This window comes from Pelodiscus sinensis, chromosome 4 (genome assembly GCF_049634645.1).
Source record: "Pelodiscus sinensis isolate JC-2024 chromosome 4, ASM4963464v1, whole genome shotgun sequence".
NCBI classification, from domain to species: Eukaryota; Metazoa; Chordata; order Testudines; family Trionychidae; genus Pelodiscus; species Pelodiscus sinensis.
In genome coordinates, this window is record NC_134714.1 from 124,454,019 (window position 1) to 124,524,636 (window position 70,618).

General features: G+C 46.1%; 1 protein-coding gene and 1 long non-coding RNA gene across 3 annotated transcripts; one reads left to right on the forward strand and one right to left on the reverse strand.

Annotated features, from left to right (window-relative positions):
* Positions 1 to 3,977: 3,977 nt before the first annotated feature.
* Positions 3,978 to 39,723, reverse strand: LOC102456823 (NACHT, LRR and PYD domains-containing protein 3-like). Of its 2 annotated transcripts, XM_075928356.1 has the most exons (12): positions 39,190 to 39,723; positions 36,976 to 37,073; positions 36,179 to 36,480; positions 32,079 to 32,094; positions 21,797 to 22,083; positions 20,936 to 21,073; positions 17,788 to 19,540; positions 11,905 to 11,994; positions 9,921 to 10,094; positions 6,388 to 6,558; positions 5,897 to 6,067; positions 3,978 to 4,582 (listed from the first exon to the last, which is right to left on the reverse strand). In XM_075928356.1, exons 3-12 carry the CDS (start codon positions 36,456 to 36,458, stop codon positions 4,318 to 4,320), a joined length of 3,345 nt encoding a protein of 1,114 aa, XP_075784471.1. In that variant the 5' UTR covers positions 36,459 to 36,480; positions 36,976 to 37,073; positions 39,190 to 39,723; the 3' UTR covers positions 3,978 to 4,317. The 2 variants fall into 2 exon arrangements, with proteins under 2 accessions (XP_075784471.1, XP_075784470.1); XM_075928355.1 differs by lacking the exons at positions 32,079 to 32,094; positions 36,179 to 36,480; positions 36,976 to 37,073; positions 39,190 to 39,723 and adding an exon at positions 29,495 to 29,660 and having other exon boundaries at positions 21,797 to 22,098.
* A 26,659-nt stretch (positions 39,724 to 66,382) lies between these two features.
* On the forward strand, positions 66,383 to 69,989 carry LOC102457063 (uncharacterized). The gene is made up of 2 exons (XR_331250.4): positions 66,383 to 66,692; positions 69,767 to 69,989. It is a non-coding gene; the product is annotated as an uncharacterized LOC102457063 (long non-coding RNA).
* Positions 69,990 to 70,618: the final 629 nt, after the last annotated feature.

Consider the following 70,618-nt stretch of genomic DNA (forward strand, 5'->3'; position numbering starts at 1 on the left):
GACTCCCTCACCTGTGAGGCCATGACGTCCCTGTGGCACCCCCACCCCAGGGTGCAGAGGCCACTGTGGAGACTGGACACCAGTACGGACTGGTGGGACTGGCTGGTCCTTGGGCAATGGGACGACCAGCAATGGCTCCAGAACTTCCGCATGCAAAAGCGGACATTCATGGAGCTGTGTGCCTGGCTCACCCCTGCGCTCCAGAGAGTCACCACCCGGCTGCGGGCACCCATCACCGTCAAGAAGAGGGTCGCCATCGCAGTCTGGAAGCTGGCCACCCTGGACAGCTACCGATCGGTGGCACACCAATTCAAGTTGGGCAGATCCGCCGTTGTGATGGAGGTAAGTTCCAGGGGGAGTGGGTAGGGGGAGGGAGCTGTACTCCATGCCCAGGGACAGACAAGACTCCACGCTGGGTCACCCAGGGGTCCGGGCCATCCCTCCCTTGCACAGGCCTGCTGGGGGGGAGTGTAGGGCGAGGGGGCTATGGTGCGTGTGTGCGTGAGGACAGAGGGAATCACGGGGAGGCGGCCAAGGGAGTGCACACCCACCCCTGCTTTATGATGTGTTCCCCTGTGTTTCTCTGCACCCTTCTGCAGGTCGTCCATGCCATCAACAACGTCCTGCTCCCCAGAGTGATCCACCTGCGGGACGTGGACGCTACCGTCGCTGGCTTCACTGCCCTCAGGTTCCCCAACTGCGGGGGAGCCCTGGATGCAACCCACATCCCCATCCGGGCCCCGAAGCATTGAGTGGCCCATTTCATGAACAGAAAGGGGTACTGCTCCATTGTTCTGCAGGCCCTCATGGACCACCGGGGCCGCTTTCTGGATGTTTATGCGGGCTGGTCCGGCAGGGCACACAACGCCTGCATCCTCCACAACTCCAGACTGTTTCGCAGGCTGGAGGCAGGCACCTACTTCCCCCAGCGGGAGTTGACTGCCTATGCCCATCTGCATCATCAGGGACGCGGCCTACTCCCTGCTGCCCTGGCTAATGCGGCCCTACATGGAGCGGCCAGACCAGAACCGGGCCTGGTTCAATGACCGCCTCAACCAGGCCCGCAATCAAGTGGAGCTCGCCTTTGGCCGATTAAAAGCCTTCTTCCGGTGTTTGCTCACCCGTCTCGAGATGGGTGAACGGAATGCAACGGAGGCAGTGGCCGTGTGCTGCGTGCTCCACAACATTGTGGAGCAGAGCAGGGAGGCCTTCCTTCCCGCATGGATGGCAGCGGAAGGCCAGGCCTACGAACAGCTGCCAGCCGCCAGGCGCACCAGGATGGGGTGCGCATCCAGGAGGCCCTCACGGACATGTTCTCACAGGCCCCGGAGTAGGGTCGCCTCAGTTTCCCTGGACAACTCCCTCCTCTCCCCTTACCTCCCAATACACAACACCACAGTTTGGGGGAGGGTGATGTTGTGCAGAATGTTCATGCTTGTTATATGAAATATGAATGAGCAGTCTAGTTCAGAGCAGAGTACTCTTGTCTGTTAAGGGTTTGGTCAGGTCAAGCGGAAGGCTTGTACCTACCAATTAGGATTAGGTTTAGATTTAGGTTTAGTTAGATTAGCTATCGTCATCGGTTCAAAGCATTTCAGCTGTCATCGAGTTTGTTCATCGGGCGTGTCGGCCGTAGCTAGGGTTTACTTTTAGTTTAGGGTTAGGTTTAGGGATATTCTAGGCCACCGTTGTCTGTTCGAGCTGTCCCGAAGAAGAGGATTTGAGGTTCGTGCAGAAGGCTCGAGTCAGCACACCCGATTCCAGTCATCTTCGAGGGATCTCCTGGCAGTTCGTTTCCTGAGGCCCGGAAGGACCAAAGGATCGAGATCGCCAGCCACAGCTTCGTCCATTGAGAGATCTCCTGGCAGTTCCTCTCCTGAGACCTGGAAGGACCTAAGGATTGAGGTTGCCAGTGTCATCGCAAACCCCCTCCGTGCCTAGACTGTGTTTAATGTATCTTGTGTTGTGTTTACTCTTTTGTAATCTATCCTTTGCTTGATTGTGATTTTATGCATGTCAAATATAGTCCTGTGGTTAAATTTTATCTTCAGAGTTGGTATTCATTTATGCATCACAAACTCATAACCCTTTAAAATTATTTCCCTTTTTTTTATTAAGAAAACCAGTGATAGATATGGAATTTGGAGTCCGCAGTTGTCATCTTCATGACTTTATTAGGTTGATCGGAATTCTAAATTAATTATTCACGTTACCTCACGTAACAGGGAGGAGACCTTGAACTGGGAGGGGGAGGGGAGCTACTCCTGGGAAGGGTGCCCCTGCAACCGCTCCTGCGGGGGCAGACCTGGACATGGGGGGCAGGCCGCATTGGGGCAGGCTTAACGGGGAGGTGGGCAGGAAGAGCAGGAGGGGCCATTGCAGGAGGGGGTGGGGGCAGGTGCACCATGATGGTGTGTGCATCCAGGAGGCCCTCACGGACATGTTCTCACAGGCCCCGGAGTAGGGTCGCCTCAGTTTCCCTGGACAACTCCCTCCCTTTAATTCCCAATACACAACAACACAGTTTGGTTTCACCAAAAAGCTTGTTGGTTTTTATTTACAAAGGGGGGAGAGGGGGAGGTGACCTTCGACTGGGAGGGGTGGCCCCTGCGACCGCTCCTACGGGGGTGGACCTGGACATGGGGGGCAGGCCACATCAGGGCAGGCTGAATGGGGAGGTGGGCAGCAGGAGGGGGCGGGAGAACTGCCAGGGGAGGGATGGTGGGGGCATGGGGCAAGGCCATGCCATAATGGATGGCATGGGCAATGTGTGCGGAGAGGTTGGCAACGGAGTTTGCCATCAGCGCACAGTGTCCCTGGAGTTCCGAACGCGAGTGTCCACACTGGCTTTGTAGCCAAGAAGGCTCATAGCATATGGGAGTGGATTAGTAGAAGCATTGCCAGCAAATCTAGGGAAGTGATTATTCCCTTCTATTTGAAACTCATAATGCCACATCTGAAGTAGTACATCCAATTCATGCCTTCATGCCTCCAGCTCCCATCCAGAACACGCCATATGATCCATCATCTATAGCCAAGCCCTTCGATACAATCGCATCTGCTCTAACACCACTGACAGAGACCAGAAACTTCAGGATCTCTGCCAAGCATTATAAACCTCAACTACCCACCCGGAGAAATAAAAAAACAAATTGAAAGAGCCAGATGAGTACCCAGAAACCATCTACTTCAAGATAGACCCAAGAAAACCAACAATAGAACACCACTTGTCATCACCTACAGTCCCCAACTTAAACCCGTCCAACACATTATCAATAAACTACAACCTATACTAGAACAGGATACTAAACTCCTTGGTCTCCAAGGAACTGGTCTGTGACTGTTTCTCAGACATGGAACTTGTCTTAGTAATACCATAAAGAGGAATCTTTTAACTTTACATACAAGGTTACTGCAAGTATTTTATTAGGGCAAACTATGAATTTTCAAATGATACTGCACAAGGAATATTTTGTATAACATTTACCATATTCCAGTAAAGGAGTGAACATAGGCATACAGACTGTCACAGGCTCCCAGTGCCTGTGAGGAAAAAAGCCTCCAGGTTCTGTAAGAGAACCTGAGATATTTTGGAGTCCCTGGCGCTTTTATGAATGGGTGAACATCAGGGCGACAAATTAGACATCCTATGGCTACGTCTAGATTGCATCCCTTTTTCATAAAAGGGATGCAGATTAGAGGTATCACAATTGCTAATGAAGCGGGAATTTAAATCTCCCCCGCTTCATTAGCATAAAAATGGCTGCCACTTTTTTTCGGCATGGACCTTTGCCGGAAAAAAGCACCAGTCAAGACGCGGATCTTTCGGAAAATAAAGCCTTTTCCGAAAGATTCCTTATTTTAAGAGGGATAAGGGATCTTTTGGAAAAGACTTTATTTTCCGAAAGATCCGCGTCTAGATTGGCGCTTTTTTCCGGCAAAGCTTCATGCCGTAAAAAAGCAGCAGCCATTTTTATGTTAATGAAGCGGGAGAGATTTAAATCCCCGCTTCAATAGCAATTGCGATACATCTAATTTGCATCCCTTTTACGAAAAAGGGATGCAATTTAGACGTAGCCTATGAGTCTAAGAAAGTAAGTTTAAAAAAAATTAAATAAGAAATCTTAGATTCTGTAGAATTTGAGTATGTGATGCAACAACAAAAATACATATGGGCCAGATGTCTGCTACTGTGCTTTAAAAGGAAATCAATTCTCATTTAACTCCACTTACATCATTAAGGTTCCATTCAGAGAGTCGAAAACTTTCTCAAAATTAGTTAATCTTCTATAAACCTTGAATTTCAGACACTATTTATCAGTGAGAGAAGAGATAATATGTAGCAATGCTTAATAGCAGAATGAGTCCAACCTCCCAGTGCATCACAAAAATATGCCACATAAATTCTGCAATCTCACTCAATACTCTAGAGATGAGAGTATGGCGCTGAGATACAAGCAATGCAAGGATGTTTTGCTTCTCTGGGTTCCGACTGCTGAATGCAATTGACAAACCAGGTTTTATCTCCTGCAAAATTTCCAACTCCTTGACTGTTCTTTCATCCATCTGGTTTTCAGACAAGCTGTGAAAACAAAAATGAACTATGAACAAAAAACCATCCACTGGAAGTCAAACATGTAAATATTTAATTGACAATATAGTTCAATGAATCTTAATAAATAGGGTGACCATAGTTCTCAAAGGCCCCACTAACAATTGTTTAGAAAAAGCTCCCATTTGCACTTCTGGGGATGTCCATCACCATTCGTGGAGCACCCACAGGGACATTACCCGAAGAAGAACAGAAGAGTTTATTGGGGACTGCAGCTGGGAGCATGATAGGGGGTGATGTCTCTAGTCCTGAGTCCAGATATGAGCCCTGGAGAGTAGCTCAGATTGGGAGGCAGACAAGGAAGCAAAGGAGGCCCCTGAAGCAGCTCATGATGCGGCCAGAAGTGACAAGAGCAGGAACAAGGGGATCCAGCAGCAGTACTGGCAGAGATGGAGAGTTGGAGTGCAGAGCGCAGCAGCAGACACAAGTCAAAGAAAGTAACTTACATTTCTTACAGATACTGTCCTATCACAACCCAGGCCTCCTTGAAGGTGCCTTTGGGTGGGTGGAGTCAGTGATACAATAGTACCTGTAAGAAATTTAGGTTTGGGATGAAGTGCAGGGGCCTTCAGGCAGAAGGCTGAAGTGTGTGTATGGGAGGTGCAGTGGAGGGGCAGGATTCAGGGCTGGGGCCATTGCAGATTTGGGGAGCTCCCGCAGCCAGCCCCTCTAATGTGTTTGCCTGCCTTCTTCTAACACAGCAGTCTGCAGGAAGCTGGGAGCCAAACTAGGAGCACCCTGTCCCACCTTCTGCAGCCAAGTGCCCCAGCTGGACAGCTACTTTTTGGAGCATTGGACTCTATTAACTGTTGTTCAAAACAATTGGGGAGACACTGGCCCCCCAGAAAGTCTTACACTTTGTGAGAACATGCACACTGGGGAGAATTCTCCCTGTGTTTACAGTCCCTTAGCTACATATATGGCAGCAATAAATATGGAAGCAACAACCTCTTAGCTGGCAGAGGGAAATTCTCCTGCTGCTAGCATTGCACCAGACACAGGCTGCTTTGTGCAGAACCCTGGGGTAGGAGGTGAAAGGCGAAAGGTTGCCTTATACTACCATTTATTTGAGGCCCTAATCAGTCTGGGTTCAGAATGGTGGCTTAAAGCCTCTTTGACCTGCCCCGTTGGGTTGCCCTTGTGTGTGCAGTGCCTCCTATAGCTATGGAACACACTCCCGCCCTCAGCCCATTGGTTCATGCAGCCCAGACACAGCTAGGTGGCCGAAAGCCTGGCACACACTGCGACGGATTCCTTGGATACAGAAAAGCAGCAGTCACTTACTCCAGCTTCTCTAACTTGCACTTTGGGTGTCTGAGTCCTTCACACAGAAGCTTCACTCCTGAGCCAGTCAGGTTATTACCGCTCAGGTTCAGCTCTCGCAGGGACTGGTTGGTGCTGAGCAGAGAGGAGAGATCTCCGCAGCAAGCATCTGTGAGACGGCAATCCCAAACCCTGCAGAGACGGAGATGGGCAGAGTGAACACACAGCAGGGTGACCACATGTATGGATTTGATAAGGACAGTCCTGATTTCTGAGGCTTTGTCTTCCAGAGCATGGATTTTCATCTGGCTGTTACCATAAGATTGAACATACAAAACCCATATTTGCCTGCCCCAAAGCCTGTGCATACAAATTAGTAACTGTACATCCACTTGCTCCTGCAAATGTAGGTGATTTCACAAGTGAAAATAGGACCTCTATTATCAGTGTGAAATTAGCGGGCCCCTTTGAAAAAGCTGGTTTAACAAGGGAAGTCTCCAGCAGTGACTTACACTAGTTTCTGCAGTTTACATGTGGGATGTTTCAGTCCTTCACACAGAAGTTTGATTCCTGAATCTCCCAGTTCATTCCCACTCAGCTCCAGCTCCGTCAGGGACTGGTTTGTCCTGAGGGCAGCAGAGAGATCCTCACAGCAAGCAGCTGTGAAACTGCACTGCCACAACCTGCAAAGGGAAGAGAGAGAAGAATAACCATCTCCTTCCAGAAAGGTGTCAGTATTCACTTTGTGCCGTTACACTTCCTACTTTCTGATAAACTTGGTAGTATCAAGCTACATCTACACTATAGAGTTTTATGGTATCCCGGAAAAACTCCGTCGTGTCCAGGGAATGCATCTGCTCTTCCAAAATTTTATTTGGAAGGGCAGACATGCTCTTTCAGAAGCCCTGTAAACCTCAGTTTATAAGGAAGAAGGGCTCTTCTGAAAGAGGAGGTTTTTCCGATATTTGGCCCAATGTATACAGGCCAAATTTCGGAAAAGCCTCTTCCGAAAAAAGAATCAGAAAAGTTATGCAAATTGTGGAGTGCAATTTGCATACCTTTTTCAGAAAAAGAAGTATAAAGCCTCTATGTCTGTCATGAAATTAATTTTAATTACTACATATAATTAGGTAATGAGTTCCTAATTCAGATTTTATTTGAACACAAGTCTAGAAACATTTCAGAATATTTCACATATAGGTGTGTCTAGACTACAGGGGTTTGTCGACAAAAGTGGACTTTTGTCAACAAAACTATACCTGCGTCTACACTACTGCTGAGTTCTGTCGACATTATGTCGACAGAACTCTGCAGTTTTGTTGACAGCGGTAAACCTCATTCCACGAGGAATAACGCCTTTTGTTTACAGAGTTCTGTTGACAGAAGGTGTTATTGCATCTACACTGTCCTTTGCATCTACACTCTCATGTCGACAAAGCGGCTTGCTTTGTCGACAGAACTGGATATAGTCTAGATGCTCTTTATAGACAAAGCCTCTGTCGACAAAAGCCTGTAGTCTAGATTTACCCACAGTGTCCTACAAAAATACAGAAATCTCATAATCATCTGATAATCTGACATTCACATTCTGAGCATATCCTCTCACCTGCCCAGCGGTGACTGGCTGCTCTAGTCATTGAATGTCGAATTAGGCATGGCTTGTGGAGAGCTCTCTCTTTTGACCTTGCACAGGACAGAAGAATGTGAGGAAGAGCAGAAGGACTATGGGCTGATCTACACTAAAGCTATAAGTTGGCCTAAGTTATGCTATTTCAGTTACAGCACTGAATTCGAGGTAATTTAGGTTGACACGTAGGCAGTGTCTATATCATGCTATGTCAAAGGAGTCACTGTCGCACTGACTTACCTTCTGCCTTTCAGGACGTTGATGGGAGAGCATTCTGCTATCAATTTAGTTTGCCTTCACCAGAGCTGCTAAACTGACACCGCTGCATTGATCACAGCAGTGCCAATTCAGGTGGAAGTACAAATCAGCCCAAAATCTCCTATGGAAAGGCAGTTTTAGGCTATTCAACCTCTGCCACAAGAAAACACATGGAATAAAGGCACCTTAATGCTTTCCATGATACAAAGCAAAAATATACTGGGGATTTCAACTTGTGATCAAATTCTAAACATCTGTCTGTCAGAGACGTGCTCAAGATATGGTCTGTGAGCTTCATTCAAAGGGTCTGTATATAGTTCCCTCTATGGTATATGCCTGGGCTGCTGCGCATGAGAGAATGAAGGGCTGCCCATCTAATTAGTGAAACTGCACAGATGTGGCTCCACTAATTTGGTCCTTAACCCTGGAGAATATGCACATGTAAGGTGAGGTGGTTACCTGAGAGGTAGCTGGGAGTGAGCAGTAGGGTGGGGTGGGTGGGAAGACATTCAGAGGGAATTTGTGAAGGGAATTGAGGGAATTTGTGAAGGGCTGCAGCACCCAGAGGCAACTTTTCCCAGGTCTAGGAGAGAGAGCCCTCCTTCCCAGCCTCAGCTCCCTGGCTGCTATGGGTGGGGTTGGGGGAAGAGACATCTTATTTCTAAATGAAAACATTTTCACTCAACTTTAAATAAAATGACAAGAACAAAGCCATTGAATTTTGCCAGGGCACATTGGTTTGGGGAAGGAAAGAAATATGACAAAGGTCGGGGGAGAAGTAGGATAAGAAATGGGATAGATTGAAGGAATGGGACAGAACAGCAGTGTTGATCTATTTGCAGTTTTTGTTCTGTTCTAATCACCGAGGGGTGGTGGTGAGTTTTTACCAGAATTATTACCCTGGTACAGATTGAACCTCTCTAGACCTGACCGTTGCCAAACCAGAGAATTTGCTGGACCACGGGAGGTCACTATTGTCTAGCAGCATCACCAAGCCTTCCACTGCTTTCTGGGCCATTAGAAGACATTTTGAGGTAAATTAGAGTTTATTAACAGCACAGACCACTGAGCGCAAGGACTGGTGGCTGTAAGCAAACTTTATGGGACCGGATGGGAGGGAGGAAACTTGCCACACCCATGATAAGTGGGCAATCAGGTAACTAAAATCATGCTGAACCAGAGAATGCCAGTCTAGAGAGGTTCAACCTGAACAATGCCTAGTGTGAACATAGTTATGTTGGCATGAAGGTGCTGTATAACAGGGTATTTGGTTTCCTTCTCATATAGGAGTAAGTTATCAAGAGCATTTATACCTGCATCCACACGAGGGGAATGTGTCTGTCTTGGTAAAGTGGAGAGTGAGCTGGGGACTGCTGAGGAGAGAGAAGAGGCAGGAAACACTGGGTTTTAAGGAAGGATTAAAAGATGCCTGAGATTGTGGTTATGGGATTCAGTGAGGCTATGTCTAGACTGCAAGCCTCTTTCGAAAAAGCCTCTTTGGAAAAAGAGCATCTAGACTACAATCAGTACTTTCGAAAAAACAAGCTGCTTTTTCGAAAGAGAGCACCCATGCAGTCTCTTTCGAAAAAGTATAGTTTGAATTACATAGCGCTTTTTTTGAAAGTGCTCTTTCATAAAACGAGGTTTTCCACGGTCAAAAAAACTGCCTCATTCTTTCGATTTACTTTCAAAGGAATGCAGCAGCAGTCTAGATGCAGGTGAAGTTTTTTTTGAAAAAGGCCACTTTTTCCGAAAAAACCCTGTAGTCTAGACACACCCTGAGAATGGGAAAGTCGAGCTGCTTGGCTAACACAGTGGCAGAACTGAAGGAAGTCAAAAGTGACAGAACTCCCAATGCTGATGCTCAGTGAATCCATCAACACTACTTCTTGCGTTGTGTAGATTGACACAGAAGACTCCTGCTTCCTTTACCAGACTGGATGGATGGATCTCAGTACATGGTGGTATTTATTACCTATTAATAAATATTTGCATTGTAGTGACATCTAGAGGCTTCCCCAGGTACTTCAGTGTCCCAGGAGCTCTATAAAAATATGACAGTCTCTGCCTCAAAGAGCTAACAGAATGAAAGATGGAACATAGCAGGTGGGTGAGACAATACACACAGGTTAGTAAAAAGTCACAGTAACAAATACTTACACCAGTGCCTGCAGCTTGCAGCCTGGCTGTTTCAGTCCCTCACACAGATGTTTCATTCCTAGGTCTTCCAGTCTGTTAGCGCTCAGGTCCAGCTTTTCCAGGGCCTGGTTTGTAAAGAGGGTCTGAGGGGAGAGGTCCGTAGGGAAAGCAGATGAGAGTTTGCAGCTGGACAACCTGAAAGGAAGAAATGGACAGGTCAAAGTTAGCTCCGCACTGCATGAAATGGCTTCTAAGCATGGGTGTTGGGTGAACCGCCCTATTCCCTGAGACAAGCCCCCCATCCCCTCCCAAGGCCTGATCCTAGTCCACCCCTGCTGGAGTCACAGTAGCCGCATGCTCCCCATTGCAGCTTGAGCACCCCAAGTCCCCTATTGCAGCCCAAGCCTCCTTCCTGGGTCCTGAGCCAACAGCCAGCCCGGGCCCTATGCTCCTTAGCCCGAGCTAAGCCACGGTGGCTTTGGGGAGAGGTGGAATGAGGACAGGGCCTCAAGGCAGAGAGTTATTGGGGCTATGACCTGAGTTTGGGGAGGCTTAGCCTCCCCTGGCCTGTTATACCTGTTGTCCATGTTACTAACTGTTCTGTAACTGTTGTTCTTCGAGACGTATTGCCCATGTCCTTCCAACTTTAGGGACATTGGCATGCCCTGGGCACTGTTGTCAGAGATCTTTTCATCAGCCAGGACAGCAGATGTGTCCCTCACTGGCAGACGCTGCCACGTGATGGCACAGAAGCTAGAGCTGCTCCCGACCCTTCTCAGTTCCTTCTTACCGGAAAGATTCGTTACGGAGCATGAGATGTGGAATGGACACGTGCTGCACATCTCAAAGAGCAAGAGTACAGAACAGGTTAGTAATTCTCTCTTCTTCTTAACCAAAGTAGAAACCTAAAGTGAAAGGCACGTTGCTGTCACTTGAAGAAGAATCACTTAGTGACTCGTTCCAACTGGAGACTTTCACTGAGTTTTAGGCCAGAAGGAAACACCTGATCACATGGTCTGATGTACTACACATCACAGCCACGGAACAGCACCACGTCACCTCGATGCTAAAAACAAAGACTTTAGTTAGCCCAGAAATGTCATTCCTCAGGAAAGTTAACTGTTGTGCCCCACAGTCAGAGGAGAAGAGAAACTGAGGTACCACCAATGCCTGAGGTCCCTGAAAAGGTGGAGAAGTGATTTGGCAAGATATACTCAGATGATACCTTCCATATCCTGTGATACACTGAGCAAGGAGAAAGCAGGAAGCTGGGAGCCTCCGCTTAGCTGCGGTTCTGTGGCTGATCACAAAAAAAGATTTTTTTTAAAGGGAAAGGAAGGCGATTTTAAGGCTAAAGTTGACTAAAATATGTGGTAAAAAGGATAACTATCTGTTCTAGGAGCTCAATTTGAAGCACGCTGCAGGTTCCAACCAATGCTGGCAGCGGCAGAGGAGGAACTGAAGGGATTATAGCCCACTCATGCGCATTAGCTGTCCAGTGCGTGGAGTGTGCTGCTCATGTGCAAACTACCTGTAACTAGCACTGCTAATGAAATCTTCCAGCCAGGCACACTGCAGCACCTGAACTCCTAAACTGGAGCACCCACAGGGAGACTCCTCGAAGAAGAATGATCATTTATTCCAGTGTGCCAGGAGTAGGGGTGTGTGTGTGTAGATGCTGAGTCTCTGTCACCGTGAGCATTTGGCTAGATTCGTTTTCATGAAGAAAGTCCACAGCCACTCAGTGTCCTGAGTAAGGAGGTGGCCTACACCTTGTGCGCACCTGGACTACTTACTAGATGGGGGCAGAGAACAGGGTTTGTCACACAGTCAGTTTAGCAGAACCACAGAGTTTGATTCGTTAGGTGTTCATTATCATTTGCAGCTCAGAGATAGATTTCAAATGGGGTCTAGAGTAATACCAGACAATGAACAGAAATGCATTGCTGCCAGCCACCTGGCATAGCACATGAACAAAAGGGCTGTCTGAGAAGGGCTTGCTTACGATATTGTCCTCAGTTTACAGTTGGGATCCTTCAGTCCTTGCAACAATGAGTATGCAGTTGACATTCTTGGATCTTCGATCAGTGGGCTCCTAGAAAAAAATGCAAACTTTAAATACCATTTCCTGCAGGCAGATTTTCTATCCTCTTTCCTGAAGATGGTGGCGTAGGTTTAATCCACCCCAGACATTTGCTATAAACAAAGAGAAGTATCGAAAGATGCTGCAGTCCATTGTTCTGACACCATGATGATAATTATTAATTCCTGATTCCTGACAGCAGTGTAACCCACATAGCATTTGTTTCCCTCTAGTGGCTGAGCCATAGGTGAGCTGCTGCTTTCAGTGAAAATCCTGCTTTGCTTTTTCAGTTTGGTATGGGAGAAGGAATAGATCCCAATGAACAGAAAAGAGGGTTCTGAATCAAGCTCCTCCAAAAAGAGGATTTAAATGGGTTCAACAAGTAGCACAAGATCACACTTCTTTCACGCTTTGTTAATTCTGATTTAGGATGATCATATAGAGTGCAATTCTGAAATGGATTAGTTGAAGTGCATTAAATCTCTGTGTGGATGCTGTTATTCAGAATGAAAATGGTCTTTGAAATGAATTAAACTAAACCTAATTAAAGCCAATTTAAAGGTGAATAACTGTCCATGTGGGTATTTAATATAGTTTAAGTAACTTCAAATTTGTTACTACAGATTAACTTTCCTGGATGTCCTCATATAGACAAGCCTTTAAAAGCCGTACATAGAAGATTTAGAGAACAGCAAGCTATTATTTGGCCAGGTAGAACTTCTGTAGACAGCAACAAAATGAATAAATTGCAGCTGCCAGTACTCTTGAATTTTGTGAGTTTCCAAAAGGCATTTAATAGTGTAGACAGAGAATGATGTAGTAGAGAAAATCATTCACATTATTATAAATGTGTATCAGAATACTCTGTGCAGAGCAGTGATGAATCAAGAGCAAGCAGACTGGTTTAATGTTTATGTTGGTGTCAGGCAACGTTATAGCTCATCTTGTTTAGAGTGACTTTAAGAGCCTGTATGGAAATGGGCATTGTGTCAATGGGGAACTTGGAAATCTAGACTTTGTACCGGTATTTTTAGTAAAAGTTATGTTTTAGTAAAGTTTTCAGTAGCCCTGAAAAATAAACAAAATTCACAGCCCCTGACGCAACTGTGATTTCTACTATAAATATTCCTGTCTAAATCTTAGCTGAGTTGCAGATGCTTGGGTGACACAGGAGTCAGCCCCAGAGGCTACTGCAGAAATTACAGAGGTTGCAGAAAATCACAGAATCAGTGATTTCTGCAACCTCTGTGGCAAACATGGAGGCCCAATTATAAATCAATAAGTCAAAGATATGGCCTTGCAAATTATGTGAAAAAGTAGGTCATTTTATTAACCAACTTAAGAAAATTATCAAAATTAATGTATATACCAATACTTTTATCCTATTTGAGAAATAAAGCCTTGAAAACCTTAAATCAGCTTCTCTGGGCACCCTTATGATATTGGTAATTGCATTTGATATAAAGAGCAGAAGAGGTGAAGTGAGTGCCATGTTTCACACACTATCTACAATATGGAATTCCAGTGTGATTAACAAAATCATCAAAATTAAGATGATTCCTATAAAAATAGTAAGTCCATTCAATGCAAATTGAAACAGAATTCACTGCTGCTGTCTGCAAAGACTGTTCAAAATACGAGGGGGAAGAATAAGTAATGAAGAGGTCCTTGAATGGGTACAACTATCTATGGCAATACTAGTAGAATGGTAGACAAGATGGACATAATTGATAAATCATGGGGTTTGGAAGGGATGCAAGAGTGTTATGGCAGGGGGTTTAGGTGTATGATGGACTCAAGACTGGAGTTTGGAGGGGATGCAGGAGAGTTATGACGCTGTGGCCAGATGGGGACTGGGCCCCAGTTGGAGGCTTGTTGGCCAGGCTTCATTTTTAAATAAAGTAAAATATTTAAATATAGTAAAATATTAGGGAGGAACTGGTTGAGAATTTGAAAGTGGAAGGCAGCTTGGGTGAAAGTGATCATGAAATCATAGATTTCACAATTCTAAGGAAGGATAGAAGGGAGAACAGCAAAATAGAGACAATGGATTTCAGGAAGGCGGATTTTGGTAAGCTCAGAGAGCTGATAGGTAAGGTCCCATGGGAATCGAGACTGAGGGGAAAAACAACTGAGGAGAGTTGGCAGTTTTTCAAAGAGACATTGTTAAGGGCCCAAAAGCAAGCTATTCCGATGTGTCGGAAAGATAGAAAATATGGCAAAAGACCGCCTTGGCTTAACCATGAGGTCATTTTGAATTATGACCCTATCCTCCAGATTAGTCACAACCCCTCCCAACTTGGTATCATCTGCAAACTTAATAAGCGTACTTTCTATACCAATATCTAAATCGTTGATGAAGATATTGAACAGAGCCGGTCCCAAAACAGACCCCTGCGGAACCCCACTTGTTATACCTTTCCAGCACGATTGTGAACCATTAATAACTACTCTCTGAGTACGGTTATCCAGCCAGTTATGCACCCACCTTATAGTAACTTCATCTAAGTTGTATTTACCTTGTTTATTGATAAGAATATCATGTGAGACCGTATCAAATGCCTTACTAAAATCTAGGTATATGACATCCACTGCTTCTCCCTTATCCACAAGACTTGTTATCCTATTAAAGAAAGCTATCAGATTGGTTTGACATGATTTGTTCTTTACAAATCCATGCTGGCTGTTCACTATCACCTTGCCACTTTTCACGTGGAGGAGAGACCTGAAAATCCCGTCTTATGATGGGCTAATTGGCTAGTTTTAAAATAATTTCCTAGTATAGACATGCCCAGAGAGACTGATCTACATGTAAATTCTGTAGCTTAGTAGTGACTGAAGTGGCATTATTACAGCTGAATGTAAATATGGAAAACAAAAACCTGGAAAACAAACCCAGAATAGGGAGGCCAAAGATCAGGAGACCAAGCCAAGTCTGTAACTGCATCAGGCCAGAGTCTGTGTGACTCCCCAGACAACTCTTGGGCTTAAATAAGGACTTGGCCAATCAGACAGCCAAAGATTACCTCACTTAGGGTTTCATGGGCAGTAAGTACTTCCTGCAATGCCTGCTCTTAGTGTTCTCCAGCTGCTCCTCTGCATGGCCTCCTAGTGACACTGAGGGACTGTCCTCTCTCCCAGGTGTTACAGACCCAGCTTCTTATCTTTACATCTTTTCCTTTTGCTGTTCAGCTGCTCAAGGGGCTGAGCAGCTCTACCACATTTGCTCCTTTGATCAGGCTGTAGGACAGGACAGGTCACTTATATAGAGCTCTCTGAATCTCTAGGCAAACAGCTGTTTTGGCGCAAAAACCCATGGAGCATCCACACCTCAAATGCGCTTTTGCGCAAGTAAATGAACAATAAAATGGCAGATCAGAGGGCTTTTTCCGGCATAGGTAAACCGCCTTCTACAAGGCATAACTCCTTTTTGTGCTACAGCTTTGTGCAAAAAGGCAAGTATGGATGCTCCAGAGGGGTTTCTTGCATAAGAAATCCCTATGGGAAAAAGCACAGGTGCTCTGATGGCCATGCAGTGTGAACGCTCTCTTGCGCAAAAGCACATTGCTTTTGCAATGTGCTTTAAGGTGTGGACATGCTCTTTCACAAGAATATTTTTGCGTAAAAACTCTTGCACAAAAGGCTTCTTGTGCAAGAAACATGTAGTGTAGACATAGACAAGGTTCTAATCTAGCAGACAAAGGCAATACAAAATTGATGGGTACTAGTTGTAGATTTCAATATTGAAACTGGAACTAAGATACACAATCTTAATTAATTAGGTTTTGAAATAACCTTTCAAGAAATATAGGGGATCCTCCATCACATAAAATCTTTAAATTAAGTCTATGGCTACGTCTACACTTGCAGCTTTTTGCACAAGAATTCTTTTGAGGAAGAGTTGTTGTGCAAAAATTCTTCCACAAGAGAGCGTCTACACTGCCATGTGCTTTTGCGCAAGAGCATCCATGGCAGTGTAGACGCTCTCTTGCGCAAGAAAGCTCTGATAGCCATTTTAACCATAGGGGCTTCTTGTGCAAGAAATTCATGTTGCCTCTCTACACTGGCCTCTTCTGGAAGAGCTCTTGCGCAAGAGGGCTTATTCCTGAGAGGCAGCAAGAGTTCTTGCGCAAGAAGCCCTGATTTTTTACAGTACAACGTCAGTTTACTTGTGCAAGAATGAGCGGCCAGTGTAGACAGGCGGCAAGTTTTTGCGCAAGAACAGCCATTTTCGTGCAAGAATGCGCCAGTGTAGACACAGCCTAGATGTCTTCCTACAGGTTGAAACTCTCTTGTCTAGCATGCCCTAGTCCAGAAACTTTTTGTGGCCCTGCATGATTTTAGTTAGCCAGATGTCCACTTACCATGGGTGTGGCCAAGTTTTTCATAGTTCCAGGCTCATTTGGTGAAATTCTATGCCCTGTGTTATGTAGGAGGCCAAACAGGATGATTACAATAGTCTTTTCTAGTCTCAAATTTGAATGATTCTAGTCTCAAATTTGAGTGATTAGTGGGGCTGTGACAGAGAAGGGAGCTGCTGCAATGATGTTAATGAATGAAGCAAGCATTTTATTTTTTTTGGGAGGAGGGAATGGGATGGCTTTACAATGGTGGTTAAGGAGTTCAGCCACAGCATTACCCTTGAACATGTCTTTTCCCTTTATTTCTACAGTTTGGAAAGATAGATTAAGCATCCAGCCAAAATAGGTATTATCCTTCCTAATGTATAAACATGCTCTTTCCCTTCATTTTTGTAGCCTAGAAAAATAGATAAGCATGCAGTTGCTCTTCTTTGTTGTGTCTTTTACTTACCCTCACTGGCACTGTATAAGATATTTTCAGGGCTACATCTCTTGTAATCTCTGTAACCTATTGATTTGGAAAGTTTGTAGTGTCGGGAAGTGTTGATTTAATAAGAAATTATGTAAATAGTAATTAGGGGCAGGGATATTCATCACCTGCTTATTAATATTCATTGTGTAGGAGTTAACATTACTAATAAGATTTTAGGGAAAGTAGTGATAGACATACTAAAATAGATAAAAGGGTGTAATTAGTGCCAAATTGGTGCCATTCGGATGTTGTGTTGAATGTCCGAGGTAAATGTGCATGGGCACGTTCCTTTTTACCCCATCTGCTCCTGGGTCACCTGTTTCTTCTCTAACACAATGGAGCACCAGAAACTAAGAGTTTAGGTGGTGCTAAATGAGTTCAGTTCTGAGATGTGTGCACTTATAACAACAGTATGGTTTAAATGAACAACATAAAATTATGCCATTGTGTGGTAAGGATCCTTTGCTGAGCTAAAATATACCGAATGTGTTCAAGAGCCCATGATTTCAGGACCAAGCAGAGTCTCTGGTTATTTTGCCCTTTAGACCAGAGAGATCTGAGCTCTCAAACACACTTTTAAATTCAACAAAGCAAAATAAAAAGTATTTTTAAAATCTCTCTTCAACAGAAAGTTGATTTTCTTCAATTCTGAAAAGTACTTAGCTAAGCAACCTCTGTCAATTCAAAGCAACTTGCTTCCTCATCCTTCTAGTTTCCCAGGAAGCTAATGCACCCCAGCTTCTTTCTAGGTCCTTCTGCTTAACGGTTACTTCCTTATTCCTGCCTACCCAGGAATCTTGAGATTTTCTGACCTTGATCCTCCAGGCCCAGAGGGATAGCATAACCTCATCTTACTTGGAAAGACCAAGACAAACCTACAACTATCTTATACAGCTCTGGAAAGGGAGCATAATAAATGGTGACATGACAAGAACATCACTATGAGGATTTATATTAAACTGTGATACTTACAGAGGAAATAAGCGTTTTCGTAGCTTTGCTTTCCATTCTTCTTCTCGTTCTCCAATCCCAAGGGTACAATTACATAGGTAGAGTGACTGTTTACTACAACAGTTCTTTACACAGAATGAAAGAGCAATTTCATCCATTGTTGTGAGCCTAATGTGTTCCACTCTAATTTCTTGGAAACTATCCATTACACATTTTGCAAACTCTTCTTTCTGACTCTCATGCAAACAGTGAAACAACTCAAGCTGGCCATGCTGTTCCTCATAGGTCTTATAGGACAGAGAGGAGATATTTTTAGCTTCTGCTTCAAACCACTTCAATAAATCGTCCTTTATTCCAGATGATGTTTTACAATGTAACTTTTCCTCCATGTCATTTAGTCTCTCTTTATTTAGGAGACCAAACAAGAAACGTACTGTTAGCATCAAATTATTTTTTGATGCTCCATAAATTTTTAGCAAACGATTCACATCTTTCTTAGACATCAATGATTTTTTTATTGTTTCTTCGTCTTCCTCTAGCACAAAATACAACGCTGCAAAAAACTCTTGGAAACTCAAGTGAATGAAGCTGTAGAAAATTTCACATTCTGTATCTGTTTGAAAAATACTTTGATTCAGAAAGAGAGTGTGAATATTAGACACGGATAAATTGTGTTTTTTCAGGTCATCTTCTTCAAACAGTATTTTCCGTTCTAAAATTCCATCTGCAGCCAATGAGCAAAGCTCCCACAGGTTAACTTTAAATGATTGCACACATGTTGCATTAGTGAAGTGATCACCTAGCAAACGGGTCAAAAAGAGTAAATATACTGATGTGGTTGTTTTTGAAGTTTGTGTGAGATCTTCCCCTTTTACCATCTGTTGCTTTATAACTGTGCAAATGATCCAACATACAATGGGAACAAAACACACAGTAAAGAGTACTTCATTTTCTTTGACAAAATTAAAGGCTTGTGTTGCTTTCTTTTCATCACAGAAGTATTTCTGAAAATATTCTTTCCTCTGATCTGCAGAAAATCCCATGATCTCTGCATAACGTGGAAATTTCAAAATCTGGTGTAATTTCTCCAGAGAAGTTAGTCTTGTGGTGATTAGCAAGAAGGATTTTTTAAGAACTTTCTTTCTCAATAAACTGCACAGGATGATTTCCATTGGCCTCTTCTCAAATGGGTCAGTGCACAGGCTAATGTCATCAATATCTAGCAAGGAATTTAATTCATCAAAACCATCTATTATAAACAGGAGTTTTTCTGGCTTCTCAAAGATTTCTTTAATTGGTCCTCCTCCATCAGGACAATTGTTCAAAACCAAATCGGCAGCACTTCGATTTTTGGCACCACTTTGATTTTTAATAATATGTTTTATTTCTCTGCAATTTATATAAAAAACATAATCAAACTTTTTCCGATAGAGTTTTCCAGCTGCCCAGTCCAACATGATCTTTCTCGCTGTCATTGTTTTCCCAATCCCAGCAACTCCTTGCAGCACAACAGTTCTTGGGCTTTGTCGATTTCCATCAGGATCAAATAAAAGACTAATCTGAGTGAGATTGGTTTGTTGAGCCATCAGTTCTGCATGTCTCCTTCCTCTGGTGATGATTTCATGTTCTTTTTCCTCCCGCCCCCGACGTTCCTTTACAATAAGCAGTTCTGTGTATCTTTTGTCTAAACTGACATGTTCACCCAGGTGAACATTCCTATCTTCTACTACTTGGTATTCATCTTGTACATGTTCTCTATATTTCTTCTGGTAATCTAATTCAATGACAATGGTGTGAAGCATTAGACAGCCTGAGTACAGTTGTTACAACAAAGGTCATGTGAACTGCCATTCATTGGTTATATCCAGAAGTTGAACCAGAGAAAATGCAACCTACTCTTTCTATTCTGTACCACCTCCTTCCCTTTTCACCCAGCATTGCCACCATCATGCAACTTGACATTTTGCTAGAATTTTACATGTTAAAAAAAGTATCTTGATTTTTACAGTTTAATTATTTTCTCCATGATCATCTCTCTCCTTGTTTCTGATTCGGCAGTGCACTTAAGCACAGATTTAAGTCCTAACACAATAAGTGAGATTTGAGCATGTGCTTAAAGTTAAGAATTGCTTAAATGCTTTTCTAAATAAGGATAATTTCCATCTTTTCTTTCAGTTTACATCTTATTTTTCTGTTCTTCTCCCTTTCCCCGCAGTACCTTTTGTCTTCCTTTTTATTATTTTTAACTACTTCTCTTCTTGCTTCCTGGTTATGTTTTTCTCTCCTTTCTCATTCATCAGCTCTTTTAACCCTTTTCTGTTTTTCTCATCTCTGGATACTCTTCTCTGCTTCTTCCCCCCTGCCTCTTCAAACACTGGAGGATAGAACTGGACACCAGCATTTAGTCAGGGCCCATCTCTAATCCTGAGCAGAGCAGTATGGGAAGTGGAGTGCTACTGTTTCAGTGGACAGCCCCCTTGCTTATGAAGGATTTGTCTCCTGAGTGGGCCAAGATCCCTATGTTTACTACACCTCCCATGATGCACCACAGTATTCTCTGTTGCTGAGCCTCATGGTGCATTGTGGGAGAGGTAGTCCAAAAAGGAGGCTTGGCCCATACAAAAGGGGTCCTGAGGCACATGAACAGTTGCTCCCATACAGTACTCCAGCAGCATTTCAGAATGCTATGTTAGGAATTTTAAAACGTGTTTTAAAATGTTTTAAACAATCGCCACCATTAAACCAGTCTGCAGGCCACGTGCACAGGGACAAACCATATGAGCACGTTTTAAACAAACAAAAAAGTGTTTTAGCCTGAGTGGAAGCTCACAGACCAAGCAAAAGGCATTAAATGATTCAGCAGTATTCACATGTGAAGCATTTCTACAAATAGTCATCACACAATTCCTAATACAGGGTAAATTGACCCAATAAATGTGCAGAAATGGCTTCTTCATAGGAAGCAGCTCTGCAATGTGTCCATGTGGCATTCATCCCTCTAAAAGATTTTGGTCATAACAATTTAGTATATTTGTTCTTTCTTTGTCGGTCAATAGTGCAGTCCTTGAATTGTATTTATTGTTGTTCTCTGAGCTCTCCTCATCTAAGATGCTTCTTTCTAGCATAACTGGGCTAAAAAACAGATGCAGTATGCTAAGAACAGTCTTACCAGAGCCTTTCAGAGAGGGATTATTAAATCCCTGCTCCTTGGCATGATGTATCTCTGCACATGGTTCCTGATCCCATTGTCGGTCGGTCCCTCTTCCTTCTTCAATCTTTGCTGTTTTCTTCTTCGCCTTTGAAAAAACTATCAAGGGAGATCAACTGTGAGAATACTACAGACCATGTAGTCTGACATCCCACATGTAATAGGGCACCAACACCTCCCTAACACCTGCACATGAAATCCAAAAACTAAAATGAGCCCAGAGTATTACAGCCCACAGGAGAAGAGACTATTATGTGCTACAGTGGGGACCAAGGTGCCCCAGTATCTAAGACACCAGCAATGGCAGGGAAATGAGAGCTATCCAGATAATCCTGGCAAGCCACCAACCCCACTCACTGCAGAGTGTTGTATCATGCAAGCAAGGTACTAACAAACTTCAACAGGCCTTTATTTAACAAAGGTGAAACCTCTTTGCAAAGCTGCAGCTGCACCCCTCTGTAGCTCTCACTCAGCCCTGGCTCATCTCCACCCCCCTCCTTCCTGTTCCTGGTGCTTCCAGACTCCCAACAGCCGGAGCTCCCAGTTCTAATAATCACAAGCAGCATCTAAAACACCACACAGAGGGAGGTGGAAAAACCCCAGAGTCTCTGCCAGTCTGGCCTGCCATTTTACATGCACATGTTAGAAAATCCTAACCTGGCTAGAATAAACAAATAAAAAACACGAAAGTCAAAAAGTTATGACTGAAAACCAACGTTTCAATTAAAAATGCCATTCCTGTCATCAGCCTGTTTCTCATTCTACTGTTGCTGCTGCCCCAGGGCACATTCCTGGATTTTACGGTAACTTTGGGTTTCTTACCTTTCTCACTTTCTGCTCTGAGTTTTGTAGCAGACTCTCGGAGGTTGATCTGAGTGAGAACATTGATGGTCACCTCTACGGCAGCAGCTCCACCATAGAATTCCATCAGGAGGTTCTTAGTGTCTGTTCTGTCAGCTTTCTCCAGCCGACCTCTGGGGATGGCACCCTTCCCCTCAAAGGCAGAATGTGAGAGTTTCTCTCTAAATCTTCTGAAATCTTCCTGAGGAAGGTTGTCAAGGGCAGTTTGAAGCAAGCCACTGATTCTGCTTTGGTTTTCCATCATCAGATATCAGAAAGCAAAACTAAAATGCAAAGTCCCACCATTCATAGTTAATATGTGCGAGAAACCCAGGGCAGCTGGCTACTAGTATGGTAGAGGGCAGACATACTGTAAACTGGGTGAATGGTTTTCCAAATAGTCTGAATAAACTGCCAGAGACTGCTGCCATATAATCAAGGCAGGCAGGATCTGAGTCTAATTAAGAGATTGCCTGAAGTAGCAGGTTAATCAGATACCTGCAGCCAATTAAGGTCTGCTGGGTTACTTTAAAAGGTTTCCCCTCAGCTAAGGCAGAGAAGAGTGAAGGATTGAGAGGAGGAAGGAAGTTTGTTTCTGGAGAGTGGAGGACTAAACAATGGAAAGAGTGTATGTACTGAAGCAGGAAAGATTTGCTCAGATAACAGACAGAAAGTACAAGGGAGTGTTTAAGGTAGTGGCACAGGGAAAAGGCTGCTGCATTAGGGTTAGGGGGAAAACCCTGTTAGTTGCCACTACCTAGGGGCTCTCTAGTAGTGGGGCAGGCCTGGGTTCCCCCACCCCAGCCCTCCCACACTACTAAAAAGTGCTCCTGGAATACCACATGCAGGAGGAGCCTGCCATTTAGTTGATGTTAAGGCAATACTGATTTTCACTTCCCCTCGGGACATGTCTGCCCTGCTCATGCTCTCTCTCTCCATCTCACAGATGCACTGTGGATAGATTCCATCCCCTTTTACAATCCCGATGTGCTGCTCAGATGCTCACCCCCACCAAACAGGAGAGAAAACAAATGGTTTATTGATCACAAGAAACCTGGCTCTGTCAGTGGAGGGGGAACAATAGACAAGAGATAAGAGCTATGGGGAAAATGGGAAGGGGGTGGTGCCTGCCTAGGGCTTATACCAGTGGCAAGGGACTAGCTGAGTATCTTGAGAGCAGAGCTGGCAGACAACAGAGCTGGGAAACTCCAGGGCTGGTGAAAATCATCTCAGCTCTGTGTAAATCTTTACACCCCTATGGAAAAAGCATTTACTGATGCCCAGGCTTTCTGGGATGGCACTCAAAGCCTTGTAGCCAAGCTTTCATGTGAATCACCAGGGAGAGGTTGTGTCCTTTCCACCTTACCCAGCTGTGTTCATATGAAGCAGCCCCATGGGCACAGTCGGATTCTAAATAACAGTGCTGACCCAGGGGCTAACTACAAAATGTTACTCTTGGAGGGGTGCATGCAGAGGTGAAAGGAAGCAGCTGTGTCCAGGTGCACAGGTCTGGCAGGGGCTGGCTGAGCTGCAGCAAAAGCCAGCAGGGAGCTATTCAAAGAGTTGCCAGGGACCCAGGTTTGCAATAGGACAGTACTTGTAAGAAATTTTAAGTTACTTTTACTGCTGGGCATGTCACTGTGAGTAGTTTATTGACAGGGCTACCTGCCAGTGACCAGTCAGGTAAGTCCTGCCATTACTGCCTCAGCAACCCCCAGGAAACTGGCTCACTGTTGTCATTATGAACGCTGGTACAGGCGAGTGCCTTGACTGAGTTGGAATGAACCCCTGTATTTCAAAAGGGCGTCTGCTGTTGAGAGCTTATTAGCCAGCCTGGGCTAGGACACACATTTTCAGTTATGATCGCTAATGGGAAATAAACTTTAAAATTCCTTTATTTTAAATGTGGACATAGCCCAGGCCTGAGACCTACTGTAAATGTGTGTGAAAGTTGGGCGTTTGTCGTGTCTGCAATTCCTTATCCAGAGAGGTAAAACAAAAGTTGGATCAAAGCTTCCAAACAGAGAGTTTTAAAATGTTTCCTCTGAACACACTATTAAATGGTTTAGAGGGGAATTATAGAAAATTACAATTGCTTAGGGAGAGCCTTACGGCCAGGCAAAGTGGGGCCATGCTCAGGGGGCCATAGCCAGGGGGTGCCACAAAAGGCTAGTGCTGTCACCTCAGTGGCTGCGATACAGATTCCTCTCTGGCCCTTTCTTGTACTGGGATGGCAGTCTTTGTCCTTCCCCCATGCTGGTTCCACATGCTTCTCCCCACAAACTCCCCTCCAGCACCTTCCCCATGCTGGGCCCAGCAGACTTTTCCCTGATTCTTTCCCTCTAGCTCCTCACTCCTTAGCTGGCTGGCTAAGGACTCCAGGTACACCCAGCCAGGGCTGGAATTTATGAGGGGCCTAAGACTAGAGGGAGAGAAGGGCCTAACTATGAATTACATATTGCAAAAGAATGATGAAATCCTATTCATATTCACAGAAAATTGTATCTATATTCATATTTACATAAAATGAACACATTTATTCTATTCACTACACTCAAACAATTTTTTCCCACTTTAGCTGTGGCAAAGTCATGAATGATGTCATCAAGTTCAAAGACCCGACAATTTCATTCTCAGTGCTCAAGAGGGACAAAGCACCAAGATGCTCTTGAGTTGTGATGGATCAGCGGACATTTTTGACCCTGGTTATAAGAGAAAATACAAATACATCTGTCATCTAATTTCAACATCTGGGAAACATTCTGAAACTTTGCATTCAGTGACAACTCAGTACATCCAAGGAGATAAGCTTTCTGCATTTTTTCTCTATATATCTTAGAGCAGTGTTTCTGAAAGTGTATTGTGGACACACTTTCAGAAACACCTTAACTGGCCACCCCAGTTTGTTTATGTACCAATGCTGCGGTCATGGAGCCTCACGGCTGCCATTGGCTCCGTTTCATCCTTTGCAGCCAAGGGGAGCTGCAGGAAGCAGTGGCCTGGCCCATGCCGCTTCTCGTGGTTCCCCTTGGCTGCAAAGGATGAAACAGAGCCAATGGGAGCTGCGAGGTTTTCTGGCCATGGCACTGGTACATAAACAAACCGGGGCAGACAGTTAAAGTGTTTCTGCGGTACACTTTTAGAAACACTGTCTTAGAGTTAAATGAATCCAACAAATTGAATAAATGTTATAGTAAAATCTAACTGGGTTCTTCTGACAAAGATATTCCATAAGACCCTGGGCCTAGTGTGGGGTTTTGGTTAATGTGGGACCTAGAGAGCCAGGGGAATATACTACAGCCAGGCTACTCAACATGCTGCCTGTGGGCTGCATACGGCCTGCAGGCCATTTGTTTGCAGCCTGCGGTGCAGTTTGGTTTTATGTGGGGCTCAACATGTGGCCCACAGGTGGGATCCTTTGAACTTGGCTTCCACTGGGAACACACTCCACAACAGTGAACCAATATAATGGTCTTCTCTTGATATGTGTTATAATAGTTAAATTCCTGGACTGTCACTGCTCATTAAAAGTGCTGTCGTATGGGGGGTAAATCAGGTAAATATTGCATTTTATTAATATCAGCAGAATTCACTTAAATGGGGCCTGAATATTGTGCAGTCTTGCCTTAAACTTTATATTCGTGCCCGTCAGTGTGAAAGATGCTATTTGCATATATATTTGTATGTATATGCAACCACACAAGTTGTGGCCCTCGGCATGTGCTGTGAGTATCATTGTGGCCCTCGGAGCTTCCAAAGTTGAGTAGTCTTGTACTACAGTGTCCTTTTTGCAGTCAGCAGCCTAAATGAATTTCCTCTGTATTTATTAGGTCTTCCACAATTAGAATCATAGACTCACGGGACTGGACGAGACCTTTAGAGGTCATCTAGTCCAATTCCTTGCATTTTCAGCTTTTGAATAAGACAAAACAGAATTATTCCCTGTTGTGTTCTCTGCTCCCATTAACAAAAAAACTTCATGGAAAATCAACATCTCAAAAGACCACCAAGTTTTGATGGAGTTTGTTTACTAGGCTGATATACAATGAAGAATCAAGCAGCCTGCAGATAAACCTTGTTTCTCCCACCCTCTTTAAAAAGTTAACTGGGGAGGAAAGTGAATGAGATTCTGCTTATTCAAGTGTGAAAAATCAGGAGGGACCTAAATCTATTCACGTGCAAAAGTCTGTTCTCCCAGGCCCTGGGAGCAGCATTAGGAGTAGCTCTGTGAGCTCTTTGTGCTGAGGAAAGTCAAAACAGCAAAGCAATCTCTCCAGCATTCCTCCTGCAGCAGCTGTCTGCCTGCCACTGTGTTCCTAGCAGGACAGAACAGAAGCAGTCCAATGATTTGCTCTTTTCTTGTTTGTTCCCCAAACAAAGCAGCTCCCTCAGCTGTAAGATACTTCCATGAGCTTTGAGGGCGGGAGTGGCACGTGTCAGCACAGGTCCTAGAATCATAGGGTATGTCTAGATTACATCCCTCTGTCGACAGAGGGATGTAAATGAAGCACTTTGAAGTGCAAATGAAACTGGGATTTAAATATCCCGTGCTTCATTTGCATAAAGATGGATGCCGCTTTTTTTCAAAACGAGGCTTTTTCGAAAACAAAGTGGCAGTCTAGATGGGGATCTTTCAAAAATAAAACCCTTTTTCAAAAAATCCTGTATGCCTCATAAAATGAAGTTTACAGGATCTTTCGAAAAAGGGTTTTATTTTCAAAAGATCCCCATCTAGACTGCCGCTTTTTTTTTTTTTTCAAAAAAGCCCAATTTCGAAAAAAGTGGCAGCCATCTTTATGCACATGAAGCGTGGGATATTTAAATCCAGGCTTCATTTGCACTTTTGAAGTACCTAATCTACATCCCTCTGGCAACAGAGGGGTGTAGTTTAGACACACCCACAGAATCATAGAATACTAGGACTGGAAGGGACCTCAAGAGGTCATCGAGTCCAGTCCCCTACCCTCATGGCAGGACCCAGTACTGTCTAGACCATCCGTGATAGACATTTATCCAACCTACTCTTAAATATCTCCACAGATGAACATAAGAACATAAGAATGGCCGTGTTGGGTCAGACCAAAGGTCCATGTAGCCCAGTAGCCTTCACAGCCTCTTCTGGCTAGGAGTTCCACAGGTTGACTATGCGCTGTGTGAAGAACTTTCACTTATTAGTTTTAAACCTGCTACCCATTAATTTCATTTGGTGTCCTCTAGTCCTTATATTATGGGAACTAATGAATAACTTTTCTTTATTCACCCTCTCCACATAACTCATGATTTTATAGACCTTTATCATATCCCTCTCAGTCTCCTCTTTTCTAAACTGAAAATGGCAATTCTACAACCTCCTTAGGCAATTTATTCCACTGTTTAACCACCCTGACAGTTAGGAACTTTTTCCTAATGTCCAACCTAAACCTCCCTTGCTGCATTTTAAGCCCATTTCTTCTTGTTCTATCCTCAGAGGCCAGGAAGAACAAGTTTTCTCCCTCCTCCTTGTGACACCTTTTTACAGATCACAGAACTCTGAGCACAGCCATCAGGACAGGCATTGTGAGACACTGGCTGAAGCCAGTTCTCTTGACAAACCAAACAGCAGAGTCCACGCTGACTCTTTGCCAACAATAAAGGGAGGGGAAAAGACAAAAGTCTCTCACCGAGGTGGAAGTTTTTTGTTGCCAAAACTGGGTGTTTTCCCCCCATCAAAAATCGCATTGCAGTGTCAATGCTCTCACTGATCACCAAAAGGCAGTTTTTGGTGACAAAAACTTGGCCCAAAGTCGAGGCAGACAAGGGCGTGGATGAGGGCTGCACTCAGTCATTAATATCAGCTATTCCATTTTTGTCACTCAAATGAATTTGGGGTCATGGCTGACATCCCAGCCATCCTGTAAAATGGTTCCCTGTGGACTTTTGAGATGAACACAGAGATATCTTACTGCCACGTACCTATCCTAGCAAGGCAAGGAAGAGGAGAGGAAGGCTGCAGTGTGATCACCCACCTCAGTGCTGCCAGTACCCTATGTTTACAACTGACCAAAAAAAAGTTACAGAATTTTAAAATAAGAACATAAGAACGGCCATACTGAGTCAGATAAATGGTCAATCCAGCCCAGCATCCTGTCTGCCAACAGTGGCCAACACCAGATGCCCCAGAGGGAGGGATCACAACAGGTAATCCTCACCTGATCCGTCCCCTGTCACCCACCTCCAGAGAAACAGAGGTTAGGGACGCCATTCCTACCCATCCTGGCTAATAGTCATTGATGGACCTAACCTCCATGAATCTATCTAGCCCTTTTTTGAACCCTGTTAGTGTTCTAGCCTTCACCACATTCTCTGGCAAGGAGTTCCACAGGTTGACTATGCGCAGAGTGAGGAAAAACTTCCTTTTGTTTTTTTTCAACCTGCTGCCTATTAATTTCATTTGGTGGCCCCTAGTTCTTATATTGTCTACTGTACAGAACTTTTAATGTTTTGGTGCAGAATGTCCTCCGGAATATGGGGTGCAGCGCAGTTGTAGGGGGACTGTGAGAGGAGCACTGGGCAATGTGGGGAGGTCTGTGTGGTGGGGAGGGTGCTGGGCAGGGAAGCAGTGTGGTAGGGACATTTGCAGTGCTAGGCTGATGCTGGAGGCACAGGAGGGAGGGAAGTACACAGGTTGGGCTGAAGGTGGCAAAATGCAGGTGTTGGAGTGCAGGCGGCAGAGTATAGGAGTTAGAGTGCAGAAGAAGAGAGGAGTTAATGGCAAAGTGGGCACTGGATTGGGGTGGAGCCTATGGAGGCCAAGGGAAATGAAAGGTACCATTCCAGAGAAGGGGAAGCAGAAGCAACAAAATAAAAGTTTGCTCCAGTACCATTTTCCCTCAGGCCAGAACTGTAGGAAGAGCTAATTCCCTACATACCCATACAGAGCGTCCCTGCTTTAAGTCACACCGGTATGGCAGTTCTGCACTAAAGTCGTCGACACTTTTAGGAACTGATACATTATGGCTACATCTAGACTGGCATGATTTTCCGCAAATGCTTTTAACGGAAAAGTTTTTCCGTTAAAAGCATTTGCAGAAAAGAGCGTCTAGATTGACACGGACGCTTTTCCGCAAAAGCACTTTTTGCAGAAAAGAGTCCGTGCCAATCTAGACGCGGTTTTGCGCAAGAAAGCCCCGATCGCCATTTTTGCCATCGGGGCTTTTTTGCGCAAAACACTTTTTAGCTGTCTACACTGGCCCTCTTGCGCAAAAACATTTCCGGAAAAGGGCTTTTGCCCGAACGGGAACGTCAAAGCATTTGCGCAAGAAGCACTGAATTCGGACAGTAGAACGTCAATGCTTTTGCGCAAAATCAAGCGGCCATTGTAGACAGCTGGCAAGTTTTTGCGCAAAAGTGGCTGCTTTTGTGGAAAAACTTGCCAGTCTAGATGCAGCCTATAAGTCCTCCCATTCCCCACTCTTACAACATGAAAAAAAACCTCACCCCAATTTGCGCAAATGGAAGTCAGACATGGGGGAAAAAATTCCTTGCTTTAGGTTGTTTCACTATGAGTTTTTTGGAACAGATTTTGGACTTATAGCAAGGATGGCCGGTACAAAGCGGCCCTGAGCTGAGTCACAGAACCTGAGGCACTTGTTAGTCTTTAAAGTGCTACATAGTTCTGTCTTTTGTTTCTGAGGCACTTACTGTGAGACAGGGGCATCCAGACAGTGGGATCCGGCTTCCTTTCTGTGCCTCCGTTTTCTCAGTACTTCGGGCCTAAGAGAGAGAGACAAGAGCCCAGGACCCAGGACGAGCAGCCCCGGCTTCCATGCACCCCCCCTGCAGAGTCTGCCCTGAATGAGGAAAAACTCAGAAGTGAAAGTGAAACAGAAATGCAGTTACTGCGTTAACCCTTCACTCACCTCAGTGCTGCAACTGAGCCGGGCTACTACACAGGAACACAGGGGTGGGGGGGAACATAGTTGCGCAATGTGCCAGAGAGTCTCCATCTGCTTGCTTGGGGGGCTATTTTTGAGGGGGTTCCACTTGTCTGTTGTTGTTGTGGGGCGTGGCCATGAAGTGCTGGCTTGAGGAGACCAGACCCCTACCCTACCCGAGACCCCACCCCTGCCTCAGACACCTGAGGTCAACTCTCCACTGCACTGCCCTGTATCCCAGCTGGACACTGGCCCCTACTGCATGCTAGCTCCCTTCCTGTGAGTACCAGGGGTTTGTGCAGTGAGCTCCCTTCCCTTCCCAGAGCACAAGGACATATGTATAACAAATCGTGTATCTTATTTCAATGCTATTTTGAAATAGCTTATTTTCTCATTTGGCGCTGTCTATTTCAAAATATAACTCCTGAATTTACGAGGAATAATGCCTATTTCAAAACTGCTGTTTCAAAATAGGGTTAATGTGAATGCTCAGTTGCTGTTGTTTTATTATATTACTAATTACTATATTATATTATAGTATTATACTATTTTACTATTTTAAATTATTTATTGTATTGTATTGTATTGTATTATATGGTATTGTATATTGTAAGGCTACGTCTACACTGGAGGCTGTTTACGCAAGAACTTGCCAGGTGTCTTCACTGCACGCACATTCTTGTGCAAGTAAATTTAAAGTCTAGCATTGGAAAACAGGGCTTCTCCCAGAAGAGTTGTTCCTCTCCCCATGAGGAATAAGCCCTCTTGCGCAAGAGGGCAGTGTAGACAGGCAACATGAATTTCTTGCGCAAGAAATCCCTGTGGCTAAAATGGCCATCAGAGCTTTCTTGCACAAGAGAGTGTCCATACTGCCATAGATGCTCTTGTGCAAAAGCACATCTCTTGCACAAAAACACATGCACAAGAACTCTTCCACAAAACAGTTCTTGCGCAAGAAGCTGCCAGTGTAGACGTAACAAACTTCACCTACTGTCACAATATGTGTACTTTAGGAATCACCCTAAGGCCACATATCAGTCATGGAGTGGGGTTCTGCGGCAGTTGCGAAACAGCTGAGTTTTAAAAATGTTGTTATTTGCTGATTAGCAAGGTATCCAGGTGGGATTTTTTTAAAAATCAGATTTATCAGCAGACGCTAGGTGAAGCTGAGATGTTGTTCTTCATATCTGAGTATCCATCTATTCCGCTTGTCCCTGAGCCAGTTGTAAATTAGGGCATAGTGTGACATGAGGAAAAAGAGCCAGAGTTCAAACGAGGAAGATGAAGATTAAGGCATTAATACAGTGTAATAAGTCTGCTTATCAGACCTTCCACCAAAAAGAAGGAGAAATATTTGAAAGAAATCTTGGCTTCCCCTTCTGTTGGCACGCACGTGCCATTGTGCTGGGAGAGTGCTGAATAAACAGATTAAATGTACACTGTGATGAACACCCCCTCTCCCATGCTATATGAAATGGACTTATGCACACAAATATACATAACTCAAAGGTGCGTGGGGATATGTCTACACTAGCCACCCTAGTTCGAACTAGGGTGGCTAATGCAGGCATTCGAACTTGCAAATGAAGCCCGGGATTTAAATATCCCAGGCTTCAGTTGCATGTTCCCGGGCACCGCCATTTTTAAATGCCCCATAGTTCGAACTACCTGCCCGTGGCTACACACGGCATGGACTAGGTAGTTCGAATTAAAACTCCTAATTTGAACTACCATTACTCCTCATTGCAGGTATTAGGGAGGTTCCTAAAGTACACACTAAAGTACCGTTACTCCTCATTGCAGGAGGAGTAACGGTAGTTCTAATTAGTTAGCGTGGAGGGCAGCGTGGTGATAGAGGAGGGAAAGAAGGTGAAGCAGGAGGACTGGGAAAGAAGCACTTGCCCCTGGAGGCCACGTGTGCTGAACCTAGCAGGAAGCTGCCCCGCCCCATTCCCCCTCCTGCCTGTAAGCTCTTGCCTTGGCTAGAAAAGAAGCACTGTCCCAGGAATCTATGGGTTCCAGTCACAGAGGGAAGCCACCCTCTCCTATCCCAGCCTTCTGAACACCTGGAAGCTCCTGCCCTAGCTGGCTCTTTACCATTCCTGCCTGCCTCTGATCTAAGTGCATCCTGATGCTCCTCTGCGAACTCTGTGGACCTGCTGTAAAGTGCCCACTTTAAAGCAAACATTTGGCCTTGCACAGAACACATCTCCATTGACTTTACAATGCTAACAGATTAGAGTTAGGTTTAACATAATCATGATTGTTTGCTGTATACCAGTCTTCATGCTTCCACTGTTCTTGCATCTGCATGGGCAACCAGGGCAGAAAAAGGCCTTACTTTTATCTCCAGTGAGGGGAGAGAGTCTAGACGCGTGCCTAATGGAAAGCTGGTGACATGAACCCATAACCACCCTCTCCAGAGACTGGATCCCAGCAGGCACTGTGAGCATAGCCCAGACTGTAAAGCTACCCCTGGTGAACTCACTGTCTGAGTCGATAGTACATTCCCTAATGGGGACGCGCTATTTGGACTATATTCAATTCTTCCCGTAGTGAAGACATGGACCTTTGATTTCACAAAATTGGATAACCAGATTAAACATAGTAGATTCAACTTTATCTCATAGCGTAGACATTTCCTAAATGTCCATTCCTTACAAGTAAAGGGAATCCATAAGCATCAATTTCCCAACCCCTACATGTTTCCAGGACACCATCCTTAGGCATAACCTGTGAAACCTTCCCCTCCTCAAGTCATCTAGCTCAGGAGCGTGGATGGATAGGCTCTCCAAAACCTGACCAAAAACTCTGTTCTCCAACTACTACTCCTCAGCCATGCTAGCCAAGCCTGCCCCTCCCGCATGGTTTCCTGGGATGTTCCAGACCCCTAAGAGACTGGAATTCTGGAGGGGAAAAGGAGGGAAAGTTAAAGTCTGCCCCAGTTTGTGGGGGAAAGGAATCTAGCTCAGGGTTTGATTCAAGTGAATTAGCTTGGGACTTGGCATGACCTGGCCCCTGGTCTGCCAGTGTCTCATCCGTATCCCAGAGAAAAGACTTGAGGTGCAGACCCATGGGTACAAGGGGAGCTCATTTTATTGACTGTATTTATTTCCTCTCCAGCTCTGCAATGAGGAACTTGTGCTTGGCCTTCAGTGCCTGGTAAAGCCGCTCTTTGCAATCCCAGTTCCAGCTCGGCATGAACTCGTACAGCTTCCGCATCTTCTCTGGATTCGTTTTCTCAGCTCGGATGCTCTCGTATTGCTCTTCATCCAGCACAGTGCCACGCAGCATGTCTATGATACTGTCCACCATGCAGACTCGCTGGATCAGTTCTACTCGGTGCCGGCTCACAAAATGTTCCCCTGAGAAGGACAAAACAAAAGAGGATGAACGGACAGAACCTAGAGCTGCCAATTTCTAAGCAACCTTGAAGCTCCGATCATTTGTCCAATTCCTGTCCTCAAAATCTCCTACCTTGAATGTCAGAATTTTCCCTATCACCATCTCCAGGTTCTAGTGTTCTCATCTATCTCTTCACTGTAGATAATATGAGTCTTAAAACAGCACTAGTGTTACAAAAATAAACAAATACAATTATATTTTAAAAAATTAGAGTGAAAGCTTTTCAATCCATGGTTCCAAATAACCTTAACTCTGCCTTCAGTGGGAATCTCAGCCTACTCTTTCACTATCTTGGCAGGTAATCACTGGGTTGATTATTTGTTTCTTGTGTACATGTCTTGGACACTAAGCCAGCTGTGTTGTCACCTTTTCTCCTATCAGGACCTGGGCATATCAGCATTGTGCATAAAACATGCTACCTATGTACTTAATGACTCTTGGACATAGGGTCTTCCCTGCAATGTAGAATCACTAAAATTAATTCTGAGGAGTGGATGATCACTGTTATTGAATCACCCTCAGCAGATGGCAGTATCATACTGTAGTGAGTCACTATTTGAAATACGGCATCCATCCACTTTTAAAGGCCTCTCTCCTAGCCTTGTGGGAGGGACAACTAGATCTGGAATACAATTGATTACGGGGGACAAATGATGAAAAACTGCGTCAAGGGGTGTGGGTCATAGGTTTAAAATGAGGAAATCAGAAGGGGACCCAGAACAGAGAACCCCAGATAGCATCCACTGCTCCCCGAAGCTGTCCAGAGAGCCAGTGGACGCTGCCCAGAGGAACTCTGCCCGGATGTGTGAGACTAGAGAGGAGCAGAAATAGGCCCCACAGTCACAGAGCCCCCCTGTTCCAGCATCCTCCTCCTGGTGTGATAGATGACGGCTTTCGCCATGGCCTGGAGGAGGTTGACGAGGAGGTCTCTGAATTTGTGGAGCCATGGATGGGGTATGCATAAAGGAAAAGGTGAGGGGGAAAGTGCAGCCAGAACCCTTAGCAAGAGGTTCCGGAGGAGTCGGAAAAGGGGGCTGCAATCTAGCGCATTCTAGGTAGGCGTGTGCCAGATTTTCCCTCACGCCGCAGAAGGGGCACTCAGAGCTGGAGGAGCCCAGCAACCTGGCAAGCAGCAGGTGAAGAGCAAGACGGGACCAGCCCCGAGAAGCAGCAGCTCTCAGGGTGGCTGGAGGAGACTGTGGGCCTGACTGGCCTTATGGGAGAGCGATTGCCTAGAGCACAGCGATCACAGCAGTGGTGGTGCTTTTGGCTCCCCAGGGTGCAATGCAGCTGATGGGGTCGAAGGTGAGGAGTGGCAAATGGGGGCTGCCTTGCCCGGCCTGGCTGCTGGGGCTTCAGGAGGTGCAGGGCTGAGGATCTATTGTGTTCCAGGCACTCAGCCTGTCTGCAGGAGCTGCATGTGGCGGAACATCCCGGCTCCCCTCCAGGACATGCTGCCTCCCTCAGCCCGACAGTGAGTCGGAGCCATGAAACCCAGAGCCCGACATAGCAGGCATCCTCTGCCCCGCTCATCTCTCACCTGCTCCACTCCAGATGGGAGTAGGGAAGCTGCCTCTGCCTGAGCTGAGATCTGGGCTTCCACAAGATCTTCCGCTCTGCCTTCCCTCGCAGAATGGATCCATGATTTGTTTCTGAGCCCTCTCACCTAGGGGAAGGGTGATGTGTAGGATGAGGGTTAGGGCACAGCAGAAGCAGGAGAGGGAAGGAGAAAGGCGAGAACCCCACTAGAGAGCTAGCTCTGTCCCAAACCTGTGTACAGTGGCCCTGCAAACTATGGTCTGCCCCCGTGGGGCTGCTGAAACAGCCCATCTGCCTCTTCTGCGGGATGAAGGTAGGGGCTTGAGGCACCCTGGATAGATGCAGCTGGCAGAACAACATCAAAATAAAAATTCTTCCAAGGCACCATTTCCCCTAAAGCCTCGTGCTGGCCCTAGTCCCTGCTGAGGTGAGGGGCCACACATGCCCTCGAGTGTCCCTCTCCCTGTCAGTAGTGGGCCATAGAGCTTACTGAAGCTGCACAGGAGGGCCTCAAAGGCAAAAGTGCAGATACCCTGGGGGATGGTCCAGGGAAGTGAATTCTAAAGACCGCTGGGAGAACCACACTGCCAGCCCTAGAGCGTTCCATCCCAGGAACTCCAGGGAAAACCAACCCAGCTGAGTGTCCCAGGGACAGTGGGATAGTGGGGAGAGGAATGGGAATGACCAATGACATTTGGATTTGGCACCATCATAGAGCACATGCTCCAACACTTGAGTGGATCCCCACAGACACTGACTCTCACACTTGGGTGGGACACTAAAAAGCAGCCTGGGACTTTAGAGACTGCAGCTCTCCAGGTTTGCTCGCTATTTAATCACTCCGTTATGGGAAGAAAGTGCCCTCTCTCTCCCGTCTCAAATATAGACACAGAAAAATTGCTGGTGGTTTGAATCGCACTGATTGTGTTTCATTTTTGAAAATGGCCTCGATGATAAAATTCTTCCTTGGAATCCCAGAAGGGTTTTATGGGGCCTGTCAGCTGTTTGTTGATAACATACTGGGCCAGGCTCTCCTCTGTGATCAGCTTCTAGTTACAGATACTTGGTTCTCTGTCCCAGCCCGAGCATAAGTTATAGCAGCCTAGAGGCTGTTCTAACTTGTGCCTGCTGCTACTGGTCCCCATCAAACTGTGCTGCAGCTGGGGATGCACCCTGGTTACTTCTACCCCTCCGCTCCCCCGAGATACTTGGCTCTGGGCTGCTCTTGGCTCTACAGCCATTGAGGACTCCCCCACACTGGGGATTTCCTCAGACAGAGAGTTACAGGCTGTCCCTGCTCCCCTTGAGCCAGCTGAGTGGTAAAAGGGAGTGGAACATTTCAGAGACTCTGGCCCACTCTGAGCATCTCTGCTCTGTATCCTCTGGCTTCCTGCTGGGACTCAGAGCTTGTCACTCCTGCCACCAGCCTCTTTCTGCTCCTGTTGCTGCTGCCCTGAGGGAGATTCTGGGAGACTCGCAGGTTCTTTTGCAACTTTAGGTTTCTTACCTTTCTCACTTTCTGCTCTGAGTTTTGCAGCAGACTCTCGGAGGTTGATCTGAGTGAGAACATTGATGGTCACCTCTACGGCAGCAGCTCCACCATAGAATTCCATCAGGAGGTTCTTGGTATCTATCCTGTCAGCGTTCTCCAGCAGACCTCGGGGGATGGGACGCTTCCCCTCAAAGGCAGAGTGTGAGAGTTTGTCTTTAAATCTTTTCAAGTCTGCCTGGCAAAGGTCGTCAAGGGCACTTACAAGCAGGTCACTGATTCTACTTTTGTTTTCCATGACCAGGTATCAGGAATCAAAACTAAAATATAATGTAAATTGCTATTAATAATTAATATGGAATAATTGCAATATTTTCTACATAGGAGAAAGAAATACAATGTCCAGGTTCATAATTTCTCGGTGATTTGCCTCACAAAGGACTCTCAGGAGTGAATGTCTGCAAAATCTGTTGAAGAGGTAGGAGGTGATATGATAGTAATACTATGTATCATCCCAATGGATTTGAGAACACAAAAGCAGGCCTCTCTTCCCAATTAAAATATTTCAGAAAACAACCAAATACAGACCAGAATCTGTACATCACCGTCCTGGAGCACGAGGGCCTGTGTGCTGAGACCCACTGTTAGCTTTGCACATTCTCAGCGGATTTTGGGTATCAGAGCTGCAAGATGAAGGGCAGCAACTGTAACTTCTGAAATACTGACTCAGGCCAATTCTGGCAGGTCTCACAACTGTATAAGCTGTAACCTGTTCTGATTACAAGTAGCTTCTCCCCAGGTAATGATGCATTTACCGTGAGCCAGACAGCTATGGGAAACAACCGCTGGTAAAATCCTCAGTTAAATGGTTCTCCCCGTCTTCTCAGTGCTCACACACAGGCACCCAGAGCATCTAGAAAGCCAAAACACTTTGCTCAAAGGTCATTTCTACAGTAAAGAAAATGTAAAACATTTCTGGTTAAAGCTGAACTTCAGAGCGCTCTGAATTTCGGTAGTAGCCCTCATGTTTTTTTCATTCATCTTAGTACTAACACACACACACTTTTCATCTGGTTTTTATTCCTGCTTGCAGCTTGCCTTGTGGGTATACTCAATAGCTTGATGGCTATTTGGCAGCCAGTATCGAGCAGAATACCCCATGTTGTGCTTAAAAGAAGCACCCGGGATCTTTTTCAGGGGGATAAGGCAACATGCCACATTTATTGAACATACATAGATCAATCAATACTTATCATATGCATATGACACATTACACTCATGCACTCACACACACACAAGCACACTCTGTCTTCTTGTTACCAAAAGTTGTTCCCCCTAACTGCACCGGCCAGGTGAGTTAGATGGGGGAGGGCTGGAGCCGGGCTTCTGCCGATCCAGATCGATGGTCCCATGTTGACAAGACGAAAACCCCGGGTCCCTCTGCAAGATGCCTCATATTTATCCCTCTCATGCAGCCAATTAGTACTGCTGCTTCAAAGGGAGTTCTTCCAAGGGCAGGCACTTGCTGCTGGACTCCCAAGGGGTCTGTATGTCCAGTCTTCTTAATGAGTTCACTTTACAGGTATTGTCTTGGATCTGGCTCCCAGCCCCTCTCCACCCTTGCAACTGCTGCTGGAGGTGCTCACCTTTCATTCTCCATTCATACCTCATTCATTTCAACAGGGCAATCAAGGAAAGGGGAGAGTTCAAAAGACATTTTTTTCTTACAAGATCTATATATGTAAAAAGGAAAGTTTCTCTTAATACAAAGTTATAGGAGAAATGTTAGAGAGATTCTATAAGAACACTTAACAGAGATATGTCTAAAAGGACAAGATCTTAATACAAAGTTACATGAGAATGATAATATTATAGAGATTTATCCACACCCAGAGGCTGGTCCGGGGGCCACTTTTGTTCAACATCTTCATTAATGGTCTGGATAATGGATTGGGGAGGATAACACTAAACCGAGGGAGAGGTAGATACCTTGTAGGGCAGGGATAGGGTCCAGAGTGACTTACACAAATTGGAGGATTGAGCCAAAAGAAATCTGATGAGGTTCAACAAGGACAAGTGCAGTGTCCTGCACATGGTATTGGTTAATGGTGGTGTCCTGTTTTTTACTTTAGGGGTGAGATTTTTCCCTAATGGTCTCTCCCCTGGGTTTTTTTTAATTAATTTGGGTGGTGGCAGTGGAAGTTTTATTCCCAAAATCTAGGTTTTAAGATTTTGGGGGGAAGTTTTATACCAAAGCCTGGTAGATAAGGTTTTGAGGTACACTTGCTGGCCCCCATTTCTGCATTTATCATGCCAGAGTGGAGAAGGAGCCATGACAGAAGCAATGCAAAAAATTATATTCATCAATATCCCTGTTCACAGCAGATTTAGCATCCCAATGCTGCTCTTATTTCTGCCCTGCTGCTGCCATCCTGGGGCTCACAGCAAAGACTCCACTGCCTACAGCTGAGGGACTATGGTGGAGAGGAGGAAGGTCTGAGCCCAGCTGCTTCCTGGTGAGGGATTGAGGTGGGGGTGGGGTGGGGAAGGAGAGTCCCAGCCTAGGCAGTGAGGCTCCAGCTGTCTGCTTTATAACTACTTTCCAAGTTTGCACAGCCCTTCTGCACCAGCCACAGCCACCTGGGGCTGACAGACAGAGCTCTTAAAAAACACACCAGCTCCCCTCCCCGCTCTACCCCACAGCTCACGCCTCCCTTCGCACATTCCCACGCCTCCCATGGAAGTTCTGCCCATAGTTCAAGAACCGCTGCACAAGAGAGCTGCACCTTCCCCATGTTCTTCACTCCTCACAGGAGAGAGGACTGTAAGTCTCAGAGGGGCAGCCATGTTAGCCTGTAACTGAAAAAAACCCTGAAAAAACAACGAATGGTCCTGCGGCACCTTAGAGACTAACAAAAATATAGACAGTAACATGAACTTCCGTGAGCACAACCCAATTCTGTCCTTTAAAAGGCAAAACCCAATTGGACCAGGCAGTAACCAAGTAAAACATTCCCCGTTTAACTTACCAGGCAGTACCAGGCAGCACTGAAGAGAGTTTGTTCAATTTGAATTATGATAAATTTCTCTTCATCTCGGAACGAGCAAACAATTTGCACAAGGTGGCAAAAGTCAAGAAGTTTTGTTTCACTTTCTAAAAATAATTGAAAGTCGCTTCCTGTCTTTCTCTCCACACTGAATTCGCCTTAATTCTCTTCCTTTTTTCTGGTTATAGAAAATACTGTCTTCCAATCTTACTCCTCACACAAAACAGTGCAATAAGAGACAGGACAGCCACAAAACAGCCTTAAGAAACATCTAGCATATACCCAGGAATTCACGGCTTCAGTAGCAATATCGATGGATATATTTAAAAGAGATCAACTAGTTCCATAAAATACTCTGATCTACTTCAGCCACAGATTTACCACCCTCACACACGTCATCTCAAGTCTTAAAACTTGGACGCCAGGGTTTGCCTAGAGCCGGGGTCGTCTAACTTTTTTTTCTCGTGACCCAGCTGAAGGAAATTGTTGGTGCCCAATGTAATTTGACTAGAGTGCGGGCTCCAGGGTGGGGTGGAGGATGAGAGCTTTGGAGTGTAGGAGGGGGGCTCTGACTTTGGGCAGAGGAAGTTAGGGCTGGAGCAGAAGGGATTTAATTTGAGCAGCTCCTGGTCAGACATGCAAAGGGAGAGCTAAAGCAGATTTCTTGCCTCTCCTGCCCCAAAAGCAGCCAGCAGCATGTTCCCAGCCAATGGAAGTACAGAGCTAGTGTGCAGAGCAGGGGCAGTGCACAGAACGCTGTGTGCTCTCTCCCCTCTCCTTTAACACACCGAGGAGCCAGGCCTTCTGTTGGCCACTTCCAGGGCGCAGCACAGTCTGCAGTGCCAGGACAGGCCTTAGCACCCACACTGGTCACCTGATCCCCCTGCAGCAATGAGACCCAAAGCCCGACATCCCACTACCCAGTACTGGGTTGCAACCTGTAGTTTGAAAACCACTGGCCTAGGTGACCAGTCAGTATGTGATAAGCAAAGGTGTAAATCTACCTGGAGCTAGCCTACCAGGCACTACCTGTCCAGGTGGACCTTGCCACTGCAGACTGAAAGTACCCTAATGCCTTTTGATCTACTCTTATTGCAAAGTGGAGTAGATCAAAGTGTACTAGGAAACTTCAAAGCCCAGTAGCTGGATACACACGGAGGCCTTGTCTACACTAGGAGATAAGATTGAATTTTGCACCCAGTTTTGTAAAGTCGAAGGTGCATGTCTCTACTGTGCACAATAGTTCGATGTAGTGTGTCCCCAGTAGGGTGGTTAACACTGACTTTGACAGCAATGCACTGAACTATCCCACAGTTCCCGTCACCACTTTGCACTCTGGGTAAGGCTCCCAGTGCCCATGGGGACCCAAGCATTGCAGCAGGTGTTCTGGGTACATGTCGTCAGCATCCCATAATGCACTCATCTCCTCCTCCCCCGCCCCTCCTTGAACGCAACAGCAAAATATTTTTGCATCTTTTTTCCCCTGGTTTTCCCTGCAGATGCCATAGCAGGATACCCATGGAAACCAGCACGGAACCTGTTCAGCAGCAAAGTCCGATGGCAATTATAGCCAACAGCTTGTGCTTTATGCTGCAGTATGTCTGGAGCCTGTCCAGGGTCTGCAAAAACAAGGAAGAATCTGAAGAGGCCTTGAACAGAATCTTCGGTGAGCACTGAGGTGAGCAATTGGAGGATGCTGCCAACATTAGATCCTCTTGATACAGTGGAAAGCCAGTTCTGGTGCCAGCTGATTCGCCGGGTGAGGCTCCACCACAAGCAGAGGGCGTTGGGGGTAGAGCCTGCAGGGGCGGGGGAGGAGCAGATTCAAAAGATGCTGGCGCAGGTGTACTGGGGGAGGGCGCGTTCGAGCCCCGGGGGGGAAAAGAGAGGCGCCCTTGGTCTCATAAGAGTGGCAGGGACCTTCGGATGGAGGTCAGTGGGAGACATGGATGAGGAGTGCCCAGGCCTCAGGCAAGAAACATACGGAATGCTTGGGTGCATGGGGGTGAGGAAGTAGCCCAGGGCAGGAGTAATTAGGAGGCCTGAGGGCTGATGAGTTGTGGCACGTAGCCCCATCAGCCAGGTGAGGGGAAAGCGGATATTTTCCCTCACCTTAGGGCCCTGGGCTGGGGCCTGGAGAGAGGGTGGGCCCGGGCCCCCCTCACACCCCTCTTGGGGGTAACCATAGGAACGAACCGGTCAATAAACACACGCCTGATTAGGAGGGGCGGTCAAGGAGATGTAAGGACACAGAGGCAGAAGGGGGGGGGACATGAGGACATGACCAAGGCACCCTGTGACACTGCCGTATAGCCATAACATCGAGGATTGAAAGTTCTAGCCTGAGGCCTAGAATTTACCCAGCATTTTGTAGCACTGCAGCCTGAACTCCGCAAATCCAAGTCAGACGATCCAAAACAGCTGCGGCTGTGCCACATGGCGTTTACCACTGTTTAGACGTGGCTGCTGTGTGTCACTCAAGCTCATAATCTTTGTGTTAGGAGGTATTTTGATTGTTAGTGTAGCCTCCAAGTGTGTTGTATCCAGGTCAGCAAGTCAGTGGCCATGAGGAGAATGCGTTCGCTATATCAGACCTACCTAGAGCAGCAGCATCTGTCTGGGACTCCTGCTAAGAGTTCTGAAAAAAGCCAAGTGATCAGCCATGTCCTTCACCACCCCTCTGTCATGCTCCTCTGTTTGTCACTCTCATCTGGATGTTCAGGCTCTTTTGTATACATGCACCTCACCCTTCTGAAAAAGCTGTGTGCACCCTAAGAATAGGGAAAAAACAGTGTATGCGTGAGCATGCATGCACACTAGCCAGCCAAACTGTCACTTTACCAGTACTAGCGCACTGACTGTAATGGAACAGCAACTGGATCCTGGAAAATACATCTATGAAACATGCCTGAGAAATCACCTAGCTCTGGAAAATGGGAGAATTCTTGTGCGTTAGCACAAACACAAAAGTGCAGCATTATATCTTGATACATAATGCTGACACAAATGTACATCTTGGGCTACATCTACACTGTAGCCTTCTTCCTCAAAAACTTTTGCAAATCAAGTGCAGAGTGGAAGATCGTCACGCTTCATTTGCATAATTAATTAGCAGCTGCTTTTGCACAAGAGGCTTTTGCACAAAAAGGAGCTGTGTAGATGGCTCCTTTTTGTGCAAAAAACCCCTCTTGAGTAAGAGCCATTCTTCCTGAAAAAATTAGGAAGTACAGCTCTTGCGCAAGAGAGGGGTTTTGCACAAAACCGAGCCATTTACACAGCTCCTTTTGTGCAAAAGCCTCTTGCACAAAAGCGGCTGCTAATTAATTATGAAAATGAAGCACGGTGATATTCCACGGTGATATTCTTCTTTGTGGAAGAAGGCTATAGTGTAGACATAGCCTTGGATAATCAGAGGTTGGAGATGGATACAGGAAACACTGACTTAATAGCCATGGAATTGTGTAACACAACAAAAAGCCCAAGTTCAAAAATACGTAAACAATGAGAAAATATATAACAGGCAGTGACTGAGCAATTGGAACAAAATGGTTATTCCCCACTAGATGCCTGAGCACTTCGATCCCTTTCCCCTTCCTCCTGCCCTAAGAGAGTGAAAATGAAGATTACAAGACCATTGCTTTCCCATCCCTGGGCCATACCCCCCTCCCATTCTTCTCCCATGCCCTCCCCTCACCCAAAAAAGACTCCAACAATTCCCCACCTCCAAGGTGAGACCAAGCACAGAGCAAATCCATCTCCTACCTTGTCTCTCTCCCATTCAAGATACTCCCCATCCAAAGAGTTCACAATCCCAGCTGCCTTCCAGAGTCCATTGTCACTGCCCTTCCTTCTAATCCCAATGCCAGCAGATGCTTTTCATTTAGGGGAGGGGAAGGGAAGCACCGGTGCAGTCTTTAGCCTGGCGTGCTCCACACACAACCAACTCATAGTGTGTGCGTATGACAATAACCAGGGTACAATTTGGTCTGTGCCCAGCATACAGTCTGGTCTGCTGAACAGCTAAGTCCCCCCTCAGAGATCCTGCCTGGGATGCCCTTTACAATGCTTTGTTGTGAGAACTACCACTCCACATGCTGCTCACACACAGCCATCAGCATGCAAAATCACTCCCAGCTACCTTACATTAATGGTCTGCCAGTGACTCATGAACTGTATTGTACAGTGACACCAGCAAATTCCCAGTTCCTTAGAAATGTGTGACATGTACTGCTCAGCACTCTACTAGACAATACAAGCTCATAGAAAGTCCATCATTTCATCAAAGGAAAATGTTATGCACAGATCCTGTTATCTCAGCTCAAACATATTGGCTCAGATAGAACTATAAACTGAGTTTATTAACCACAGAAAGATTGATTTAGGGATTACAAGTAATGAGGCATAAATATCAGAATTGGTTACAAGAAAATAAAAGTAAAGTAGAGCTCATGCCAAACCAAACAAGCTAAGTGAATTCAAAGCAAAGTCTCACTCCTTATTAGCTGAATTTCTTTAACTCAGGATCCTTCACCCTGTCTAATGCTGCTTCCTTTGTTCTTCATGTGTTGTTGATACCATGGATAGACAGAAATGGAGGAATACAAAGGGGTGTTTGTTCTCCTTTCCTATAGTTCTTTCTATTCTTCAAAAAACATCACCTGCTGAGGTTCAGGAACGAGAAAGTCTGTGTAGAAAGGAACCCCAACCTCCTTCTTTGTCAAGATGTACATTTTCACCCACATCCTCTTTCTTGCTGAAGAGTGGCCATTTAACAAAGTGATGATGCATTTGATTTCATTGGCATCTGGCTGAAGCATCAGCATTCTTTGGTCTTCAAGAAACTGGCTTGTGGCTCTTCCTAGGACTTGGAACTTATGTTAGTAATATCATACAAAGGAATCTTATAACTTTATATGACATATTGCCACACATATTTTATCAGGGCAAATTATGAGTTTTCAAAGGATATCGCACAAGGAATACTCTGTAGAAAAATCATCATATTCCTTCAGAGGAATGAATACAGGGATATAGATGGTCACAAGCTCTCAGTGTCTGGGAGGAAAAAGAGCCCTGAATTTGTACATGAGAGAATATGACTCACTTCTTGGGGAGTTCCCAGGTACTGTAAGAGAATCTGAGATATTTTGGAGTCCCTGGTATTTTTGTAAATGGGTGAACATCAGGGTAACAGACTATCACACTGAGGGTACGTCTAGACTATGCTAGACTTTCAAAAGAGGACATGCAAATTCCATAGGAATTTGCATATCTTCTTTTGAGCTCACTTTCGAAAGCAGCACTTTCAAAAATGAAAGTAATCTAGACACAGTTTTGTTGGCAAACCCTCCTGTTTGTCGACAAGCCACTTTTCCTTAAAAAATGAGGTTTATGCGGCTTCCGGCAAATGGGAGGGAGGTGGTTTGCCAACAAATCCGCATCTAGATTGCTTTAACTTTCAAAAGTGAGCTCGAAAGAAGATATGCAAATTCCCGCTGAATTTGCATATCCTCTTTTGAAAGTCTAGCATAGTCTAGACATAGCCTATCAGTCTAAGAAAGGAACTTTTCAAAAGTTAATTAAGAAAGCTTAGACTGTAGAATCTGATTATGTGATGCCGAAACAGAAATACATCATATGGGCCAGATGTTTGACACCGTGCTTTAAAGGAAAATCAATTCACACTTAACACCTGTTACATTATTAAGGTTCCTTTCAGAGGTTACATCTAGACTACAAGCCTCTTTTGAAAGAAGCTTTTCTGAAAGATACTTTCGAAAAAGCTCTGTCAAAAAAGAGCGTCTAGACTACAACCAGTACTTTCGAAAAAGCAAGCCGCTTTTTCGAAAGAGAGCACCCAGGCAGTCTGAATGCTCTCTTTCGAGAAAAGCACAGTTTGCATTATATAGCACCTTTTTTCAAAAGAGCACTTTCAAAAAAAGGTGTTCTTCCTCGTAAAACGAGGTTTTCTATGGTCGAAAAAACTGCTGCGTTCTTTTGATTTTCTTTCAAAAGAATGAGGCAGCAGTCTAGATGCAGGGGAAGTTTTTTTGAAAAAAGGCCGTCATTTTCGTGATCGGGGCTTTTTTGTGGAAAACACTACCGTGCTGTCTACACTGGCCCTTTTCTGGAACAGTTTTCTGGAAAAATACTTTTGCCCAAACAGGAACAGCATAGTTTTTCCGGAAAAGCACTGATGATTTTACATTAGATCGTCAGTGCTTTTCCAGAAATTCAAGCGGCCAGTGTAGACAGCTGGCAAGCTTTTCCGGAAAAGCGGCTGATTTTCTGGAATAACTTGCCAGTGTAGACACAGCCTAAGAGATTATGTTTTCCAAAGTCTGTGCTGCCAAATCTGGCAGGCTGGGCAGCTACAAGGATTTCCTTTGTGCTCCTCTGGAAGCTCAGAGTGTTATTTAAAGAATGAAGGTGGGTGGATGTTAGTCGTACATCAGGGGTCTGGAGGAGAATGAAACCAAAGGAGAGAAGAGGGTGTGGTTAAGTGTACAGCAGCTCATTCTGAAAGTTCTAGCCGGGCTCCCATGTTCCCAGAAACATGCTGTTCCTATCCCAAGAGACAGGGAACTAACTCACAAAGTGCCAGTTCACGCCCTCGGCTAGATGCTCCACATCCAGAGACCCAATTGCACAAGGCCCAAACTACACAGGACAATGCCAGATGCATAAGGACTCAGGGCTCTATAGCGAATGACACAGACAGAACAAGGATGGATTCATGAAAGAGAACTAGATAAAATAGAGGGGAGAGGAACCAGAGAGGAGCAGTACAAATCCCTGGGGTTGAAGGGACATGGCAGGAGGAGGAGGAGGAGAGAGGGAGGGAGAGGCGGGTGGATATGAGGAAAGTATCGTTCCTAGGGACTGCAGCAGAGGCAAGCTACATTGCAGCTGAAGCCACTCACATAGCAGCCCTTGGCTTTAACAAACCCATGCAGATTGAGCGAGGGAGGAAGGGAGGGAAGGGAAGGGAAGTAGAACACTAAACCCTGGCAGATCATACTGGTTGAACATCCAGGATGACAAGAATTTTTTGGGGATTGCAGCTCATGGGGTGTCATCTCCAATCCTGAGTCCAGACATGGGCCCTGGAGAGTAGCTGGGATTGGGGGGCAAACAAGGAAGCAAAGAAGGCCCCTGAAGCAGCTCATGATGTTGCTAAAAGTGACCAGAGCAGGAACAAGGGGATCCAGCAAAAGGAGTAGCAGAGATGGAGAGTTGGAGTGCAGTGATGCAGCAGCAGACACAAGTTAAACTTTGCCCACAACAGCAGAAGCAAAGTGGCTCCGCATTTTACCAGTGGCAGTGGGCATGGCTGGGATAAGCCCACAACATGGCTCTTGTGTGATTTCTCATCAATAGCAGAAACGCAACCTGGTGCATGTTCAGTTGGAGGTCCTGGAAGCCCATCAGCAACCAGAGGCAGATTGAGAGATGCTGACCAAGGGCTTCCAGCAACAGTCTGAGAGCCAGAACCTACTTCAGCACCACTGCCTAGTAACCAGTACTAAGCGTAATTATATGTTCCACATAGATGCCATGGGCACAGACCAAAGATTTTAATGGCAGCTAGTCTTTCTGTGCTGAAACCCAGAAAGTGCAAGAGGGATGATCAAAGAGATGTTTTGAAGACCCCCTTAAACAGAATCTGACCTTATGCGCCATAACTATTGGCAACTTTGTAGACTTAGACTAGAACAAACCTGAAAAGAGAGCTGCTACCAATAATGGTTGTAAACATTTGAGGAAGACAGATGAGAAAAACATTGAAAAAACTGCTATGATGTGCAGTACACAATGGGAGTGATTAATCCACCTGCAACTTGTATTATTTTATGAATGTTATGAAAATCAAATTTGTTTTTTGAAATAGATGTTTTGTAAAGATTTCATGAGTCAAAACAAAATTCTTCTAATTGGCTGAAAATATTTCAACTAAAGATGTTTAGAAAAAGTTTCCCACTCCCCTTTCTCAAAAAAAAAAATCCTCACATTTGCTAGAAAAGCATTCACAAAAAGCAAAAAAAATGTTTTGGTTTTCAGATGAAGAGTTTTGCATTTTGAGTGTTCTGTCTTCTGAAGAGTGAGATTTTAGAGGAAAGTATTTTATATGCACAATTTTATTTAGTTCTAAACTCTATTTTCTGTCTTTGGGAAATTTTTACTATTTTGATATGCTTTTATATCACAAATTGCAGAGGATAAAATAGTAAAGATTTTCACATACAAAAATATTCAGGAAAAAATTGATTTGAGAATGTTGAAAAGTTTTGGTCCTGCATTTTTCATGTAAATGAAACATCAATATTACTGCATCGAAACAGCAGTGTTCCAGCTCATCTTGACATTACTGAATGTTTCTTTTAGAGCTCCTGTTGTGTCTCTTGGCATCCCACCTGCCTCCTGTGGGGTATGTCTAGACTACAGGGTTTTGTGGACTTCGACTAAACTATACCTGCATCTACACTACTGCCAAGTTCTGTCGACAATGTTGACAGAACTCGGCAGTTTTGTCGACGACAGTAAACCTCATTCTACGAGGAATAACGCCTTTTGTCGACAGATTTCTGTCGACAGAAGGCGTTATTGCATCTACACTGTCCTTTGCGTCTACACTCTCATGTTGACAAAGTGGCTTGCTTTGTCGACAGAACTGGATATAGTCTAGACGTTCTTTGTTGACAGAAGCTTTGTCGACAGTATCTGTCAACAAAGCCTCTCCCAACAAAAGACTGTAGTCTAGACATACCCATGGTGCCAATTGCATTAATACCATCACCTGACTGTCTCCCATGATGCACTGGTCTATTCTTGTGACTGAGCTCTGCAGTGCAGGCTCATCATGGATGACGTACACTGGAAGTGGAATGCAGCCTATAAATGAGAATTGGAGAAATGACAGACCCAAACTACAACTACATAGGGAATTGCAGCCGTTCAGACAGACACAATGATTAACATTGATCTGACCTGAAATAAAATGTTTTCATTTGATTTTTCTGATGACAACAATACAGTCAAAAGAGCTTTGCAAAAATTAACCTTTTCCTGTGGAAAGTTTCAATTTGGAGAAAACCAAATATTCCAATGAAAATATATATCACTGGGAAAATCCAGATCACCTCTTCCAGGGGTGAAACTTCTTACAAGTACTGTCTGATCACAACCCAGTCTGCCTTGAAGGTTCCTTTAGGTGGGGGTGGGGAGTTGGTCATACAACAGTACCTGTAAGAAATGTAGATGTGGGGTGGAGTGCAGGGGACTCAGGGCAGAAGGTTGGGGAATGCAGGGGGTGCAGGAGTTTGGGCAGGAGATGGGAATACAGGAGTCAAGAGTTAGGGTATATGAGAGGCTCAGGAAAGTGGGTAGGAGGAGGGGCTCAGGACAAAGAACTGGGGGTGGCTCAGGACATTGGGGATGTAGGAAGTGCAGGATTTAGGGCAAAGGGCACAAGGCAGGGAGATAGGAGAGAGTCAGAGCAGGAGGTGAGAGTGCAGGGGTGAGTGTATGTGGCCAAGAGGAGCATTTTGGAGGAAGAGGGCTGTAGCCACATTTACCTGGCCAGTCAATGTGTTTTTTCCTTGTTTGCTGTCACTAGAGTTTGAGGGCAAAGTATAAAACCTAGCGTTCCTCTGCCTTCCCCTGGGTAGAATCATAGAATCATAGAATAATTTATTACCTTCCAAGTGTTTGCATATGATTTCCTTAATTACCTGCTCCATTATCTTCCCTGGGACAGACGTTAAACTGACCGGTCTGTAGTTTCCTGGGTTGTTCTTATTCCCCTTTTTATAGATGGGCACATTATTTGCCCTTTTCCAATCTTCTGGAATCTCCCCTGTCTGCCATGATTTTTCAAAAATCATAGCTAAAGGCTCAGATACCTCCTCTATCAGCTCCTTGAGTATCCTGGGATGCATTTCATCAGGACCTGGTGACTTGCTGACATCTAACTTTCCTAAGTGATTTTTAACTTGTTCTTTGTGTATCCTATCTTCTAAACTTACCCTCTCTCTGCTTGTATTCACTACGTTAGGCACACCTCCAGACTTCTCGGTGAAGACCGAAACAAAGAAGTCATTGAGCATCTCTGCTATTTCCAAGTTTCCTGTTACTGCTTCTCCCTCCTCACTAAGCAGTGGGCCTACCCTGTCCTTGGTCTTCCTCTTGCTTTTAATGTATTTATAAAAGGTCTTCTTGTTTCCCTTTATGCCTGTAGCTAGTTTGATCTCATTTTGTGCCTTTGCCTTCCTAATCTTGCCCCTGCATTCCCGTGTTGCTTGCCTATATTCATCCTTTGTTATTTGTCCTAGTTTCCATTTTTTATATGACTCCTTTTTTATTTTGAGATCATGCAAGATCTCCTTGTTAAGCCAAGCTGGTCTTTTGCCGTACCCTTCCATACCAACATTCCAATCATGCGTCCCATCCCACCAGGTTTCTGTAATACCAATGATATCATAGTTGTATTTATTTGTTAGCAATTCCAGTTCTTCCTGCTTATTACCCATACTTCTTGCATTTGTATATAGGCATCTAAGATACTGATTTGATCTTGCCTCCCTGTTGTGCCCTGACCCTCCTTTCAGCCACCTCAAAGCTTGGTTCGGGTCGGGGAGCACAACATCCCCAAGGTGGTATCAGCGTATTGTGTCCTGCACAACATTGTGGAAAGGAAGGGAGAGGCCTTCCTACTGGAGTGGAGGACAGAGGCCACCTGCAAAGGGGGGGCCTTTGAGCAGTTGTGGACAGCTGCCATCCACCAGGCCCATCAGTTGGGGGTGTGCATCTGGGAAGATCTGAGGAAGAGTTTCTCTCAAGGACCCCAGTAACTCTCCCCAGGGCCTCCACACTAGGGGTCTGGGCCTTGCTCCAATATCCCTTTCCCACCACAACCCCTTCCTTCCCCCCCTTCCCTGAGTGCTGAATAAACATACCTGTTTTGATTTCAACAAAACTAACTTTGTATTTTTCTTTCAATAAAATAAACTGGGGAGGAGGGGGGCTGAGAACCTGGAGAGGGGAGGGATGTTGAGAACCTAGAGGGAGGAAGGGAAGAGGAGGGTTCAGGGCTGGGAGTGGTGTGGGGGATGGCTGGATATGCCACCTCAGGTCCAGGGAGCTCAGTGAACTTGGGGCTGGGTGGGACCTGGGACAACAGAGGGGTGGGCAGGAGGGGGGAATGAAGCGGGGTCAGGGATGGTGGGGAGGCAGAGGGAGGGAGCTTAGGCATCACTTGCGGAGGACACAGAGACATAGCCGGGGGGAGCAGAGGCATTGCTTGGGGGGCAGGGGGAAGGGGAATGGCCATAGCAGGAGGGTGGGAGGCAGGAGCAGGGATAGCAGCCACGTGTGCCATCGTTTCCCACATGACGTCACACATGTTGCCACCGTGCCGCATGAGATGCTCCCACTTGCAGCTCTGCCACTCAGTGTCCTCCTGGACCTTCTGCACCAGGGTCTGCTGCATGTCGTGCAGGAGGCCCACAGGCTGCCTCATCAGGTCCTCATGGACCCTTGTGCATTTTTGGGTCCCCCGGGGTTGGGCTGCTGCCTTGGATGGTGGTGATCGCCCCTCAGCAATGGCTGGTCCAGCTGTGGAGAGGTGGTCAGTCCTTCATGCAGACAGTGTCCCTGAGGCTGTGAGCAGCAAGCAACAGTCATCAATCTAGAGGATGGGGAGGTCCCAGGAGCAAGGCCATGTGAGGTGTACACAGCAGGCCCTGCCTCACAGGGGCTCCGAGGTGCCCAGGGGACCATGCTGCCTGCTTTCCCCACCCATGAACAAGCAGGCAAGGGAAGTGTCCGGCCACTGTGGGATCCCAGGGGTGCAAGAGGAGCCTGGAGCAGCCTTGCCCTCCCTTGGATCCGCACACACACCTGCACCTGGCAGCGCTGTCTGCGGGAGCGGGTGGTGCCTCGTACGGACAAGCATGCCTGTGTGCTGTGTGCGGTGCTCCTTGGTGTGTATGGTCGTGCATGAACCTTTGTGCCCAGCCTGCTTCCAGCGGTGAGTGGTGGTGGGAGGTTGTCCCCGCCATCCCCTGGGGTCAGACATGTGTGTGGCCTCCCCTGAGCCTGTGAGCAGGATCCCAGGGGTGCTCTGGGGCTGCCTCCTGAGGCCGCGTGGCACAGACTAGTGCTGCACGTGCTGCCACATGCACCGACTGCAGTACGATGTCCAGGCCAAGAAGGCCAAGCGACAACCTCACCCAATCCCTTCTTCTCCCGCCTCCCCCACCCTGTGCGTTTGGAAAATTGAGAGCACTCACCTGATGATCCCTTCTTGCCATCAGAGGATGCCTGAGACACGTCCAAGACCAGAGTACTGGCTCCAGGGTCATAGAATCATAGAATAATAGGACTGGAAGGGACCTCGAGAGGTCATCGAGTCCAGCCCCCCGCCCTCAAGGCAGGATCAAGCTCCGTCTACACCATCCCTGACAGATGTCTATCTAACCTGTTCTTAAATATCTCCAGAGAGGGAGATTCCACCACCTCCCTTGGCAATTTATTCCAATATTTGACCACCCTGACAGTTAGGAATTTTTTCCTAATGTCCAATCTAAACCTCCCCTGCTGCACTTTAAGCCCATTACTCCTTGTCCTGTCCTCAGAAACCAAGAGGAACAAATTTTCGCCTTCCTCCTTGTGACACCCTTTTAGATATTTGAAAACCGCTATCATGTCCCCCCTTAATCTTCTTTTTTCCAAACTAAACAAGCCCAGTTCATGAAGCCTGGCTTCATAGGTCATGTTCTCTAAACCTTTAATCATTCTTGTCGCTCTTCTCTGTACCCTTTCCAATTTCTCCACATCTTTCTTGAAATGTGGCGCCCAGAACTGGACACAGTACTCCAGCTGAGGCCTAACTAGTGCAGAGTAGAGCGGCAGAATGACTTCACGAGTTTTGCTTACAACACACCTGTTGATACAACCTAGAATCATATTTGCTTTTTTTGCAACAGCATCACACTGTTGGCTCATATTCAACTTGTGGTCCACTATGACCCCTAGATCCCTTTCCGCCATGCTCCTTCCTAGACAGTCGCTTCCCATCTTGTATGTATGGAACTGATTGTTCCTTCCTAAGTGGAGCACTTTGCATTTCTCTTTATTAAACCTCATCCTGTTTACTTCTGACCATTTCTCTAACTTGCTAAGGTCATTTTGAATTATGTCCCTATCCTCCAAAGAAGTTGCAACCCCACCCAGTTTGGTATCATCTGCAAACTTAATAAGCGTACTCTCTATCCCAATATCTACATCATTGATGAAGATATTGAACAGTACGGGTCCCAAAACAGACCCTTGAGGAACTCCACTTGTTATCCTTTCCAGCAGGATTTAGAACCGTTAACAACAACTCTCTGACTACGGTTATCCAGCCAATTATGCACCCACCTTATCGTGGCCCTATCTAAGTTATATTCGCCTAGTTTATCAATAAGAATATCATGCGAGACCGTATCAAATGCCTTACTAAAGTCTAGGTATATGACATCCACCGCTTCTCCCTTATCCACAAGGCTCGTTATCTTATCAAAGAAAGCTATCAGATTAGTTTGGCATGACTTGTTCTTCACAAACCCATGCTGGCTATTCCCTATCACGGTGCTGGCTGTATCCTCCTCGTCCTACCTCTGCTGTCGCTTGTCCTCTTCCTCCTCCTCCTCAGTGAGCTGCGAGTGGGTGATGACGGGTGTTTCAAGCCCTGAGTCCACCATCACGGGTGGGGAAAGGGCTTACCCACCCCCCAGGATCTGATGGAGCTCCTGGTAATAGGGGCAGGAGTGGGGTCCTGCCCTGGAGGTAGAGCTCCACTCCCTGGCCCTGGCATAGCCCTGGTGGAGGTCTTTGACTTTACTCCATACCTCAGTGGTCCCCAACATGGTGCCTGCGGGCGCCATGATGCCCGCCGGGCCATTTCTGTGCGCCCACTGAGTGAACAGGGCCGGCCCCACCCCTGGGCACATGGCGCATGGGCAGTGCCGGCCTCCTGGGTGCACGGCGTATAGGCAGCATTGGCCCCGGGCGCACAGCACATGGGCAGCCCTGCCCCTGGGTGCGCAGCGTTTGGGTGGCCCTGCCCCTGGGTGTGCGGTGCAAGGGCTGTGCCGGCCCCTGGGCACGCAGCACAAGGGTGGCACCGGCCCTGGGCGCGCAGCACAGGAGTGGCGCTGGCCCCAGGCATGCAGCATGTGGGCGGTGGCAGCCCCACCCCTAGGCGTGCGGCACATGGGCTGTTCTGGCCCCGGTGCACGGTGTATGGGCAGCCCCACCCCTGGGCGCGCGGCACAGGAGCAGCGCCAGCCCTGGGAGTGTGGCGCATGGCTGGCGCCAGCACCAGGCACACACCATATGGGTGGCCCCGCCCCCGGATGCGTGAGTGGCCCCTCCCCCAGGTGCCTGGCACGTGAGTAGCCCCTCCCCCGGGTGCCCGGCAGCCCCAAAAGGTTGGGGACCACTGCCGTACCTGTTCTAAGGTCTGGGGGAAGGGGTCCCCACTGCACCAGGGCCTTGGCCAGGTGCCCATAGATATCGGCATTTCGGTGCCAGGAGCGGAGATCCTGCAGGGTCTTCTCCTTCCCCCACTGCTCAAGGAGGGACAGGATCTCCACTCTGAACCAGGAGGGTGCACACCACTCGCTACCCCTGGCAGGGTCCTGGGAGCCCTGGTGGTGCTCCCTGTGACGGCCAGGGAGGACTCAGGGACTTGTGGCTGGGCTGTAGGTGTTGTCAATGTCTGTGGCAGGGAGAGCCATGTGGTCAGATGCTGCTCCCAAGGCCACTGTTCTTTCCTGCCACAAGGCTTGTCCAGGGTGCCTGCAGCTTTAAGAGCTGGTAGGAGACAGGAACTATAGAGTTGTGATTAGTTTGGATGGAGTGTCCACCAGGGCACCTGTGTTAGTTCCTGGAGGCCTCTCCTTTCGGAAAAAAAAAAAAAAAAAAAGCCCGTTCCGTATCCACATACTCCTTTTTCTGAAAGAGCTCTTTCAGAAAAAGGCTTCTTCCTTGAAAAGAGGTTTACCGCTGTCAGAAAAACCCCTCCGTTCTTTTGCCTTTCTTATCGAAAGAACACAATAGCAGTGTGGACGTAAGTAGTTTTTCCGGAAAAACAGCCATATACCCTGAGAGATCTGGGAACTTAAGAAAAGAGTAGAACACTCCTCTCCTTTTTGTGTTAGATATTTGTGTGTATAGATACAGATTATCAGACAGTCTTTGGATCAGATCTTCTCCATATCAGTAGATAGTATAGAATTTTCTAGCGTATCAGTTCTCAAACTTATTTCATCAGACCCACCCTTCTTTGTGTCTGTAATCACTTATCCCTTCCCTCTCATGAGTACATATACTGCCACCTAGCTCTGAAGAAAGTACTATGCCAGCAGCAGCACAGAAAAGAGGCAATGTGAAACTCACTTTTCACAGCATGGTGAAAAGTCTCAGAGGGGAATCTATGTTAGCCTGTATCCACAAAAACAAGGAGAAATCCTGGGACACGTTAAAGACTAATGGATTTATTAGGGCATAAGCACTCATGTGTAAAACACACCTCATCAGATGAATTGAAATGGAAGTAACAAAAGCAGGGGTCTTTATAAGGAAAAAGTTTCTTGTGTTAATGAGGCTAAACAAGTCAGGGTGGAAGCGCCTCATTCACAGTATTTGGTGTGGAGATGTGAATATCCAGAGGGAGGAAATTGCCTTTGTAGTGTATTAACGAGTTGAGATCCTTTTTCAATCCTAAATTGATAGTGCTGATTTTGCAAATGAATTCCAGTTCAGCTGTATCCCTTTGTAATCAGGTTTTGAAATTTTTTGTAGAAGGATGGCTACTTTCAAATCCATTACTGAATGCCCAGGGAAGTTAAAATGTTCCCCAGGTTTATGTGTGACCATTCCTGACATCTGGTTTGTATCCATTTATCCTTTGGCACAGAAACTGTCCAGTTTGGCCAATATACATGGCAGAGGGGCATCGCTGGCACTTGATGGCATAGATCACATTAGTGGATGTGTAGGTGGATGAGCCCATGATGATGTGTCTAATGAGTTTAGATCCTGTGATGGTGTCTCTTGTATAGATGTGTGGACAGAGTTGGCAATGAGGTTTGCTGCAGGGATAGGTTCCTGGGTAAGCTGTTTACTGATCTTGTAGATATTAAAAATCCCAGGATGCGTGGCAACAAGTTGATGTTTGAGTAACATTTTAAATTGTTATATACAAGAGCTAGCCTACAGTAGGAATTTATTTCAGTCTAGCTACATCTCACAGGAATGTTAAAAAATCTATGCCTCTGAGGCTATGTCTAGACTACATGGCATAGGCAAAGAATTTAAATAATCCCCACTTAATTAAAATAAAAATGGCCGCTGTGCTGTGCCGACGATCAGCTGATCCGGCACAGCGGGGCAGTCTAGACACGTTCCGGTATGCCTCGTGAAACGAGGTTTACAGGAGTGGTCAACAAAGGCTTCCCTTGTCGACCACGGCACGTCTAGACTGCCCCACTGTGTCGGATCAGCTGATCGTTGGCACAGCGCGGCGGCCATTTTTATCTTAACGAAGCGAGGATTATTTAAATCCCCACTTCTTTGCCGAATAAACTATTTTACATGGCTCCGTCGATGGAGCCATGTAGTCTAGACATAGCCTGAGAGACGTAGTTAAATCAACCTAATCCTGGCTGTGGATCAGCTAGCACTAAAATCAAGAGATCTGCCAAAATACAGATTTCTCATTCATAAACACCCCCTTTTCATAGAATCATAGAAGGTCATCAAGTCCAGGCCCCTGCCCAAAACAGGACCAACTAAATCATCCCAGCCAGGACAAAGAAATGGCCATTTGACCAGGTGATAGTCCATTTGATTTTGTTGATACCTGGCTGTGGAATCATTTTGCCCTTTGTCTCTGAAGAACCAGTTTGTGGCTGCTTTTGTAAACATGGAACATGTCTTAGTAATGTCCTACTTTACATACAATGTGACAACACATTTTACCAGGATAATAGCAAAGAGCAAATTATAAGTTTTCAAATGATACCTCACAAGATGTACTTTGTACAAAATACATCATAGACTTGTAAAAAGGGTGAATATGGGAACATAGTGTCAAAATACTGGCCACAGCTCTTCATTTTAGGGATGTAATAAAGCAGTCAATTAATCAATTAACCAATAAGCAAAAGCTTATCGGTTAATACTATCAACTACATGCATTTAAATGCAGGGCCGCAGCAGGAGACCTATCCCCGCTGCGGCTCTGCAGTTTAAATGTAGTTAAGAGCTGGGCTGGCAGGCAGCCCGGCTCAGTCCCAACTCATGCCGGTCCAGGACCAAACCCTGCTGCGGCTCTGCAATTTAAAATGCAGTAGGAGCTGGGTTGCCTGGCCCTCATGTCAGTGGTGGAGTATCCTACCGCTAACTCAGCAGGGAATCCATCCAAAACATGCCAAGATCTTAGGGATCTAACTCCCCACCCTGAGCTACTTCCTACCTGATTCACCAAAGCCACCTTCTTTCCCACTTTCCACCAGACTGAGGGCTTCTCCAACCATCCCCACTGACTGGCTTCCATAGTTTGGTCCACCTGCAGCTCTTTCTCCAGAGGTCTAGCAGCACCTCCTTCCAGAGCAGCAGTAAGCCCAGCAGGTCTGTGGAAATGCCCAGCAAAGCTGTAGGGTGTGGGGCTCTTTCGGCTAAGTAATCCTGGTTAACCCTCGCAGGTCCAGTGCAGATTTGCTACACCCTGTCACAGGATGTCTAAAAATGAGATCTTCACACAAAACAAAACAGAGATGGTAAAAGCATTAGTTCAATGGCTTAGGTGAATTTTAAGCTACTCTATGAATATGGATGTTTTCTTAGTGTGGGTTCAGATGAAAAAATTCGGAGTTCTGTTACTGCCATAATTCAATGAACCCCATTATTTCTTGTCTTTATTTTCTATTATCTTGAGAAGGGAGAAACAGATGGTTTTTGCTTTGGCATGTGATCTAATAAGCAAATGTATGTTGAACTTAAATATATTTTTAAAGCTAGGAGGGACGTCTGCTCATCTATTCTAATTTGCTGCATTACACAGGTCATAAAATGTCAGCCCATCTCTGCACTGAGACCAATAACTTGTGATTGAACTACAGCACATCCTTTACAAAGGCACCCAGCTCTGATTTAAGGAGTCCAGATGCTGCTGAATTTACTCAGCCCATGGCAAACTGTTCCAGTGACTGAGAACCTTTGAGTTCAGCAGGTTTAAAAGACACTCCGAATTCAGGATAATAAATACTAACTCATTGACGGAATGTTGCATTTTTTGTAAGTTATTCATTCACATGCTATTGTCACTTATTAGAGGTTTTTCTGTCCCCATTCATATTTATCTTTGACCACACATCATAGTACTGACTGTAATAAAATCACTACACTGTTAAGATGGCAGCATATTGTTTGTAAACTATGAAAAACAACCAGCCCTAGGATATTTATAGAGACTAGAGAACCCTGTGTCACAGGATTGCTGCTTATTGAAGGCACCCTTGTGGCCCAGGAATGTTTTGCAGATGCCCTGCATCTATTAGCCTCCTCTTTCAGGACCTCTCATCCAGCACCAGTTAACAAGTGATACAAATAATTCTCAGTTCTAGCCCATGAAATCTTATGCCCAAATAAATGTGTTTGTCTTTAAGATGCCACAGGACTCCTTGTTGTTTTAGCTGAAAGGCAAACAGAGCTACCCTTCTGAAACAATCCTCAGGTTCCCCAAATAAACTCCATAAGCACAACACAAACATTCCTATTTAACCACAGTTCTTCTACCAGTGTTGTCTTCAAGTCGTCATTGTCAAGTCCAAGTCAAGTCTCGAGTCACTACAGTTCAAGTCTCAAGTCGAGTCTCAAGTCCCTAAAGTCACTTTCGAGTCAAGTCCCAAGTTGAGTCTCAAGTCTTAATTTAAAAAATGTCAAGTCACTTTTGTACAAGCCATCAATATCGGCATTTTTGGACAATTTTTTCACCAAGTCATTTTAACAAAATTAGCAAGTCTCAAGTCGAGTCTCAAGTTACAAACAATGAACCCGAGTCGAGTCACCTAGGTGACTTAAGTCGGACTCGAGTTCAAGTCGTGGGACTCAAATCAACAACTCTGTCTTCTACCATATATCCGCCCCAAACCACTGGTACCCCGGGGAGCCAACAAGGTTGCCAAGTCCTGGAGCAATGTGGGGATGGGGACCCTCTGGCTCCACACTCCCAGAAGGGGCAGGGCCTTGGGCAGAAAGGGCAGAACTACGGCAACCAGTCCCCTGCACTGCCCCATTGGTGCAGCTTCCCTTATCAGCACTCAAAGCCAGCTGCTAGAGCCTACAGCACAAGGCTTTGGAGTGCACCATCTGGTGCTCCAGTGGCAATTCTAATGGGCCCAAGTCTCCACTCACTACCACTGCTGCAGTACTGGCAGCAACAGAAGTCCCTGGGTGTTTAGAATCACAGGACCCTGGTCCAGCTGCCCTGTTTGCCTCTCTCCTCTCCCACATCAGTGGGCCTGATGGTCCCAGATCTTTTTGGCAAAAGCTCAGTTCTATAGCCTTGGCTTTCTTCTTTCAGCCATACCCAATACCCAGGCCTTAGGCTGAGGGTGGGCAAAATAGGCTCCACAGGCCAGATCCAGCCCACCAAGCTGTTTGATCCAGCCCACAGCCACCCTCCACTCCAAGGACAATTGAGACTTAGGGACAGGGAAGCACATGAAGTCTCCTCCCCGCACCGGGGACAAGTGGCACCAGAGGGACCCACCAGCTGTTCAAAATGGGAAACCATTGAAAGATTTGCCTGAAACAGACAGAAGTGGAGGAGCTTCACTGCTGCCCTAAATGCCACAGGCATAACTGGAACATGATGAGGATGATGCAAATGAATCTAAAGTCCAGTGAAGTCCATGGAAAGACAATTGATTTTCATGGACTCTGGCTCAGACTCTCAGGGGGTATGTCTACACTACAGCGCTAATTCGAACTAAGCTAATTCGAACTAACGGATCCAGACTAAAAAACTAGTTTGAATTAGTGTTTTGCTAATTCGAACTAGCATGTCCACATTAAGTGGACCCTGAACCGGGGTTAAGGATGGCCGGAAGCAGTGCCGGCAGGGCATCAGAGAAGAACTTAGAGCGTGGAGATGCTTTCTCAGGCTAGCCGAGGGCTGTGCTTAAAGGGTCCCAACCCCCACCCCGGACAGACAGTTCTCAGGGGTGCCCCGCTTGCAAAGCAGTCCTGGCTTGGATTGCCCGGACTACCCACACTGGGCACATCACAGCACTCGGCCATCAGCCCGGCTGCACTTGCCGCAGGCTGCCATCTGGGGAGAGGGAGCAATTGGGGGGCTGCAGGAGAGCTTCCACCCCCAGAAGCCCGCAGAGCCAGCCCAGTCCTCCCCATCGGGGGCTCGTGCCCCATTCCTCCCTCACCTCCTTCCACTTACCCTTCCCTAGCCCCTCTTCTTGATGTACAAAATAAAGATAACGTGTCTTCCAAAATGGAATCTGTCTTTATTGAACAAAACTGGGGGAGACTGGGAAAAGGAGGTGGGAGAGGGGAAGAGAGAGGGTGGGAGAGGGGAGGGCAACTAAAATGATCAGGGGTTGGGAACAGGTCCCATATGAAGAGAGGCTAAAGAGACTGGGACTTTTCAGTTTAGAAAGGAGGAGATGGAGGGGGGACAGGATAGAGGTCTCTAAAAGCATGAGTAGGGTAGAGAGGGTGCATACAGAAAAGTTCTTCATTAGTTCCCATAAAGAAGGACTAGAGGACACCAAAGGAAAGGAATGGGTAGCAGGCTTCAAACTAGTAACAGAAAGTTCTTCTTCACAAAGCAAAGAGTCAACCTGTGGAACTCCTTGCTGCAGGAGGCTGTGAAGGCTAGAACTAGAACAGAGTTTAAAGGGAAGTGAGATCAAGTCATGGAGGTTGGGTCCATGGAGTGCTATTAGCCAGGGGGTAGGAGTGGTGTCCCTGCCCAAGGTTTGTGGAAGGCTGGAGAGGGATGGCACGAGACAAATGGCTTGGTCACTGTCTTCGGTCCATCCCCTCCAGGGTCCCTAGGGTTGGCTGCTGTCGGCAGACAGGCTACTGGGCTAGATGGACCTTTGGTCTGACCCAGGACGGCCATTGTAAGCTCAGGGCTCAGGGTCGGGGATCTCACTGGACCTCCTTGATTCTCTGGCACACCTGCTCCTGGGTGGCCAGGCTGGCAGCTCTCCTGCCCTAGACTGCCTTTTTCCTGTGCCTAGTGCGGAGATCGTGGACGAGGTCCACGATGTCTGTACTAGCCCAGGCAGGTGCCCTCCCGCCACCAGCCTGGTCCCGGGAAGTGGGGGAGGGCTGGGGAGCATCGGGTGGGTGGCTCGATCCGTGCCAGGTGCAGGGTCTGCTGGCTGGGTGCTGGCAGGCTTGCACCTGGCACGGGCACCGTGGCCAGCCCGTGCCCCTTTAAGGGGTCCGGGGCCGGGAGGGGGGCAATAGAGTTTCCCTGGTGTTGGCCAGAGTGGCCACCAGGGAAACGTGGGGAGGGCTAGCCTCCCACTAGTTCGAATTAAGGGGCTACACACCCCTTAATTCGAACTAGCTAGTTTGAACTAGGCTTAATCCTCGTGGAATGAGGTTTTCCTAGTTCGAACTAAGCGCTCCGTTAGTTCGAATTAAATTCGAACTAACGGAGCGCTAGTGTAGCGCCTATGAAAGTTAGTTCGAACTAACGTCCTACTCCCTGGCTCCACCTTCATATTAAATTGCAAAGCCACAGTGGGTTTTGTCCTGCACCTGGTGTGAGCCAGAATCCCTATTCATGGGGGGTCCCCAACTTCCTGCTGGGACCTGCTGTGAGGCAGCACCTACTCCTCACCCACCCCAGCCTCTGATGGAGGCAGTGGGCGGGACAAACAGCACTGGTGCTGGGGAGAACTGGCTTTTAAGCTCATGCTCCCCCTCCTGCTGCCTCTGATACAGAGGCAGCAAGGGGAGGGAGGATGTCAAACATGCAAATTATATCTGCCAGGAGATAGGAACAAAGCCTCACACTAAGTCCACAATATTTTATATGTGTTCACTTTTTTTGATTGTATCCCTTTGGTATATATAGTCATGCCTATTTTCTTCCACAATTTGATCTGAGGAAGTGGGTCTGGCCCACGAAAGCTCATCACCTAAGAAACCATCTTGTTAGTCTTTAAAGTGCTACATAGTCCTGTTTTTTGTTTCTTGTATAACCCAAACATTGCCCAGGAGCTAGGCTTGGGCATGGGGAGTTTCCTTCCCTCGCAGCGACATCTGCAGGCAGGCTGAGGAGCAGTGTGGGATGGATTGTGCAATCGCTAGCACCACCTGGCTAAATGTGATTAACAAGCCGTGCTTTTCCAAGTAAGCAGCCAGAGTTCCATTCCAGTCTGAGCTGGATGGTGACAGCATGGGCCCAGACATAAAGTGATCCATGCCCCATACACACAGGGAGTCTTCACTGCATGTCAAGCCTGAATAACGCACATTATCAATAAACTACAGCCTATACTGGAACAGGATACCATATTCCAAGAGGCTCTGGGAGACAGACCCATAGTCTCCTATAGACAACCACCTAACCTCAAGATGATTCTTACCAACCACCACAGGACATACCACACTAATACCAACCCTGGTACCTTCCCTTGCAACAAACCCCGTTGCCAGCTTTGTCCACATATTCATTCTGCTGATACCATTATTGGACCTAACCAAGTGAGTTATAAGATCAAGAACACATATTCCTGCTCATCCAAAAATATAATCTATGCTATCATGTGCCGTGTCCGTCTGCTATGTACATTGGACAAACATCTCAGACACTTCGCCAAAGGATTAATGCCCAAAAAACAGATATCAGACAAGATCACAAAGAAAAAACAGTTTCTTGCCATTTTAACCAGAAAGGACACTCTCTCGATGACTTAACCACCTGCATTCTGCTACAAAGACCTTTTACATCTGCACTTGAAAGGGAATCCTCTGAACTGTCATTCATGTTAAAATTTGACACTCTCCGGGAAGGAATGAACAAAAGCTCAAACTATCTTACCCATTACCAAGATAGCTTCCCTAATTATCGCCTCTAATACCATTAGCTCACAGACATCTAACTCTCCCCACCTCTAATATAATTAATTCACAGACACTTACCTTCCTTCCTTCCCCCCTCCCCCCCCCCGCATTCCCCTCCTGTTCTGAAATGTGACTTGTCCTTTTCATATGTGTTCATTTTTTTTAATTGTATCCTTTGGTATATATGGTTGTGACTATTTTCTTCCACTATTTGATCTGAGGAAGTGGGTCTGGCCCACGAAAGCTCATCATCTAATAAACCATCTTGTTATTCTTTAAAGTGCTACATAGTCCTGTATTTTGCTTCAGCTACACCAGACTAACACGGCTACATTTCTATTACTATTGCACATAAGGGGAGGACCCCGATACCTGGAATGGCTACTGGTGGCCAGTGTTATAGCTCATGGGATCTGTCCTGTTCAGAAGCATTCAGGGAAAGAGGCACCTGGAAGAGACAAAAACCTCTAAAGTCACTAATGACCAGGAGCTGTTACCAGCCAGTGGTTGGTTTTTGGCCAATACCAATGAGTTAACAGGCTCCATTTTTCCTAATGGAGAGGCATTCACATCGGTCAGTAACATCCAACACAGGTGTCACTCACACGCTCCCTTGTTATAAGTCTCAGGCAGACACAACCTGGAAACAAAACTAACCTCTCAGCCCACGACATGGTTCTGCAGGTCAGTGGCGAGGAACATTAGCAGAGCAGGAAGTGACACAAGCCCCGCCTCATTACTGTATGAAAATTGGCTTATGGATACGAATATGCATAACTCAAAGATGCTTTCTGCAAAACACATCATGTAACACAGCAATTTTACAGTTACAGTCTGCTGAATCTGTATATCCTATTGTTGTGCATATCTTATTCTTGCATGTGAAGTGAGAAATACGAGGTGTGGATCTGTTTATAATTCTAAATGTGCTATTCAGAGCCATTACTGATGTTCCAGTACGTAATGACTGAGTACTCAAACCAAAGGCCTATGAATGGTTGAATTTGTCCTATAAACAGAAAAAGTGATTGGTCCTAGAAAGACATATGACCATGCCACCTCCACATTTTACGTGGGTTCCTAGTACTGGAATCCACCTTAAATCTGGAATTTTTCCATGGAGATGCAGCGTGCCAAACAAAAGGTTCCCACCTTGGGGATTGACTATTTTAGCAATGAGAAGCAAAAGCCTTTGTCTTCAGCTAGCCTTTGAAACTGCCTGGCAGACGCTAAGAGGATACTTAACAACAAAAAAACTCTGAAAAGGCTGTAGCTTCAAATCAAAGTAAAGATCAGCTCTGACTTGTTTTCACCTAAGAACAGCTGTTTAGGGTAAGAATTTGTATGTAACAAGTTTCTTAGTGGATTAGAACTAGCTGGCATTTTTGTTCATTTCAATTCAGTAACTTATGTTGATCTGTAATAGAGATGTAGCCGTGTTAGTCTGGTCTAGCTGAAACGAAAGACAGAGCTATGCAGCACTTTAAAGACTAACAAGATGGTTTATTAGGTGATGAGCTAGTGGGTCTGGCCCACGAAAGCTCATCACCTAATAAACCATCTTGTTAGTCTTCAAAGTGCTGCATAGTCCTGTCTTTTGTTTATGTTGATCTGTCTGTTTGCAACCACCTAAATCTTATTCTTTATATGTAATAAAAACACTTTTGTCTATTACCAAGCCCAGCGTAAATAATTGTTATGCCAGGGGGTGGGAGGAGGCAGTTTGCATTTCTCTGTGCAACCACTGCGCATCTTTCTCTTTCATTGAGAAAGGGGGTTGACCTGTAAATGTTTTACACATAGTAAGATGTATTTATTTGGGATTTTGGTTCCTCTTGGGGGTTGGTTTCCTGCAAGGTTCAGGTAAGTGAGCCGTCTTCTCCCTGGAACTTTGATCTTCTTTCTTTTGCTCTTGACATGCCATCCTGAGTGTGGTATGCAGACCCTAAAAGAAATGGATAGTGTGCATGCATGTAAGACACTCCCCACTGCAGACCCTATACTAATAAACCAAGCCCTATGCTACCAGTCATTGCGCTATCTTTTACCCAAGTGGTCTATAAGGTCTATAAGGTCAAACAGCCTGCCTGGCTGCAACTCTAGCTGGCTCACTTCTCTGTCTCAATGGCCAACAAGGCCAAACAGTTGCCACCTGTGGCCTTAGCACCACTAGGTTGTACTGATGACATGGATACAGAGAGCCCAGAGGGGCAGGTGAGCGCCCCCTATAAACTCCCTGGTTGCTGGGCGGATTAGAGTCATGTGCCTGTTGCTGGGCGGATTAGAGTCACGTGCCTGTTGCTGGGCAGATTAGAGTCTCATGCCTAATTTTCCCGCCACTGTTTTCCTCCTGATAGGAGATGGTGACCAGGGGACTGGCCGCCATCTTAGAGGGAGAGAAAACAAGATGGAGGACAAAGGAAAAAAAATTGAGACCATAGAAAGGAAAACCTCAGCACTCCTCCCCATCTAGGAGACAATGCCAAGGGGATATCTGTGATCCAGCCACTCCCAGGAAGAAGCTCAGATGGCCATTGCCTCTCTGCTGTGCCCTCTCCCTGAGCACAGGGTTTCCCCTGTCCAGCACAGAGTTTGCATTTAAAAACATAAAACATGGAAAATTCAGGGTATGCCAGGGGAGTGACAGCAGCACCCCCGAGGCAGGTTTTCCTGTGACTGATGGATCAGCCCTGGACTTTGGCTTTCTGAAGTGAGTCCTTGTTTACCCAGCTCCCGTTCTGAAAGCGCCTGCTCACCGCGCAAACATTGAGAGGACTGGCAAGCTGAGGGGAAGCAAAGGTCAGCTGCAGGAATGTGAGAGGAAGGGTGGTACTGCAGCTCCCCTGGCAGCAGCACAGATGAAAGCAAATGGTTGGCAGCTGCAACAGGGTGGGAAGGAAAATGGTGGGGGAGGCCACCACCTGCCGAAAGCTGGGCCTGTAGGTGCTGCTGGCAATAAAAACAGGCTGGGCAGAAATCTGCACCCTCCCCATTAAAAGCCCCCAACAGTGCACGTTCACTGCAGCACGTGCAGGGTAGCTGCCCCATCGGAGAGGTTATTGTGTCAGCATGTTCTCCTGCCACACTCCTCCCACTGTGCTACATGAGAAGAGGCTCTGCAAGAGCCTCACTTCAGGCTCCAAAGCCCCTGTCCTCTGAGGCCTAGCACTCCAGCACAGGCTGGAGGAGGATGGCTTCAGATTCAGCATGCTCTGAGGCCAACATTGAAGCACTCGTTTCCCGAACCCACTCACCCCTCCCGCCGGCAGTGTGTTCTCCTTCAGCTCCCTCCTGGTGACTCATTTACAGAACTCATGGTTCAGATACATGTGAGCGTGCCGAACGTGGGAATTTGTTTCAGAAAGCTCCCCTCTACTGTGGTATTTCTTTGGGTTTGGCACACAAGCAGGGTATTAAATCCATAGATCAGGTCAGTTTTTCATTGCTTTTTCCCATCAAAAACAGGCTGTTTGGCTCTTCTCAGATGCTCTTCATCTAGGGCGCTCCAAGCACTTTACAAACATTGGTTAACCCTCATGCCACCCCATAAGCAGTTAGAATTATCTCCATTTTACAAGTGGGGAGACTGAGGCTCGCATACCCAAAGTTGCACCACACACCAGTGGCAAAGTTTTCTGACTCCTAGTCTCCCCCACTTTACTCACTAGACTACACCCTCTTCCTTCAGAAACATTCATTATGATTGCTGATGTTAATTTAAAAGGTGGTAGGTGAAATGCTTTCCTTAAGCAGACCTCTCCCTCACAGAGCTGCTTTTCAAAGGTCTGATCCAATGCACTTGAACGTTTCCATCCTGTGGCCTTTATTCATTCTGTCTCCTTTTCAGTTTGGAAACAGCACTAGTCTCACACAGGCAAACTCACAAATGAAGCCACTTCAGGCATAGTTATGCAGAAGTCCCCCCAGTACTAAACTTAGCAAACCATGTGTTTGCCTCTTATCAGAGGGTGTGACCGACCAGCTCCCCAGCCAATCAGAAACAAGTAATGCTAAATTAATTTTGAAGGCATAAAGCAACTGAACTTGTTTATCACTTTGACATCTGGCACCAGAGCAAAAACTTGCAAACCATAAACAGCCTTCAGAGAAGGAACTTGTGACACAGACAGCTGCCGCCTCACAGCACACAGGCCAGGACTAGTTACACTCCCTGCGAAGGGTACGGAGACTGGATTGGAAGAGAACACAGTAGAAGAGTCATGCTGGGTTTTCAGCGTGCATTCAGGTTGCTTAATGCAACAGTGAGGAAACAGATTGTTCCCAGAGCGAACCTTGCTTTTGGACCACCAGAGGAGATTGTCACTCCAGTTGTGAGTAAACTTTTGTTTGGGGAAAGTGATAATCTCTTTATGTAGCAATTTGTTTTTTGGCCACTCAAAAATGATTAATTGGGATCTGCTCAATTAACAAGTATGTCCAGTGTGTGACATCAAAAAGGGGCTCTGATGGAAAATATAAATAATGCAGGGAGAAATGTAAATACTGATGCTTTTTAAAAAAAACAAACAAGAAACTTAAGTTTTCCTTTGGGGTGGGGATAGAAGCAGCTGCGACTCACATTTTGCTGAATTTTATTTGGGTGTGAAAGTAAAACTATGAGGAGGGAAATGGTGAGTTACCCTCAGGAATAAAACCAACCCTTTTCTTGGAAATTGCCAGTCAAGTCACATGATGGATCAGATTTTGCTCTTAGTGACTCCACTGAAAATTCAGTGGGATGGCATGGCCGTAACTGCCATAACTGCCGTTTACTCCCTGATTCCTAGGGCTTATTTTTCTTAATACACTACTTTCTTCTCTTGGCAAATAACAAAGGCCTCTTTTCATCTTGTGCTCACGCCAGTGGGCACGCGAATGCACTGCAGACCTGAGTCTATAATAGGCCACACCACAATCCCACTCCCTATCCCAGGAAGAGTGGGATCCAGACCTGCACTGTATTGCATGGACTTATCTCTGATCCACTTAAGGCTGTTACAGCCACTAGTGCTGCTCCTGATTTTGATAGGAAATGTTCTTTCCCTGCAGAGGCAAGTCCCTGCTTTCTCAGCTGCTTCATAGTTGGTAAAATGAAGACTCCAAGTCATGTGTGATATTGGAATTAATGGAGCATTGCAGAGTTGCAGGGAGGTGTTACATGGCGCCGTGTGGTGGGTTGGGGACAAACTGTGTGAGGAGACACAAAAATCTGGCTACTTTTAATGCAACTTAAAATATTTGGCAGCTAACAAGTTAAAAAAAAAGAAGCCTTCAGAGGCGATGACAGTGGTTAAGTAAGAATCCATTGTGGCTGCAATCTGTTACACGTTCCAGGAAATAGTGGTGATCAGTCACCTACAGGCTGACTTATGGTGTAACAAACAGCCTGTGGCAGAAATTAAATTCTGTTCCTCTTGTTAAAATAACCCAGCCCCCCTCGTTTGCAGAGCCTGCCAGGAGAGCCGTGTTCAGACATGAACGTGGGCGCCTCTTTCCCAATGGGCCAATAATAAAAAGAAACATTTTTAAAACAAAATCGTATGGAAAGATGACACTGTCTCATTCTGGCTTTAAAAACATTCCCTTTGGGGGACAGAACAAAGGTGAGGGTCAGACCACAACCCTTGCAACTCCCAATCCCCCAGGTTGCTCCATGTAGGCAGCTCCCTGCATGTATGCAATGCTCCGTAGAGTCCAATAGCACATATGAAGACCTCTGTAGGATCAGAGTACTTTAGCTCTAGCCCAGAGATCTAGTGACAGGGCATCTGGATGTCTCATGACAGACTGTTTTGTTCTTTGCTTCTCTATACTCTTCGTTTCGTTTGTATTTTAGAGGGCCCTTCTAACCTCACCCTCTCTGTCAGATCATCTCCCCTCATCTCCAACCAAACCCTCCTTTTAATCAAGCCTTTACAATGGGAATTTGTATATGCAACCATCAACATATAGCTGTGCAGAATTCCCTGTTGGGTTCCTGCTTTCCTCTCCTTTTCCAAGCAATGGTATGGGACCTGAGGCACAAGAGAGAATCCAATCCTGGGACGCTGACTTGTTACTTAGTTCCCCATTCCTTTCTCAGGAGTCTCAGACAAGTTGTGCCAGAGTAAGGACTAAATAAAAACTGAGTAAGAACCTCAGATTTTGGTCTGAACTTTTAGTCTATGAATATGATTTGCTCTCAGGAACAGACCACCAAGGGTAATGCAATGCAGCTGTATGTAAAGTGAACTTAAAACTGTTCTCAGACAGTGCAGATAACTTGTAGTTAAAACTTTCTCCAAGGCATTGCTGCCATTCGTGGCACCTCCAAGTGATTTGAAAGTCACACTGACGGCCACTATGCATAATGCGTTCCCGGAAGAACACGGGCAGTGACCTTCTTGCTGAATGTGAGGAGCAGGCAGGCTCATGGCAGTGATTGGTGACCTTGGAAGGCCACAAGCAAGCAGTTACGCCTGGGCTGTTTTGGATATGCCCAACGCCTGGAACCTTGCTGGGATATTAGAGCAAGCCCTGCCTACATGGAATTGAATTCTGTGGCCCAGGAAATCTTGAACTATGGGAAATAACCAAACCAGAATAGGGAAGCGTGGCTCTTTGCCAGCAGGTGGAGCTGGGAGGAGTCCTAGTTTTCAAAGCAGGTGCTCATGAGCCACGTTGTCCCAAACCACAGCCCAGCTAATGGCAGGGTCTGGGCATGGGAGCTGGGTTACTTTGATTTCTATACCCAAACTCAGATGCAGAAAAACACAAAGGCTATGTCTACATTAGCACCCCTTTCCGAAAAAGGGATGCTAATGAGACAGTCAGAATTGCAAATCCACGGGGGATTTAAATATCCCCCGCGGCATTTGCATGGCTGCTGCTTTTTTCCGGCTTGGGGATAAGCCGGAGAAAAGCGCCAGTCTAGACGCGATTCTCCGGAAAATAAGCCCTTTTCCAGAGGATTTCTTATAAGAAATCCTCCGGAAAAGGGCTTATTTTCCGGAGAATCGCATCTAGACTGGCGCTTTTCTCCGGCTTATCCCCAAGCCGGAAAAAAGCGGCAGCCATGTAAATGCAAATGCAAATGCCGCGGGGGATATTTAAATCCCCCGCAGATTTGCAATTCCAACTCATCTCATTAGCATCCCTTTTCCAGAAAGGGGTGCCAATGTAGACACAGCCAAACATGCAGTGACAAAAATAAATTGACAGATCAAACCACATTTAGACCAGAGCTAGGGGGAAATCAGTGCATCCAAACTTCTGACTGAAGTCAATAGGAGTTTGATATGAACACACGCTGCAGAATGGAGATCTATTGAAAGCAGGTACACAGACATCCCATCTCTATAGAGGCCATGACACATGGAAGGCTGCAGAAAACCCCACATGACTCTTGTTTTTCTCCTATTGGCAGGATCAAGCCATTGCACTGACTGTGATGTTTGCAGTCTTCCTGGTCCCCTCGGGCTGGATTCTGGCGCATCTGGAGGACTACAAGCATAAGCCTAGCGAGTGAGAGACAGGAGGGAGCTGCATCCAGCCTAGTTTAGGATGGGAAAAGGAGAATACTGAACAAGCCCTTTCATGGCAACCTGCCTTTTGAGAATTTAACAATTAAAACACCATGAAAAAAGCAATGGGATGAGCAGGTTTTTATGTGGGGATATGAAGTGTATTGTACATGCTGGTTAGGGCAGATCCTGATCCACACGAGCACAATAAGACCCTGCCCTCTAGGTGCTATTGCAGTACAAATATGCATCTCTTACAGCAAGCTCTGACTAGGGAGTTTTTTATTTCCCCCCTCCCTCCACACACACCCAACTTTACAGTGTAGCCTTAACTCAAGTCCATCAGAAACAAGTTTAGGAAGCAACTTAACACTCAAGTGCATTCAACGTGCCAGCCCAGTCACTAACGTTCAGTAGAGCAGAGATGCTGGCAAGAATCTGCTATATGGCCATTAACTATTCAGTGGGACTAAAAAGCCATTAAGTGGGGGCTGCTTACCAGGGATGTAGTAAGTTCCCCTAACATCTACAGTTCACACTGACCTCAGCTGGTGTTGTAGGTGCTCTGCCTTCCTGAAAAATCCATCCCATTGACCCAGATTCACAGTTACACAGACTCCTAACTTGCACTGAAAATCAATGGACATTATGAGCCTACATACTTGTGTGGATCTGGGCCACATGTCTAGTTTCTCGCCTCTCCCACAAAATAGCTGAAGAGGAATTAGCACCAAGTAAACATAGCCAAGGATACT

Bases quoted from the DNA above. Each gene is read 5' to 3' on its own strand.
- LOC102456823 (XM_075928356.1), bottom strand. From the start codon at position 36,458: ATGGAAAACAAAAGTAGAATCAGTGACCTGCTTGTAAGTGCCCTTGAC. The intron at 11,995-17,787 runs GTAAGTATCACA...ATTTTTTTCTAG, and splicing joins CGAAAACGCTTATTTCCTCT to GAGCCCACTGATCGAAGATC. The intron at 6,559-9,920 runs GTAAGTATTTGT...TTCCCTTTGCAG, and splicing joins TGCAAGCTGCAGGCACTGGT to GTTGTGGCAGTGCAGTTTCA.